The sequence below is a fragment of the Ornithodoros turicata genome, chromosome 1 (genome assembly GCF_037126465.1).
Source record: "Ornithodoros turicata isolate Travis chromosome 1, ASM3712646v1, whole genome shotgun sequence".
In the NCBI taxonomy this organism is placed as follows: domain Eukaryota; kingdom Metazoa; phylum Arthropoda; class Arachnida; order Ixodida; family Argasidae; genus Ornithodoros; species Ornithodoros turicata.
Genome location: NC_088201.1, coordinates 143,686,577 through 143,758,665, shown reverse-complemented (window position 1 = coordinate 143,758,665; position 72,089 = coordinate 143,686,577). Strand labels below are relative to the sequence as shown.

Sequence of the window (72,089 nt, the reverse complement as noted above, 5' to 3'; positions counted from 1 at the left end):
TCCCTGCAAATAGATAAATTACTCTCGTTGGAACCCTGAGTGACGTGGTCATGCTTATCAATGCTACTCCTTACGTCTCTGCAAATTCACCAGGGATTTTTGCCAAGCTGCGAAGGATGCAGGACACTAATTTGCAAATGTCCTCCTACGTTTACGTGGTGTGCCATGCAAAATTAAGGGCATGTTTTTTCATTTTCAGTCAGTATAATGTGCTATTTATTTTATATTTAATTGTCACTTCTGTGAAGAGCACCAGACATTTGTGAAAATATATTTCGTTGCAAGTTTCACCCGCAAACAGGTAACGAACTGACACAACAGAACACCGACATTGACAACTTCAGCGTGATATCTGTTGCAAGTTGGCGTTGTTGGCTACATGTCGCTGGTTTCAATCAACATCGAGCTGACATTGCCAACTTCCAGCAGATATCTCGCTGAAGTTGGCAATGTCGGCTCGATGTTGATCGAAATCAGCGACATGTAGCCGACACTGCCAACTTCAGCATGATATCTCTTGCAAGTTGGCATTGTCGGCTACATGTCGCTGATTTCGATCAACATCGAGCCGACATTGCCAACTTCAGCGGGATATCTGCTGGAAGTTGGCAATGTCGGCTGGATGTTGATCGAAATCAGCGACATGTAGCAGACACTGCCAACTTCAGCATGATATCTCTTGCAAGTTGGCATTGTCGGCTACATGTCGCTGATTTCGATCAACATCGAGCCGACATTGCCAACTTCAGCGGGATATCTGCTGGAAGTTGGCATTGTCGGCACCATGTCGTTTTCTTTTTGTCAACATTGAGCCGACATTGCCAACTTCTGTTGTATATCGGCCACAAGTTGGCAGTGTCAGAAATATATCGGGCCGACATGCCCAACTTGCTACAGACATCGGCCCGATGTCGTGTGCTGCCTGGGATAGTGTAAACACCTAGGTATGTAGATGATACGTTGGTGCTGCCGGTATGTGTAACAAGGCCATGGGTAAAGCAAGCCATCAGATTATACGACTAACTCATGCTCTGTTGGCTGCAGGATGAAAGCATTAATTTTTGGCGCAACTCCCTCTTCACCATCTCCTTTGTCCGCATCTACTTCTTACAGTCTTTTGACATTACTTCCACCAATCTAAGGAACTGTGCAGTTTCAGTTGACGAAGCTGCCATTATTGCATCACCAGCATTGACAGCAACATTATTGATAATGGCAGAACTGCTGCACAGTAGATCCGTACCCAAAAAGTGTGATGCCATTCCAGCTGAAGTGAGGTTGTTATCTACAGTACGGGACACACCTGAGTATTCATCTTGTTTCACGCAGTAGTCAAGCCGTGGTGATCCAGTTTCATCCCAAACACTCATCCCAATGATGTGTGCACTTGGTAGAGTTCACTTACAGAGTACAGCAGGTTCTTGCAACTCAAGTACTTTTTTTTATTTGGGCAGAGCATTTATGTCTCACAATCAGTGGCGTAGCCACGGGGGGCTATGGGGGGCTCGAGCCCCCCCTACCTGCCACGGACCGACCCACACAAATCGTGCAAATCCGAGAACATAGTATATGTGTGTGTGGGGGGGGGGGGGAGTGTGACGATCACGAAAGTTCTTGCAGTTCATGGCGTCTATCTAAGAAGCACTCTTGAATGGTTTTCAAAGTATGAGCTTTTCAAAATACTTCCAACCTCATGACACCACCTCATTGGTCATGACAGCCTATACATGTAATCGTACTGTGAACGTCTAAATCAACTATTTTCGTTCATTTTTTTAATCCTCACTTTGCAGTGTGCACAAGTATGTGTGTGTTGTCGACACAGGATCAGTGGGGGGGGGGAGTTTTCGTATCGAGCCCCACCCCCCTACCTTGGAAGTCTGGCTACGCCACTGCTCACAATGCATAGTCAAATGGTGTTTTATGGGACCAAATTTTTTCACCTGATCCACCAAGCGCACCAGCATGTGTATCTTTGGAATGAAACAAGATACACCGTAACATTCAATGTGCATCTGATTGTGGTGTGCCGCTACAGATTCAAGATCACTCAAGGAGTCGATGCTCATCACAGGAGATGAGCATAGCTACACTATCTGAGCAAGTAGGACAAGACTTGACAGGTTACTGCTCTCAGGTACAAATTCATCCGAGATAAATGGGAGGTGGAGAATCAGTACAGCCGACGCACTAGCAGAAGTAACTCACAACAGATCTGCATGAAGGGACCATGGATAATCACTGCTGCTTATGTTGGTATGGAACCGAAATTCACGCAAACACTTGTTTAGGGTCCTGCGGGTAAGAAAATGAGCAGTTCGCACACAATACTGAAGGAAAAGTGAAATTACTTTAACATCAATCCCTTCAAGCAAAATGTGAATGGGGTCAAAAAGTATATCAGTGGCCAAAGAGATGTGCTTAAAACGTGTCAAGACTGAACCTCCATTCAGACCAAAGGATGTAGAAAGCTCTCTCCTTTCTTTTTATTTGACGCGTTGTTTAACCGTTGCACCTGACTCTCGATTTCGGCATCAGTTCTCAGAGGGCATTGGGTATGGTACGTACACTTCGACATATCTAATGTCAGAACGTTGCATCTTCTAGAGCATAGACGTACAGTTGTGCTGAAGGCTTCCTTTTAACCTGCAATGTTATGAATGCGAGGCCGTCTCCCATGAATGCAATTAGAGCGCCATAATACAGTTCCTTCCCATTTACAGTGTCAAGCATGAAACCATTGCTGGACATGCAGTTTACAGTTTCAATGCAGTCTCTTAGGAGTACTTCTTTAGCTTCAGTTGTCTTCAAACTATTTGAATGGCCCACAGCTAACAAGAAGGTGTTTGAAACTTGGGAACGTACAAGTGGCGGCATGTTTGCAAACATTATGTAAAATACTGTTAGTTTGCCTCTATTTCGTCTTTTCATCCCAAGAGGATTGGCTACTTCAACATCATCGCAATACAGAATCATGTGTAAAACATTTCGTTCTTTCGCTTGCAAGACCGGGTGAGACGTTACACGTGCCCCATCACAAAAATCCTTAAAGGAACTGTAAAGTGAACTTCAACCCAGGGTTATCTTATGATTTTACGAAAGCCTAGGAAGAGTACATCTCAGTTACGAAATATTTCTTTTTAATTCCTTGCTCTCTTTGAGTAATCGAATTTCAAAGATTGCATTCGAGCGCAAGGCTCAGTACTCCCTCAGACACAACACTGGATCGGCTCGTGTCGGCTACGGCTAGTCTCGCCTTTCTAATCCGCCTCCCGGTCTGTGGCGAAGGCGTAATGTTGTTTTGAGGTCCACGTCGTGTGATCTTGATTTTTCCAAACTTGAATGCCCTCGACCTTGCGATAGTCCAGCAGTCACGCCCGCAAAATGTTCAATGCAAAATGTGTTTTGTTCGTACGAGTGCACGCGGTAGACGCAGTATGACATGACATCATCCGCTGAATCGTCGACGGAGGATGAATTACCGCCATTGCAGTCACATAGCCGCCGTGGGAACACTCTTCATGTGCAACGAAAATGTCGAGAACCACGCAGCGGAAATATGGCATTGCTCTTTCGGTTCAGATGTCCTTGTGGCAGATGCGTGCCGATGCTGACGGCAGAAGAATGCCTTTGTTGCCGCGAAATGAGACGTCACTGAAGCAGCACAGCGGTTGCATTTCAAGAAATATGTACTTTCAAATACTGTAGCTGAAGGCTGAGTTGCTCCAGGTATCCTCTGCTACGTGAGAGAAAGCGACGAGTACGCTGTTAAGAGGAAGAGCAAAGTGAACAAGTGAGTTCATCTGCGCCTTCGGTTTGTTATTAGTAAAGTTACATATCATAATTTTACGCTGTCCATGATACATGCAGGGAGTTTCGGTACATTGCCTGCAAACAGTTTACCAGATGGCTGTGGGGACCATTAGGAAAGCTGGAAGCACTGCAGAAAAGTCCTCGAAGCATATGCTGTACATGCCATAAGGGAAAACCTTCTGAAATGCCTTCTGAGGCATACAAAGGTCTTTGCCTTTTTGACGTGTGATGCAGTAGGTGCTGTCTGACCATGTATATGTTTATTCGTTTTCACTGAGATGAAGCTCCCAATTTTCTTTCAGGTGCTTGAAGGCAGCATTGAATTCCTCCCATCTTGACAGCAGTACACTGGATGGTTTGATCGTGAACACTGCTTGATCACAACAGTATCCCTTTCATGAACAATAGAGGTCTGCCATATACCCTTCTGGAATAACCAGACAGCCATTACACAGTAAAATACATTCTACAGACATCAAAGCTTGTAATGTTGCTTTATTGATCATTGTGTTTATGAATGGGCATACAAGTGATAGCAGTAAACAAGCAAACAATGAAGGAGAACATCGCCATAGTGTATTCATATCAATTTGCAAGTGCTACTTCGCACCAACCAGTAACGCAATGTATGTATGCCTTTTTAATTCTGTTCAGTGCACAGGTGTTTGCCACAAACACGTTCCAGTCCATAAGCTCTAAGAGAACATAGGCTATCACCTTGCCAATAATCGATTTATATATCGATATCGATATATATATATATCAATTCAGCTGCGATCGTATCAATGCTCAATTTCTATGTTCCACATTGAAACACAAGAACCCACAAAACATTTTATGTAAGTGGTAACAGATACGAGAAAGGCTTTGATGGCTTTGAAAGGCTCTTTGAGGCTTCAGATTGTATAGAACACCCATTCCGTTTTTTTTTATCTGTTCAGTCAGCGGTGACCTATTTGGCGTCGTACGCCAACTTCGATGCCTCCTTCATGATGGGTCCAAAGCTAGGCCAGTTGTTGCCTTGCCGTCTACACGGTTTTGTCTTTGACGTATTATTTGTTTTTGTTTTATCTTATATAATTATGGTGTTTTAATTCATTGCTTTGTATTGACTGTTTGCATGGTCCACCATTATGGAGGCCTCTGACCATTCATGGGCAACAGAAAAATAGAAATAACTAAATACATAAATAAAACATCTCGCTTGCTTGACTTACGTGGGGTCCCTCCAATGGCATGAACAGAGGCTTCTCTTCAGAGGCATCCCTATCGTTGACAAAAATTTTAGACCTTTTCAGTGTCTGTGCACATCCATCTTTGCAACACTTTCTGAATTTCTTATTATAAATTTCTCATGTTTTCCCTCATACCAGTCCACTTGCAGGCATTGGTGCGGGCTCAGGCCTTTTGCAGACCGCTACTATTTCACTGTTGCTCACATTTTTGCAAGTTGTTGGTGTTTCACTCAGGAGGTGATCTACACCCTCTGCGAAGACAAGATATGGTCATGGCTAAGTGTCTTCCCTACGTTCTTTATATCGAAACATGGCCCCTCATGGCTGTCATGGCTATTGAAAGCGGGCCAGGTCAAACCTAGACTCATTATCTCGAAGCTTGTATACATTGTTTCCTGAATGACAGCTGATTTGTATACGTACGCTCATACTTCTCCACATGCTAAGTAGAAGCTCTGCATTTCCCTCAGAATTGGAACCTCACCTGTAAAGGTGGTTACAAGAACACTGCATCCACTGGTTTAGCTCAGCACGTGCACGGAACTTGACCGCAGGTTCAAGCTTTTTCTTAGCCCATCGGTATCTTAGCCCTCTGTTACAAGATCCTCTTGTGGACTACATGACCACTAAGCATTCCTGTGCATGGCCTTTGTATATTGCAATTGTACAAGCTTGTTCTTTTTACCTTTTACTACATGTACCTTTTATGTCATTGTTGCAGATGGAATTATTGTAACAGAAAATTCAACTACGCAAAGCATGTGTGCCTTGTTTTGTCTTACTATTTCGTGCCCTCAATACTTTCTAACAATAATTTGGATTTCCTCCTCCACTACCTTCTTTGTTCCCTTTCTCTGATGTACATCAGTATAAATATCTGTACCATGTGTGTCTGTATAATGCCTAATGAAGGACAGACTCTATTCGAAAGCTTGTGTTTCAGTAAGATTATCTGGATGTTTCAGTCTCTCAGGACCATGAGTTTTGATAATCCTACCTGTGTCGCGAAATGGAGCCTGCGACCTTTCTGGTAGGTGTTGCAGGTGAGGTCTGTTGAGGTGACTTTAATATTAATCAGCTCGAGTAACCACAGAACCTGGTCAATAGCAAATACTACAAGGTGTCATTTGAATCTGTGAAAACATAAGGCGCTATGAATTCACACCTTGGCTGCATGGTCCGATTGAAAATGATTGTGCAGGACAGAGGGGTGTTCCCTGCAGCCATCTTGTTCACTTCTGGCCGACGTTTCCAAGATAAATTGTGTTCACTTGGGCACTCGGCTTTTGTGGTGAGAAGCGTGACGCGAACATCTGTTGCAACTTTGTGAGATGCATGGGAAATTCTGAATCTGATGCACATTTGATGTACTTCTTCTGGTCTGGTGAAGGAGAGGACACAACACTGCAAAGTAGAAGAGCTTTTGGTATCTTCAAACTTGTATCAGCATGCCATTCAAACTGTTGTCTTCAGATTTCCAGAATGACTCAACAGCTGGTTCCACCAGTGGTGCAGATATTGTCATATCATGCACCTGCAAGGCATGCAGAAGTTAAAATGTTAAACAAAACAAGAGCTTGACCCACGTGTGAGCATGAGTGTGTATGGACAATAGGTGTTGAATTCATCGCTGGGTAAAGGTTCAGAGGTGTTGACGGTAAATCATCCGTTGACACACTTTTACTTCTGAGTTTCACATTCTTGTCAGTCACGATGGAAGCCTGTGTCGCTGATATGAATGAAGAATGCGGTCAGTATCTATAGCGCGTAATTTATTTGACACATATTCTCCTGCGAGAGCTCAGGGCTCCCCAGGGGAAGGGGTTTTTGCGTTTGGTACATTACGCAGCGTAGGCATCACAAAAATCGATTTGAATTTCAAGTGAACCACATATGTGTATTATTCCAGTGTATCGGTAAATACATACCTCGTCTGCACTGACGTTCGCATTGTCAGACGTCACATATTGAAACACTCGTGTCGGCGCTGCCGTCCGTGTGAGAAGTTTTCGACCGTCCGCTGCTACCATTTCGTACGACTCGTCAGAGAAATGGGTTGAGCAAATACTGCGTGGCTCACGAATGTCTTGACCAAGCGCTTGCAACAACTTTCGTTTCCGTGCATTTTCCATTGGAATCTTGTGGTACACAACGCACTTTGTCGAAAGAGCACACTTGGTGTGTCCCCGAACATTACAGTAGATACCTGGCATCGCTGTCAGTGAAGGTTTGTTCAATTTCGGCAGGAAATAAACTTTTTTGCGTACACAAACCTCGCAAGGCCGCAATAAACGCCGTCGCCCTGCAATATGGTTGGGAGGAGAGCAGACAGAGGGCGCTGACCGCGCTGACAGTATTTTGGGAAGGGATACTGTTTCTTCGATATTTTGAAGGATTGTCTCAGTAATTCTTGTGATTCTAACGGTAGTGTTTATTGAAGATTAGCAGCCGGTCGTAAGTTCATTGTGTATTACTTAGGTATCACGTGACAGCAGTACTTCCATCATGATTTCTTTTTGCTGTTACGGGGCGCAACCTACCGTCCGATTTAATTTTTCTGATTTATGTTGTGTAATAATTAACCCGCTTTGAGTGCTTAGGCTCTATGTGAGGCATCACACAGGCAAACACTAGCAGGTCACACACAGAAACAGCGGGGTCAAATTTCACTTTACAGTTCCTTTAAGAATACCAGCTGGGGACAAGCTCTCACTCTCTCCAGAGAACCATTTGTGAATATCTGGTTGCTTCAACAGGTTCGTGAGGCACTCCTTCATGGGGACGTAATAAGCTTTCACTCCATCTGACTTCCTTTCGTGGAACATAGGCTCCACATTTTTTTTTTGTAAAATGCTTTTCGTGACTTGTCAGATGATAACCCAGAGAGCTCACAGGCAATACCATTAATTCTCAGCACACTACTAACATAGACAACAACTGACTTTGCTGAGTCTCTTGCACATTCTCAATAGGGGCCAGTGGGAGAGCCTGCTGAGGTAGAGGACAGTCACTAAGAATACATTCCTGATCTGGAATTACACGACATGGATCATGAACCTCTAAGTACTTATGGTTACAGCCAGACGTGACCACCGTGCATGAATACAAACTTGGTATGGGTGTCGCACAATGGGTAGCAGGCTATAAGATCACTGACAAGGCACGTCGCGCGTCACATTCAGCACCTAAAGCAAATTGCAGTTGCTAACAGCTTTAACCACACTGACGATATCTAACAAGGTACACCTCACCTTCTGCAGAAGATGGGTGACATGTTTTGCTTGCAGATGTGTCCGCACACAATACACCTTGAGAAAAACCGCGTGGAGGATGATCACCCGAATAACACCACACTGCTCAAAGAGTATGTGTTAATGTGTAACGACCGACTCCACGTGAAACAAAGTGCGCTGTATTATTGGTATACTAACAAGTGGGAGTATGGAAAATTGGAGGATGACAAATAGGACTGTGGCCACAGAATTCACACCAGCCCGGCGGAAACGAGCCTTGTCTCCAGATCGGCACGCTGACGGTGAATTCTTCGCATTCGCACCCGCTGCCGCAGTCCTGACAGTGCCGCGCATGTCCATGTTGGTATACCTTGAAACGACATATATGTATGTACAAGTTTCTCCCTACACTTCTTAAGACGCAGGGGATGGACATCTAACACTGCACGACTTCACGTTGTACTGCTCTTAACTAAGGAAGGGAGGCAGACACGAAAGCTACCTTTGCGAATTGAAACTACGCTTCGACGTGGAATAATGAAAATCCGAGGAGCTAAACGCCTTACTTACCTCTTTGTGCTTGTCTGTTCTCCGGATCCATGGTAGCAGCCGGTTACATAACGTACGGCGCAGAAGCAGAAGCGACACACGGTGAAAGCGAAACCAGAACTTTCTAGATGCATTTACGCAGGGTTTGAGTTGCATTGTCGCAAAGTTTTGCGACTTATACAACAAGCACACTTCACGTCTCATGAGGCACGCATATTCAACGGGCACACAGCTCATGAGGCACACTGGTTATTCAGCAGGCACACAAATTATTCAAGAGGCACAAAGCCGTTACATGGCGATGTGGATGGCCTCGTGCCTGCTATTTGAAAACTGTGACGGCTGGTTCCAGACGGTTACGCCTGTGTACCAGCTGTACGTTCTGAGATGACTTTTTGAGCCGGCACATGTCCGTCACACGATTTAGAGTGTAGTAATTGACCATGTCGTCCATGTTGAAGCCGGGCGTAAAGGAAGGAAAGGAACGGGTAACGGGAGTAACGAGGTTACTCATTTTTGTAACGGAATACATTACCTGTTACAATTTTTAGAAAAGTAACTACGTCATTACTTCGTTACCAAAAAAGTAACTGGCTACTGGGTAACGAGTTACGTACAACTCTGACTGTTTGCATTTGGCATAGATGGGGATGAATTAGAGAATGATATATCGATATATATCGGATTCCGTTGGCGGAATATTGGCGGCGACGTTCTGTGATACAACCGCGCATGAGTGCTGCAATGAGACGAAAATATAAATGCGATGTAGCCCTCGGCGCGCCACTTTGGAAAAGGCGCCGGCAGAGAGCGCCGCCGGCAGAGAGCGCTCCCAGTGGCGCAGAGCAACCAAGGGGATGAAACCTACAAGTTCCTTTGCGGACGAAAGTGAGGCGCTACGAGCTTTTCGCATCATGAAATGTCATGAAACGTCAAGATTTTTACGTCGAAGCGCGAGTTTTCAACTCTCACCAGCCCATTGGCTCCTGTGGCCGCTTCCCCGGTATGCAAGCGCTCATTGATCAGTTTGAAATTATGCATTTTCAGTGCACGCGCTAACCGATGACGCCGTCTCGGCGGCGCCGGATCCGGAGCGACTCGCCGTAAAGTTTCGAATCGAAATATGGTGGGCGCAGCAGGGACGCAAGCAAAGCATCTATGCCGGTACGGCTTTGATGGTTTTTAGTGTCCTTCTCTTAACATGTTGTCGATACCGAGTCTGAAAAACTTGAAACCTCTTGGATACAAGTCAACAACAACAACAACTTTATTTTGACTTTGGGAAGTGGGGAAGTTCATCGCCAGAGGCGATACTCTACCCAATTGCTGGTGGGGATGTGGGGAATAAAATAACGAGCCCCTTCACAATAAAGATCGAAGTTCGATGGTGTCCAGAAATGTCAAAAGAGCTTTGAGCGCAGAGCGTTGCTGGGGTGGATTGGGCCAGGAACCAAGCAGTTTCGATAGGGAGAAGGGGCGAGAGTCCAGCTGTCGAAGAGACTCGGTGAGTGCGGTTCGGGAAGGTTGGTAGTGGGGGCATTGAAGAAGAATATACTCCAGATCCTCAAGAGCACCACAGTGGCAGCAGGTGGGAGAGTAAACTTGTCTCAAGCGGTAACGCCACTGAGCTGTAAAAGCCACATCAGTAGTAGGCAGCTATTACACGCAACGACGTCCTTTTTCTAATCCAAGATGGCCGATTCTAATCCAATTCTAAGCCAAAATCCAATCCTAAGCCAAAATTCAGTTCTAGGCCAACACAATCCAGTTGTAATCCAACACAAGCCAAATTCAGAGCCAATCTGATTGGCCGCCATTAGCTCCGCCCACTCCACGTTGATTGGCCCATGCTAAGCCTACTGATCTTTGATTGGCTGACCGTAGCTCCGCTCCTTTATGCTAATTAGTTGACTGGGCTCCGCCCAGTTCACGCTGAATGGCCCGTGCTAAGCCTTGACTGATCATTGATTGGTTGACTGTAGCTCCGCCCCTTTATGCTAATTACTCGGCTGTGCCCACTTCACGCTTATTGGTGCATGCGTATCGCTGAGCACGCCCCCGTTATGCTAATTAACTGGCTCCGCTGATTGGTCCATTCGAAGCCTACTGATCACTCTCCCAGACTTTCTAAGCCCTCTAATTGGCCCCCGCCACCGATTGGCCCGTTCTAAGCGCACTGACTAAGCCCGCTGAACATAACCTTCATTAGCGCCCGCTGGATGGCGGCGGCCCCACTGCGGCTTTATCTCAGATGTTCAAACTTACCTTGTGCTGTGCGCCCACTTCATGCTGATTGGTCTGATTCAGACGTCTGAGCCAAAGCCTACTAATCACCCTCCCAATGTAAGCCTGCCGATTGGCCCGTTCTAAGCCCACTGACACCAGATGGCGCAACTCTTTACTGGCTCCGCCCACTTAACGCTGATTGGCCCATTCTAAGCCTACCGATGGCTGGCCCTGATTGGTCCATGCTAAGCCTACTGAACGGTGATTGGCTTACCTGTCGCTCCTAAGCCAGGCAGCAGCTTCAGCCAGGCTCCTGTGGCTCAGTGGTTAGCGTGCTGGCCATGTCACGTCGAGACTGGGAGGTACCCGGGTTCGAATCCCGGTGCCGGCTGTGCTGTCTGGGGTTTTTCCTGGGTTTTCCTCAGACGCTTTCAGACATATGTCGGCACAGTTCCCTTAGAAGTCGGCCCAGGACGCACATTCCCCCAGGGCGTGAGTCGTGACGTTGCCCACATACGTGAGGCTGACAACGGCAAGCCCTATCACCACCACCACCACCAGCTTCAGACAAGACACACGACAATTGTTGATTTCAACGTCTCTATGACACTTACCACAGGTCAACAGGTCCCCGTCAGCCCTGCCAAACGCCAACGGGTAGGGAGCCCTTCTTCTGGTGATCCCAACATTCCACAGATCGTGAATGTTCCCGATAACACGATGGACACTTCGGCATCGCCAGCTCCTCAGCAGACAGATGCGATGAACGATAGCAACCTTGCCACTTCACTTCATGACCCGTTCACCACTGTCACCTACAAGAAGAACCGAGCCGGCGGTATTCCCATACTGTTTCGACCAGCAACTACTGACTACTCCTTCTGGAAGGTGAATCCTAATGCGGTCGCTAGTGAGATACGCCTGCTAACCCAACAACAGGTTATGCACCACCGTTTCCACCGAGATGGTTCTCTCTTCGTCTCCGTACGGTCCGAAGCAGCCGCCCGCAACCTTTTGTCTGCTAAGTGCTTAGCTGGCATTCCGGTGATACCATCCATACCCCAATCGTACGCCAGAAATATGGGCAAGATATATGATGTTCCAAGAGAGTATTCGAACGACGACCTCGTGCTCTATCTTAAAGACGCAGGGGTTTTATCAGCACGGCGACAGGTTCGGCATTCCCTAGCAGAAGATGGCAGTGATGTGTTCACCCCGTTACGGAGCGTTATCCTGACTTTTGAACCTACAATCCGTCTTCCTCCCCGAATTGCCCTTGGGTTTCAGACCTTCACAGTCCAAGAGTATATAGAAGGCCCCATACAGTGTTATAACTGCCAACGATTTGGCCATATTGCACGAAATTGCCGAGGTTCTACACGGTGTGGCATCTGCGCCGGTCCTCACCGGAGATCAGACTGCAACAATAAAAGAGAGCCAAAGTGTGCTAACTGCAAATCCAGCCATCCCGCATCATTTTCTTTATGTCCTGTCAAGACCGCCGCCACCAAGAGGCACCAAGACCGAATTCTACGACTTCCGTCTGATGCTCCTAGGGATGCTAGTGCCACACTCCCGTCTCGTACAAATGCACAAGAATTTCCTGCACTACCCCCTCGATCTGCACCAGGTAAACGAGGGTCGCTGAACACAGTCGCGGCTACGCCTCTCACAAGCGCACCGCCTCCTCGTCCATCAAGACAGATTACAAACACTTACGCCAGTGTGACGGAACCAGCACCCTCATCAGCCCCCCAATATATGCCTCCTCTGGGACTCTTCTCAGCGGTACTCGCTGCCCTTAAGGCCATTGTCTCTGCTTTTCCTGGTGCGCCGCAACTGCCCGAGGTTCAAGCGCTTCTGGCACTGGAGGCATTATCTTCGCATCAGCATGACGGAATTGTATAAAAAAGCCCTGGCCATGCAGTGGAATCCTCGAAGCCTGCGTAACAAGCTCCCAGATTTTAAATTACATCTCCAACAGTACAAGTTCCCTTTCATAGCTATATGCGAACACGGCATGGATTGTACACATCGTGTTAGTGGATACACAATCTATCGCTCTCATCATTCCCCTGAGAGTAGAGCAGCGCTATACGTTCGCAATGACCTCGTTGCTGCACCCATCGGCTCAGTTTGTCATCGCTCTTATGATTACGTCACATGCAGGATCCGCCTTGGCCCCATGCTGTTAACGGTCGTCAGTATCTATATCCGTCCCGCGGTACAGGTCCCGTGGAGTGACCTTGAACGCTTACTTGGTTCTCTGGAAGCCCCGGCGCTTGTGCTAGGGGACTTCAATGCACATCACTCGGCCTGGGGAAGCCGAAGGACGGACAGTAGGGGAAGGAGGTTGTTAGAGGCAATGGAGAATAATAACATGTGCCTGCTGAACAACCGCGAGCCCACTTACATGCGATCCCCACTGTCACTTGATGTATTGGACCTCTCGTGGTCCTCAACCGACATGATTCGCCACTTGTCGTGCGCTACGGACGTCGACACTAGAGGCAGCGATCATTTTCCTCTATATATTTCGCACGACAGACTGCCCCTCTCAGCCACTGCTGGACTGATTTCTTTCACAAACTGGAGACGTTTTCGTGAGGGCCTCAGAACATCTGTGCACACCGGTATGTCCCCAGAGGCTCTCTCTCAAGCAATTACCCGCGGTATTCAGGACGCGGTGGTCACGTCTAAAAGGGTAACAGGCCATATCGGCCATTCCCTCGCTATTAATCACCTTAGAGCATTACGTCGCCGAGCAGAAAGAACGGCTCGTCGGACAGGGCAACTTACGGACATTGTGGAATACCGCCGGATGAAAGCTAAAGTAACACGAGAACTTAAAAACGAGGACAGGAAGCGTTGGCGTAAGTTTTGCCACCACCTTTCACCGTTCGATCCGGCCACGAAGATCTGGCGGACAATCCGTTCTCTGAAGGAGGCGCCCCCTCAAAAGAATCCTCTCGCGGCCTTGGCTCTCGTTCAGCGTGTAGACGAGAACACGCTTGCGACGGACTTCTGTGTGGTACTAACGACTCCGGCGGCTGCCTCGACCACGCCCCTACACCGCAGTTTTGTTCACAGTTTGACGGCTGAACTTCACCACGACTGGCCCCGTCCCCCGGAAGTTATGGACCGCGACTTCACACTAATCGAGCTAAAGGCAGCGTTGAAGCTTGTGAACGCCAGCTCGTCCCCTGGGCCCGATAAAATCACCTATGCCGCCCTACGAAACCTTGACGAGCGGTCACTCCAAGCTCTCCTTCATGTCTATAACACGTCTTGGCAACAAGGATCTTTACCACATACATGGAAGGAGGCCTTGGTTGTTCCCATCCTGAAACCAGGCAAGCCCCCAAATGCCCTATCCTCCTTTCACCCGGTGAGTCTGACAAGCTGTATGGGGAAACTGATGGAGAGAATGGTTCTGCATCGCCTCGACTGGTGGCTCGAAAAACGACGTGCGTTCCCTCACGAAATGGCTGGATTTCGTCGCCACCGAAGCTCCATGGATCCAGTTCTCGACCTAGTCTCTACAGTTCAACATGCTCGAGCCCATCGACGGATCGTCCGATCGGTCTTCCTCGACATCAAGCGCGCCTATGATACCGTCTCGCACATTTGTGTGCAGCATGCCTTGCGCTCGTTTGGAGTATCCGGTCGGCTCTTCATCTGGCTCCAAGACTTCCTTACGGACCGAACTGTCGCTGTCCGTACGTCCCAAGGCCAAAGCCCTCAGCATCCTGTTCCCCAAGGAGTCCCCCAAGGAAGCATTCTCAGCCCGACACTGTTTAACGTGGTGATGGCCGGCCTACAATCAGTAATTCCTCGCAAAGTGTCGTTCTCCGTGTATGCAGATGACGTCGCCCTTTGGACAGTAGGAAAATCACGCCCGGCTCTCCAGCGCCGCCTGCAGCTCGCTTTAAACAATATCCATACGTACCTGACGCACCTCGGGATGGACCTTTCACCCGAAAAGTGTGTCGAGCTCCCTTTCACGCGTAAAGCTATGGCCAATTTCCCACTTTGGCTTGGCTCAAAGAAGCTAGAACCAGTACGCTTTCACCGCTTCCTTGGCGTGGTAATCGACTCGGACTTGCGCTGGGCTCGGCACATTAAACACCTTGAAACTAAAGTGCAGCGATGGCTCCCCGCAATCCAACATCTTTCTGGCCCAGGATGGGGCTGTGATCAGCGTTCCCTGCTCGCGGTTCACGCGGCATTGGTGGGGGCAACTGTGCTTTACAGCCTTCCTATTCTGCACAGGATATCAACAACTTCATTAAATACGCTTCGGTCCCTGTTTGCTCGAAGCCTTCGTCGATGCCTCGGAGTTCCACGAATGGCTGAAACACGACAAGTACTGGCTGAAGCTGGTGAGCTCCCGCTTGAAGTTCTCCGTGAACGGGAAACGGCTCGGCACTACCTCCGTTTGCGTGCTCACATTCCCCGCCACCCGCTACTCAGGAAAATTCGATACCGCCCTGGAAGCGACTTCTATCGAGTAGCGCAGAGGACACGCCAGACTCTCACTGGCTTCATAACTAAGGACACTATACCGCCGGAAGCCCTCTGGTCTCTCCCGGTACCGCCCACGTTTGTACGCCTCCCAAACCTTCTGCAAAGAAGAGATCAGGTCCCCCCTCAAGTCCTCCGAGCCCATTTTCATGCTCTGGTAGACGAGAAGTTTTCTACGTTTACGGCAGCATATACTGATGGCGCATCCCGAAACAACAAGTCCGCCTCAGCCTTCGTCATTCCATCCGAAGGCGTCGTGCACGGAAGACGCCTTTCACATCCAACCTCCTCCACAGCTGCGGAACTCTATGCCATCCTTTTCTTTCTACAACACATCGCTGATTTTCCACCCCGGGAATGGGCAGTCTTTACAGACTCCAAATCTGCACTTCAAGCAATTGAAACTTCCGGCATACGAGGCCCATCCGCACCCCTAGTCACCGACGTGTTAATGGCTTACCACACTATCTACGCCGCAGGCCACAGGCTCGTTCTCCAGTGGGTTCCAGCCCATTGTGGTGTCGTGGGGAACGAGCAGGCCGACAGCGCCGCAGAAGCAGCACTCTCGTCTCGGAACCGGACCCGTATTGTTCTGCTCAGAGGAGACCGCCGTTCAATTCTGCGACGTCTAGTGACACCCCTGGCTTCCCGCCAACGGACAACCGACATTCTTCCCCCCTCTATGTTGAACAGAGTTGATCCCATGCTCGCTTTCCGCATGCCACGAAACACATCTCGTCAGGATGCTGCATTAATCCACCGCATGCGCCTCGATGTGGCCTTTACAGCTCAGTGGCGTTACCGCTTGAGACAAATTGATTCTCCCACCTGTTGCCACTGTGGTGCTCTTGAGGATCTGGAACACATTCTTCTTCATTGCCCTCACTACGAACCTTCCCGAATCACACTCTCCGAGTCTCTTCGTCAGCTGGACTCTCGCCCTTTCTCCCTACCGAAATTGCTTGGTCCCTGGCCCAATCCAGCCCAGCAGCGCTCTGCGCTCAAAGCTCTTCTGACATTTCTGGACACCATCGGACTTCGATCGTTATTGTAAAGGAGCTCGTTATTTTATTCCCCCCATTCCACCAAGCACTGGGGTAGAGTATCGCCTGTTGCGATGAAACTCCCCACTCTCCAAGGCCGAAAATAAAGTTGTTGTTGTTGTTGATTTCAACCTTTATTTGGAACAACAGCCTCCTGGTCCAGCTGTGGGTAGGTTCAGCTGCATCCGAGAGATCATTGGTCCCGGTCATCTCTCGCGCTCATTGCACACTCAGCTCCCTCGGTAGATTCCAACTGTTATTGGTTCATCTAACTGCAAGTGGCCGCTCACCAAACTCCTTATTGGTTATAGTTGGTCACAGCTCCCTCATAGGCTCCAACCCCGATTGGTCCATCTAACAGCAAGTGGTCACTCACCCACTGCTATTGATCCATTGAACTGCAAGCCACTCATTGGTCACTCACACTCATCTCTAGACGAGATAAATTTAACTGTGGGAGATTGTAACTTTTACCATAAGATAACTTTAGCGGGGGGCTGGTAGGCTCCAACTGCTATTGGCCCGTGCCTCCAACCTGCTGCTCATTGGTTCACAACGCGCATGCTCTGACGGCGCCGGAGAAGGTTCCCTACACATTTAATAGAAATTATGCTATTGGTCCAGCTGTGTCATAGGGCACGGCTTGGTTCTGCTGTGGCTGGCCCTGATTGGTCCATGCTACTTACCTTGTGGCGCAACTCTTTAATGGCTCCACACACTTCGCGTTGATTGGTCCATTTTAAGCCTACTGACTTCTTAGCCAGTTCACGCTAAGCCTACTGATCACTCTACCAGCGCTCTGATTGGCCGCTACCGATTGGCCCTCGTTCTAAGTCCACTGACACCAGATGGCGCAACTCTTCACCAGATCTGCCTACTTCATGCTGATTGGTCCATTCTAAGCCTACTGACTTCTAAGCCGAACCACGTTAAGCCTACTGATTGTCCCTTCACACCAAGGCCTACCGATGTCTGGCCCTGATTGGTCCACGTTAAGCCTACTGAACAGTGATTGGCTAGCCTGTCGCTCCTAAACCACAATGCAGCAGCTTCAGACAAGACACACGACAATTGTTTATTTCAACCTTTATTTGGTACAACAGCCTGCTGGTCCAGCTGTGGGTTGGTTCAGCTGCATCAGAGAGATCCCGGTCATCTCTTGCGCTCATTGGTCACTCAGCTCCCTCGATAGACACCAACTGCGATCGGTTCATCTAACTGCCAGTGGTCATTGGCCCATCTGACTACAAGCCTCTCATTGGTCACTTATGTCTAGAGCTCCCTAACAGGCTCCAACTGCTATCGTCCCGTGCCTCCATCCGCGGCTGCTCACTGGTTCACAATGAAACTTTTTCACATGCTCTGCCCTACACAGACAAGAGATGGCGCCGCTTGTCTTTGCAAAGATGGACAGCTGCCATTGCATTGGTGACTCATTTCTATCCAACTGGGTCATACTTCTAGAGAGCCAGCGTTCTGAACAGCTTACATGCCGCCGCTGTTCACATAGACACAGTTGGAAATGAAAAAAAAAAATTTTTTCAGCGTACACATCTCAAAACACGCTTATGACAAGTAAAGTTGGCTTCCCCGGTTGCATGCGTGCGTTAGGTGAAGCCCACCCCCTGAGAACAAGCTTAGGATCGTTTAGGATGTGTGTGCTTTGCAGTTCAACCTAAAAATTGTTTCAATCAAGCAGAATGGCAAATGATGCAATGGAGCGCGTTCATTCTTGAAAACGAATTTTGTGACAGAACATAAACAAAACAAAACATTTCAACGTGCAAAAAACTCATCGTGATGCTAATCAGGGAAGCCAGCACGCGTTCGAAATAAGCAAGAAGAAGCACATGATCGAGAAAACAACGATAGTTGATGCTGTGCAGAGAAGCTGGTTTGAGGGAAAAACAGCTTGTATGATCAATAAACCCTATAAAGCTTGGGCCTGTTTTTTTTATTTTAGACAGCGCACATTCAACACACGAAATTAAATAAATCGAGCAGAATGACAATAGCATAGTGGCGCTATGTGGTGAAGCTCAAGACGCACTGACACTCCAACGCTTATTAAACAATGCTATGCACGCACGTACTGAAGCTACAAAAAAAAGAAGACTCAACCCAAGCTGAGTATGAAGAAACACAATTTCACATTGTTCCCCTCAGAATATTCTGTTCAAACATAGCCAGCGCACACGACACAGCTCGCACAGCGCTCTTAGAAATATAAGTTCAAGGCACAACATCGCACAATGAACGAGTTCATCTCGGAAAAAAAATGCGCTCACCTTCGTAGACGGGCAAATAGATTCACGAGCACCATGCAGCAATATCTGAAACGCGCCTGCAGCTCACGCGATTTTAGCCTCCCCATGTCCGCGTATATTGCAATTTTTCACCTGAGAGGCATGCACACGCCGTTATCACGTAACTATGAACACACACACACACAATACAATTTTGAATGCGTAATCTCCGTATGATCGTGACGCATGGGCTCAACACGCGTCGATATAGACACATCAAACTGTCGCGCACCTTCCAGGTTTACAAATCTACATCACGCCGCAAACGTAGCCAGCGTACATTTCACGCGACACACCCACGCGTTCGCACGAGCACTACTGAACAGCAAGAAGCACTATTAGAAATATAAATTTAGGATGACCACACAAAAACGCACTCAATCTTAAAAAGCAGACTGAACTCAAGCCAAGTATGGAGAAACACAATTGCTCTCCCAGAACATTCTGACAGCGTACGCAACACAACTCGCACTCCTGGAAGCACCATTATAAATATAAGCTCAGGACACAACGTCGCATTATGAACAACTTCATCTCGAAAAAAAAAAAAAAGATGTGCTCACCTTCGCAGACGGGCATATAGATTCACGAGCACCATGCAGCAATACCTGAAATACGAATTTCCGACGGCGCGTGGGCAGCTCGCGCGACTTTAGCCTGCCCATGCAGTTTTAGACAGTGTGCGTTCAACATAAGAAATTATCTAAATCAAGCAGAATGATAGAGCACAGTGATGCTATGTGATAAGGCTCTCACTGACGCCCCAACGCTTATTAAACAATGCTACGCGGTGAAGCTTCGCACGTACTCAATGTTAAAAACGGACACTCAACCCAAACTGAGTATGAAGAAACACAATTGCTCTCTCAGAACATTATGTGCAAACATAGCCAGCGCACGCAACCTAACTCGCACATGTACCTTCGAAACAGAGCGCAACTGGAAGCACCATTAGAAACAGAAATATAGGATAATCGCACGGCGTCGCATTATGAACAAGTTCATCTCATACAAAAAAAACACAAAAAAACATGGGCTCACCTTAAGAGCGTCACTGACTGGCACATAGATTCATAAACTAGCGGTACAGCAGGGTGCGAATTTCGGCCGTGTGGACAGCTCACGCGACTTTGGTCTGCCCATGTCGGCGTATATTGCAGTTTTAGATAGATGGTGTTCAACATAAGCTATTAATTAAATCAAGCGGAATGACAAAAGCATAGTGATGCTATGTGGTGAGGCACCAACGCTTATTAAACCGAAATTGGTTGGTGTTATGCACGCCCATACTGAACCCCCCGCACTATGAACAAGTTCATCAAGAAAATGGGCTCACCTCATCACATCCGTATGACGCACGTAGATTCTTGTCGCGCGACGCGGCACAGCCGGGTAGGGAAACACGGGCGCGCGGACAGCTCACACGATTTTAGCCCACGCACACCTCACAACATGCGCCGACACACCAAAATGTCGCGCACCTTCCAGGCACACGGAAAACTTGATAGCCGAAACACAGGCGCGTAACACACCCCTCCGGTTGGGACCATATCTTTTATATCAGTGCTCGCTCGTTTCCGCAAGGTTGCAAGCCCGAGAAATTGGGTCACCTTGAAAATGTGTTGGAGCCACCTGTTTTATATCAAAACGCACTTCATGGGCAAACTCTGCGGTGGACCCTAGCGGAAAAAAATGTTGCGTCAAGGTAATGTAAATAGGCTTTCTCCGAGAAACTGGGTCACCTCGTAAATCATGTTTTCCGAGGCCGCAGGTATTAAAACCAGTGATCACACCATGCTATGCGAAGAAAAAAAATATCCCTATGAGCCCACCTGCTCATTGCCGAAACAAGCACCGAGAACAAAGGGTTCGCTTATGTAGTTTCCAAATGTCCTTCGCAGCTAACGGGCGCGATTGTGTAAACAAAATCGCGCCACCCTCCAAGGGCGCATTTGAGTTCCGTCCGACGGTCGGCTGTGGGTCAAGCGCACGACGAGGAAAGTACGTCTCACTATATTGTCTTCAAAATGAGGAGGTAACTGTTGTTCTCATTTTCAGTTCATTCGATGTGCGTAGAAACTGAGAAGTCATGTCACCTAAGCCAGTATCATCGTCCAAGCGAGTATAGTTTGTGGAGAGGTTACCACGCTTTCTTAAAGCAATTTTATACCATATCCCGAACGTTCTGCGCGATCAGGCAAGTGAGAGCATTATGAAAAGAAAACACCGCTTCACATATCACGGCGCGTGCATGCCGTAATACCATAGCTTGTTTCGGCTTGCTCAAGCAAGTTCTGGCATTTAGCACTATGCGTTGTGGTGAGGCCTGGGACACGTCGCGGTAAATGAAGAACGCTGGCTCTCTAGAAGTATGACCCAGTTGGATAGAAATGAGTCACCAATGCAATGGCAGCTGTCCATCTTGCAAAGACAAGCGGCGCCATCTCTTGTCTGTGTAGGCAGAACATGTGAAAAAGTTTCATTGTGAACCAGTGAGCAGCCGCGGATGGAGGCACAGGACGATAGCAGTTGGAGCCTGTTAGGGAGCTCTAGACATAAGTGACCAATGAGAGGCTTGTAGTCAGATGGGCCAATGACCACTTGCAGTTAGATGAACCGATAGCAGTTGGTGTCTATCGAGGGAGCTGAGTGACCAATGAGCGCAAGAGATGACCGGGATCTCTCTGATGCAGCTGAACCAACTCACAGTTGGACCAGCAGGCTGTTGTACCAAATAAAGGTTGAAATAAACAATTGTCGTGTGTCTTGTCTGAAGCTGCTGCATTGTGGTTTAGGAGCGACAGGCTAGCCAATCACTGTTCAGTAGGCTTAACGTGAACCAATCAGGGCAAGACATCGGTAGGCCTTGGTGTGAAGGGACAATCAGTAGGCTTAGCGTGGTTCGGCTTAGAAGTCAGTAGGCTTAGAATTGACCAATCAGCATGAAGTAGGCAGATCTGGTGAAGAGTTGCGCCATCTGGTGTCAGTGGACTTAGAACGAGGGCCAATCGGTAGCGGCCAATCAGAGCGCTGGTAGAGTGATCAGTAGGCTTAGCGTGAACTGGCTTAGAAGTCAGTAGGCTTAAAATGGACCAATCAATGCGAAGTGTGTGGAGCCATTAAAGAGTTGCGCCATGAGGTAAGTAGCATCGACCAATCAGGGCCAGCCACAGCAGAACCAAGCCGTGCCCTATGACACAGCTGGACCAATAGCATAATTTCTATTAAATGTGTAGGGAACCTTCTCCAGCGCCGTAGAGCATGCGCGTTGTGAACCAATGAGCAGCAGGGTGGAGGCACGGGCCAATAGCAGTTGGAGCCTAGCAGCCCCCGCTAAAGTTATCTTATGGTAAAAGTTACAATCTCCCACAGTTAAATTTATCTCGTCTAGAGATGAGTGTGAGTGACCAATGAGTGGCTTGCAGTTCAATGGATCAATAGCAGTGGGTGAGTGACCACTTGCTGTTAGATAGACCAATCGGGGTTGGAGCCTATGGGGGAGCTGTGACCAACTATAACCAATAAGGAGCTGGGTGAGCGGCCACTTGCAGTTAGATGAACCAATAACAGTTGGAATCTACCGAGGGAGCTGAGTGAGCAATGAGCGCGAGAGATGACCGGGACCAATGATCTCTCGGATGCAGCTGAACCTACCCACAGCTGGACCAGGAGGCTGTTGTACCAAATAAAGGTTGAAATCAACAATTGTCGTGTGTCTTGTCTGAAGCTGCTGCCTGGCTTAGGATCGACAGGTAAGCCAATCACCGTTCAGTAGGCTTAGCATGGACCAATCAGGGCCAGCCATCGGTAGGCTTAGAATGGGCCAATCAGCGTAAAGTGGGCGGAGCCAGTAAAGAGTTATTAAAGGTTATGTTCAGCGGGCTTAGTCAGTGCGCTTAGAACGGGCCAATCGGTGTCGGCGGCCAATCAGAGGGCTTAGAAAGTCTGGGAGAGTGATCAGTAGGCTTCGAATGGACCAATCAGCGGAGCCAGTTAATTAGCATAATGGGGGCGTGCTCAGCGATACGCATGCACCAATGAGCGTGAAGTGGGCAGAGCCGAGTAATTAGCATAAAGGGGCAGAGCTACAGTCAACCAATCAATTATCAGTCAAGGCTTAGCACGGGCCATTCAGCGTGAAATGGGCGGAGCCCAGCCAACTAATTAGCATAAAGGAGCGGAGCTACGGTCAGCCAATCAAAGATCAGTAGGCTTAGCATGGGCCAATCAACGTGGAGTGGGCGGAGCTAATGGCGGCCAATCAGATTGGCTCTGGATTTGGCTTGTGTTGGATTACAACTGGACTGTGTTGGCCTAGAACTGGATTTTGGCTTAGAATTGGATTAGAATTGGGCCATCTTGGATTAGAAAAAGGACGTCGTTGCGTGTAATAGCTGCCTACTACTCACATCGAGGCGCATTCGGTGGATTAATGCAGCCCGTCAATGCATGTCAATTCAGTGATAGATAAGTGGAAGGCAGGCCTGCCTCGCTTGCTTCGTGCGACAACGATTCAAGAGGGACCAATACTGCGTTTTTCCGCTACCCACTCGATGACAGGTAAGTCAGTTCATATTCCATTCTGCCGCTTAGCATAGTATAGAACCGCACCTGTGGTATATGCGCAGCATTACGGCCAGTAGAATGTTTTTGGTTTTCACGTTTCTTGCTGAGGTATAAGCACTCGACTCATACCTCCTTGAGAAAGGCATGGATACATTAGAATGGATAAGCCACTCTGAGTGGTTGCAGCATCATCTTTTGGCATAGCAGCTGCACAAGTTCCTTTGTGACGGCTGAACCAGCCACCTACACAAGCAGGAAAAGGGATGTGGACATGTTCTCTGTCATGCTGGATCATTGAATGTGTGTGCCTGCGCAGCCAATATACCGTTGTTCTACTGTGAAATCTTCCACTTGAGACATCAGCTATCAGTGAATGCAAAGTTGCTTCGGCATATCACCCGAACTTCAGAAATAATGTTTATGTCATGTTTGTGTTTGGCGCTGCTACAGCAGACTGCATATTTCTGATTTGGAAATACCAATCCCGAAAAATAAAGCACTTTGTGTAACAGAAACAGCCAACGCTTCAGCATTTTGTTATTTATTTCGCTCGACGCGAACGAAAATCCACAAACACCCAGAACCGCCAAAGCGAGGGAGTGGGAGAGAACAGCTGAGAAAGGGAAAGTATCGCACGTCACAGGTCACCCAGGAAGACAAAAAAACAAAAAACAAAGCAGAAGTCTACTCAACTGCATCCAACGATTGGCCCAACGCTAGAGGTCACGTGGGTTTTTCTCCGACAATTGAAATATACTACACGCTCATCCCCCTGGCACAACGGTCAGCCTTCGAACTTGTTCGCCCGCGTGTGGTCTGTTGTTGGCAGCTCATGCTCGCTACGGAACTGTTTCGAAGTTTAGTAAGTTTATTTCTTGCCGAGCGTCGCACGTATTTTCTCTTCCAATCTTTAGGTCAACGAGGTAGTTCCGGCATCCTGTCCAATGCAATTAACGATGGTATTAAGCGTAACAACGAGCGCTGTTGTAGCGTCCCTTTGTTCTCTGGACTTCAGGTCTCAGGGGTGAGTTTTCTTTCTTTCTTGTCCTTCGCTTTCAGATTTGTGCCTGCTTGTGTTGACAATCGCGTGCGGTAGAGCTGTGGACTACAGCAGCTGAATGGCGTTTTCTTTCTCTACAGAATGTGGTTCCGTATGAGTGACGAACACAGTGGAGATGCGGGACTCACCTAAATATGTGTCAATATTCCATGTTGTCTGTTTAATGTGGCTGCGACGAACAATATGGAAATGTGGGACTGGACCTATGTGTGCGTCAAGATTCAATCGTTTGGATACGTTGTTGTACGAGTACCTCTTGGCTTCTTTCTTAATTACTTTTATAGTTCCTTGCACGGTCATGGAATGAAGGTGACAAATACAAGGCCTGTCCTGTGAGCTATTTGTTGGCGCTTCAGCTCAGATAGACCTGCGGCCTCATTTTAGGTATACAAAAATCGTTACCTTTTCAGATCTGACAGTGCTGTTCAATTCATCTTGTTTTCTAAGTGCCAGCTAATGTGACGCTGTCTGCTCTCACTCATCTGTGCTGTCTGTGTTGAAGTAAATTATGGGTTCAGTGAACATTCTACCAGAAGGAACATAGCTAAGATTGTTGCATTTATTTTTGAAGCAGTGCGCACGTTGAGCAGTTCTTTCATTTGATAGCTGGCTGTGTAAAACCGCACACATTATGTTGGCGCGTGTACCTCTTGGTTTCATGTCATGTCTTTATTATTTTGATAGTTCCTTGCACTGTCATGGAATGAAGGTGACGAGTACAACGCCTGTACTGTGAGCCATTTGTTGGCGTTTCAGCTCAGCTAGAGCTAGGATCTCATTTTAGGTAAACAAAAACCGCTGCCTTTTCAGATCTGACAGTACTGTTAAATACTCCTTGTTTTCTATGTGCCCGCTAATACGACGCTGTCTGCTCTCACTAATCTGTGCTGTCTGTGTTGAAGTAAATTTGGGTTCAGTGAACATTTTACCAGAGGGAACATAGTTAAGATTGTTGCATTTGTTTTTAAAGCAGTGCGCACGTTGAGCAGTACTTTCATTTGATATCAGGCTGTGTAATACCGCACACACTATGTTGGCGCGTGTACCTCTTGGTTTCATGTCTTTATTATTTTTATAGGTGCTTGCATGCTCATGTATAGGGGGTGACCAATAAAACGCCTGTCCTGTGAGTCATTTATTGGCACTTCAGCTAAGGTTCAGCTACAATCACATTTCAGGTAAACGAAAACCGCTACCGTTTCAAATCTGACTGTGCTGTTGTTCAATGTCGCTTGGTGTCTATGTGCTCGCTAATCTGACGCTAGTGTGAGCCGTTTGTAAATACTTTGTGTCTAAAGAACTTCAGTTACAGTTGGAGTGTCAGACCTGCATCAGATTTATATCATTGATGCCATGCAAGTGCAAGATTCCGTCACACAATTTCTTTTTTGGCATGTGCACATTTTGATTTACAGAGTAGGATGTGTCACGTCCCTGTCTGTTTAGTAACTTCGACTTCAGAAATCCCAGAATGCATAGCACTGCTTGCAAACTACTTAAGTTTCTGGTCTTTCATTCCATGATTCATGCTGTGTCAAAATCTCTCCGAGGAACTCCGAGGCAGCGACGATGGCTTCGAGCAAACAGGGACCGAAGGGTACTTAATGATGTTGTTGATATCCTGTGCAGAATAGGAAGGCTGTAAAGCACAGTCGCCCTGACCAACGCCGCGTGAACTGCGAGCAGGGAACGCTGATCACAGCTGAACGCTGACCCATTGTCTAATTTTGCCATGGTGCTATGCCATTGTATAGAAAAACTATTGAATTGTATAGAAAAGTATTGAGTATTGAATTGTATTGAAAAAGGTTTCGTCTTCGAATTGTCAGTCGGGAGTCAAACGGGTTCTGCACAAGCAAAATAGGGTCCGATATGTATGGAGAGCGATATACTTCACAATTGCATAGTGGCCTGAGTACTGATGGTGATACCACAAATTGTCTTTTCTATTTTCAGTATATCTCGGAAACGTTCCTTCCTGATACCCGCAATCATGTACCACCCGACACATGTGTAAAGGACGGGTTGCTTTTGGAGCAATCAGGATGCGAGCATCAATCCGAAGACAGAGGCATTGCTTGCAACTACCAGTGATACAAGTACTGCGATTTGTGTGCATGTATATTGCAATCTACTTTGGAAGAGTACCTAAATTTGTTGGTATGTCATTGTGCAAATATGCGAAGTGCTCACGATGTCGGGTAATTTGTCCACATGTTTGATAGTCAAGGTTTACCCAGTATGTTAATAGAAATAAATCTTGTACCAATATCCATAGTGCCTTTGTATTCTGTGCATGAACTACACATACCTGCACGTGCATGTGAGGAACATATACCTGGATGAACAAATACACGGGCCACTAGTGACAAAATTTAGGTATAAATTATGTATAATTTTAGACATCGTGGCTAATACATGTCTATATGTCGGCTCCCGTGCACAGATGGATACTGTCTTCTACAATTATCCGGCTATTAGCTGTATTTTCGCGTACCATTAGCCGGGCTAGGGGACGGATATGGAGCAAAAGAGCTACTTTGTTAGACGTCTAATCGACATTCCCAAAGTCTACATTTAGACGTCTTTTAGACGTATACTAGCGCACGATGCGTTGTCTGTGTGCTTCAGTGCTTTCAGAGTGTACATTTAAGCAATATCACATGCAGAGCAGCACATGTTTTGTATTGTGAGCAAGGTATAAATTTAAATATTCGTTCAGCTGTAGTATTTTGGTCACAAATAAGAAGTTCTTCCTGAGACCCCAAGGGTTACACTCAAGCAGTTTCATGTGTGCAAGAGCACGTAGACAGGCGTTTATTTAAATTACATAAATATAAGAAGCTTACGTTATTACTACGAATGAACCTTGAATGCATCACTGTTCATCTGTACTTACAAAAGTTGGATATAGGAATGACACTGTATTATTTGAACAAATCTGCATTACGTAAAGAACCGATTCCCGCTTCCTCCGATCGCAGTGACTTGCGATCCCAGCAGGATCGCACTCGAAGTGCCTCCCACGAAGAAGCAATAGTTATATATAAAAAAAACGAATTATATATCTGGAATTTTACGTTTTCTGGTAACGAATAACGATATCTGCTCACTGTTTCTTTTACGCCAGCTAGTTTCTTTGCAGTGTACTTTACGTACATGTTCCAAGTTAAATTGTCTAAAAATATCACCCCTAAAATTTTAAAGAAAGTTACTGTCTCGCGCTTTTTAGAACAATACTATAGAGTAACATTTTCATTAAGGCCTATGTTTAGAGCGGAAAAGCATTTTTTTGTTTTAGTTGTATTGATACGTAATGCATTACAATACGACCACGTTTCTTCTGCAACGCATTATTTGCTAAAGCTTCAATTATTGACTGCCCAGGAAAAAGTAATATTGTATCGTTCGCGTATATAACTATGCAAGCTGGAAGCGCCATTCATTATTGGTATAATGTTGACTAATATTAAAAGTAAAGGGCATAATATGCTGCCTTGTAGAACCCCTGATTTGACACGTGATATTAGACGTGATGCTGTTTATTACAACTGCCTACTCACGCAAGCTTAAGTAGGATTATATTAGATCTACTGGAACAACCGCGACTTTAATGTGAGATTATGAATGGGGAGTTTCATCGCCCGGAGCGATACTCTTTCCCATTGCAGGTGGTGATACGGATAATTAATTAATGAGCCCCTTCACAATAAGTATCCAAGTCCTATGGTATCCAGAAAAGTGAAGAGAGCGTTCAGGGCACAGCGTTGGAGGGCTGGATGTGGCCAGGGACCAAGCAGTTTTGTGAGTGAGAAAGGGGGCAAGAGTCCAGGTCGATAAGGGATCCGGAGCGTGCGGTCCGGGAACGTTGGTAGTGTGGGCAATAGAGAAGAATGTGCTCTACATCTTTTACAGCACCGCGGTGACAGCGTTGGGGAGGGTCAAAGTTGTCTCAAGCGGTAGCGCCACTGCGCCACAAAAGCCACATCGTGGCGCATTCCATGAACTGACGCTGCATCTTGAGGAGAGGTATGTCGAGGCATGCGAAAAGAGAGCGCTGGATTAACTCTGCTCAGCGTAGCTGGGGGGAGAACGTCTGCGGTCCATTGGCAGCAAGCCAGGGCGGCCACCAGCGTCGAAGTATGAAACGATCATCTCCTCTCAGCAGCGTAATACGCGTCCGTCTCCGAGACGGGAGAGCTGCTTCTGCGGCGCAGTCGGCCTGTGCCTTCTCTTCGACACCGTGTATCGTTACGCCGGATTTAGTGCAATACTACGAATGCCGGACGATTCTAGTTTATTGGCCAATGCATTATGATTCATGCAGTCGAATGCCTTTCCGAAATCAACAAAGACACATCGGTTAGGCTCTTTGTCTCAAACTTTCTAACGATTACCTCTTTTAGTTTTAGCAAAGCTATTTCTGTTTAATTTATTTTTGCGGAAGCCATATTGCTGATCAACTATTACATTATGTCTGTCTAGAGTCAAGCGAACATATATTATATTTTCCAGGCCTTTAGAAAACACTGGGAGGACTGATATTGGGCAGTAATTTGATAATTTACTCTGACCACCACTTTTTGCAGATCAATTTGTATCAATAAAAGGGAAGAAAATGGAAGAAAAAGTACTCCTACGCTTAGATGGTTAAGGCGCATCTCTAGAGGACAGCTAAACGAGGGCTCGACTCACTCCGGTCCCTTATAGCGAATTCGGGTGGTCATTTCGTTGCAACTGTTTGGCTGATGCCGCCTGTTCTCGCCGGTTTTGACAGACTTCGCCTGTTCGCGTGCTATTTTACGAGCGCCAGGAATTTGCCACCTAGCATTTATTTCCGCCCGGCCCAAGGGCCGACCGGGCAAGTAATTGCCCAACTATATCCAGTGCCATCATATCTGCATCGCGAGGGTAGTGAGGGCCTTCATTGCCCCGCACATCAAAGTTCACGTGGGTGTGCAGCCTACAGAAACCGTAGGCGAGGGACCGCAATGAACCTAGCGTGATACAAGCGATTAGAACAGCTAGATTCCTGGCAGTCACGTTCGGGTGGCAATGTTCATTTCATCCATCATCCTTCATCCGCTCGGATTCGCGCCGACCTAGCAATTGCCGAGGCCGTGCTTCCACGGAATGAACATTTCGATTCGCTATATCTGCCCCATCATTCATGTGTTTGTTATAATTAGGAAGACTATCGTGTCCACATCCAGGGTTCGTTAGAACTTCGATGTTGCCCTTGATTTTGCCATTCATGGCGCCGTGAGTAGTAGAGAGGGGTGTAGAGCCGAGCCCCATGAGATTTAGAAACATGGACCCCCTGAGCCCTGCGCGTATTTTTCCCTGCGCGGCGCGTGTGGGGAGGGTTGTCAGCGTGCTTATCGGTGGGGGAGGGATGCGTGCGCGCTTATCCTCTCACATTTTTTCAGCCTGGGCAGACTTCTTGGGCCAACTTCACATATTTTCCGACAGCAGGTGAGCGGTTTACATGCAGAGACATGCAAAGAAGGGTCATACACAAAAATGACAAGTCAAAATATATTTATTAATTCCAATCAAGTTGAGATATATTTATTAAAGTCAATAGTGCTGGGAATTGTGATGCCAATCAGGTGAAGGAGAAAAACCCAGCCGAAAAAACCTTCACTACCTGTAACAGGGCGGTGCTCGGGTGGAGGGTTGCCGTGGTGGGCGGAGCGTGGCCGGAGGGCTGCGCGCTTACCATGCATCCTGGGCTGACTTCTTTCACCACTTTCCTACTTGGGCCGACTTCCCTCCCATGACAGGTGGGCGGAGCGTGACCGGAGGGCTGTTGTTGTGGGCGGAGTGTGACCGGAGGGCTGCGTGCGTGCATACCATTCACCCTGGGCTGACTTCTTTCACAATTTTCCTACTGGGGCGTCGCGTGGCCGGAGGGCTGCGTGTGCGTTTACCATTCAGCCTGGGCCGCCGACTTTCGTCATTTTTCAGTCTGGACCGCCGACTTTCGTCATTTTTCAGCCTGGGCCGTCGACTTTCGTCATTTTTCAGCCTGAGTCGACTTGAATCGTAATTTTTCCAGCTACAACAGGTGTGCAGTTTACATGCAAAGGATAGCCATACACAAAAGTACAAGTGAAAATATATTTATTAAAGTCATTAGGAATTATGCTATGACTCTGCGTGAATGGGAAAAACTTAGCCAAAAATCTGAAATAGAAGGAACACAATACACGTAACAAAGAATATTACAGGTATGATACATTAGCATTGAATAGGTATCACAAATCAAACACAATATTTTTATTAGTGGAAGTTTTCAATGAATCAGAATTGATAGCGCATTTAAAATATTCTTAATCAATACTATTACAATCAAAATTACAAATTGTATCATAAAACGTCTAATATTCATATACGTGAGAACCATCAGTGCAATAGCGGGAAGTTCTGATAGTTGTATGTAATTAACTGTGAACAGCAGAGACACTGGAAGACTATGGGACACGAACACAAGACGAAATAAAATCTATACCACTACAAAGAAGATATTCCACTTCACCACATAACACGCTCCTAGCCAACAAACAGAACAAAGAACGACACGAACACAAGAGGAAAATCAGAAGAAAAAATCAAACTCATCAGAAAATAGATATGTTAAAAACGAACTTCACCACATAGCACGATCCTAGCCAACAAACAGAACGACACGAACACAAGACCAAATAAAATCTATACCACTACAAAGAAGATATTCCACTTCACCACATAGCACACTCCTAGCCAACAAACATAACAAGAACGACACGAACACAAGAGGAAAATCAGAAGAAAAAATCAAACTCATCAGAAAATAGATATGTTAAAAACGAACTTCACCACATAGCACGATCCTAGCCAACAAAGAACGACACGAACACAAGAGGAAATAAAATCTATACCAATACAAAGAAGATATTCCTAATCAAAACAACATAGTAGTCTATCCTTCAGTAAATTAGAAGAAAAAATCAAACTCATCAGAAAATAGACATGTTAAAAATGAACTTCACCACATAGCACACTCCTAGCCAACAAACAGAACAAAGAACGACACGAACACAAGAGGAAAATTAGAAGAAAAAATCAAACTCATCAGAAAATAGATATGTTAAAAACGAACTTCACCACATAGCACGATCCTAGCCAACAAAGAACGACACGAACACAAGAGGAAATAAAATCTATACCAATACAAAGAAGATATTCCTAATCAAAACAACATAGTAATCTATCATTCAGTAAATTATAAGAAAAAATCAAACTCATCAGAAAATAGACATGTTAAAAATGAACTTCACCATATAGCGCGCCCCTAGCCAACAACCAGATCTAATGATATCTGACCTACATGATTTGTTGAAGACGGATGCCGATAGATGTATGGAAGACCACGGAACACGAGCGACAAGAGGAAATAAAATCTATACCACTACAAAGAAGATATTTTTAATCAATACGATTACAATCAAATTACAAATTGTATTATAAAAGTCTGAGACGTGAGAACCATCTTTGCAATAGCGTGAATATTTGTCATAACATTTCGAGCGCAATAGGGAATCTCAGTTTCATATTCCAACATTACTCAACTTTTAATTTCTTATTAAGTGAACAGCATAGACGTAAGGAAATAACGAGAAACAAGACAATCATCAGCTACAATTAATAGAGAGCCAAACCTGCGCACCATCCAACACATACAGAAATAATAGCTAATCAATCTATCAATGGCGAAATAGCTCAGACTTAACGCTGAAGAACAGAGGAACACGCGGCGACACGTAAACATCAACAGAGGAAAATAATCTATCATTGAACCATCATAAAATCGATCAATATACAATTTTCATTCTAACAAACACTACGAACCTTGATGGAGGTATCCAAAACATAGGAAATATGCACGGTTTTTCCTCTTTTCCTCAAAGCCAGGAGACTTTATGTCTATATCTATGTGACCATAGCACAGCGCATGCTTTATCACTCAAAGGGTTAGGGGCTATATTACTTTGTCCAGCAAACGGGGCGCTCTAGAGGTCAGATAAGAGAGTTCAAAGGCGATATAGTTTATTGTGCAGCGCAAATAGATGTCGATATCACTCGCTGGGGTCACTATCTTTTCGCATCCTTTCCCTGAAATGGAAATCTTTCGTCAAAGTGGTTGTCAAGTCGGCTAAGTTTGTAGAGATGCGATATTGTTATTGAAAATGTAGAGAAAGTCCAAATTATTAATTGGTAGCAACGATACTCAATCAAAAACGAGAAACAAATTTAATTACGTCAATTTTTGTAATATTTTGCAACAGAAATTTCTAATGAACCACACAGAAATATCAAATGTGAAATACAACTCAGAGTTATGAGGCATTCCCATCTTAGAGGTACTTACTTATGTCAATCGAGTGAACAATTGAAACAAATACAAGACAATAATTATCTCGAGCGGTAGGTTCACAACTAATAGAATATCAGTCGAGTGAATACTTGAAACAAAATCAAACAATAATTCTCACGACAGGTGTAGATTATAGCATTATAAATCAGATAATAAAATTTTAATCAATAAAATAAACATAGATATGCTTTTAATTAAGTGTAGACGTGAACTTGAAAACAGAAGAGACAATTGCTCTACTTTGAAAAGATGGACAGATTTTGTACTCGATACCATAAGTCATGGGAAGATGTGATAAAAAACTGCTTCGAAAAGGAGGAGCCGCGAAACGATTTCATTATCGCTGCATTTCAATACGTCCTAGACATGGTGACCCTTTCTTCGAGTCTTAAGTAAATTTTCGTTCGAAAAATATTCGTAACTTTTAATATCCACGACATAAAGAATTCGCATTATGTTATAGTGTATACAGAAAATATCAATCCATTCGGATAACTTCTCTGACATCGTGAAAGAGTGCTCGTCAAAGTGAGCGACCTAAAGCTTGCGTATTGTGAAATTACACGTTCTACAACACTGATCATAAATCGCAACACTTGTTCAAATTGTGATTAAACTCTTACTGATGTGTGGTAGTCACCACTTCTCCTGAACGTGAACCGATAAATTTTAGCAATTAATCCACAAACAAATATCTTGTACAGTATGTGTGAGTATATGCACAACTTTTTAATCTATATCTTTAGAAAAATGCAAGAAATAGCGTGCAGTTTTGATTTTGAAAATTTAAAGAAGAAAATGATCTTTAGTGTGGAATTTGCGTTTAAACAATGTTATGAGCTAAAGACTTATAAAATTGCAGTATGGCCTTTCCATTTGTAGTGCCTAGATGCTATGACACTAAAATAATGTGATAGTTTTTTCTGTATGGTTACGGGAAATCTCTAGTATATTTTGTGAATTGGATCTACGTTTATGTGTGACCTGCGCTGATCTGGTTATTATAATTAATATAACATATCTTCCATTGTGTTTATGCATAACGCTCATCTTCATTGTATATTGGTTAAGCACTTCTGATGGCAGTTGTGTGAGCCGCTTCTCCCAAAATCTGATTGCCACCTGGAAATTATTTCATATACGTTTGTGTGCCGTGTGTTACGAAGACTACGTGATTAGAAATGTAGACTTGGCCTGCAAGTCGTGCTCGTAAAATCTTTCGTTTGCATTGTGGCATCTGATAATAGATTCGCTTTTCGCGAAGGCTTCGTATTATCTCCCAGGCAGTGAACCCCAATGCGATTGTAAAAGTTGTCGCGAACGACCAGCCGCAATCAGTTATCTTGCCTTACTTCCCATTTTGCCATATCTTGGCCCCCACTGCAAGCCTTGGACGGCTCCTTTTTCCTACTCATACAAATGGACAACTGTGTTGACAAAAATATTTATTTATTTGTTCCGCACTCCAATCGGTTGCTTGTCAAAGACGCCTTTTCTTCTTCTTTTACTATGTCTGGGCTAGTGCAACTGATTGAGAAATATACATGCACTGTGGAATTTAATTCGTGAAATATGATAAGTTTTCACATGGGATTAGTGATCCTTTTTTGTAATCATAGACCGATGTATCATATCTCTAAATTTCAATGACCGACCCTTCTCCGGCAATTCTATCCTTCGGGTGTTGCATTTGTACAGAGTGTAGTCGAGTAAAACCTATTTGGTGGTCAGGTCTCATTCCATACAAGAATTCTTACACAAATTGTGGAATATTTCGTTTCCTTAGCGATCATTGTTCTCAGTCTAGCCATGCTAAATGTAAAGTGTTTTTCATTGTGATGCGAAGAATTCATTTTAATGATGACAAAGATTACAATTATTGTTTCACTTATACACTTGTTTATTTCGATAAATTACAATTCTATTTCAAACTCTGAAGTTTTCGTTTGTTGGCTTCATTGATGAATTCCGAAGACATTAAATAGTTTATTCTGATTATTGGGCGCTTGAATCCAGCGTTGATTAATGCAGGCGCTATGTTGTCGCCGTGTTTGTATTGCTTCAGCAACTTGCACTTTGTCGCGATGAATTTGCAGAGTCTCTTATTGATGCTTCCTTTCTTTGTATGAAGGTTCTTGAATGGCGTACAAGAGAGTATTAGATGAAAATCGTCCGGTGGTCCACCGCAATTGATATGTTTGTTGAGTTTCAACAGGTGATAATACATCAGACCTTGCACGACAATATTGAACTTCTGTTGATTCGACATCGTTGCAGAGACTGGTAGAAGAAAATAATTGCGTTGCCGTGGTAGTGGAATATATCACATGATAAGATTTTATGTACTTTCCATCTCAGATATATGTAATTTCAACAAATCCGTAATGAATCGTGCGATATAGACCGCTTGTATATGATAATTTGATCCGACTGCTTTCTTGACGTACGCAATGCCCATTGCAATGATTACAATTACATCTGGTCTAGTGTATTTCAATTCTTCGTTGGCAAACCTCAAAAACTCCGCCATCAATCCCAATGGCCATTCAGACGTTGATGTGCAAATATTTTTATAAGTATTGTAGATTCGGCATATAAATTCTTGCACCTTCAGTTCTGTAGTTTGTACGATATCTCCGAATACGACCATATCTAGGACGTATTGAAATGCAGCGATAATGAAAGCGAAATGAAATGAAATGAAATGAAGCAGTTTTTTTATCACATCTTCCCATGACTTATGGTATCGAGTACAAAATCTGTCCATCTTTTCAAAGTAGAGCAATTGTCTCTTCTGTTTTCAAGTGCACGTCTCCACTTAATTAAAAGCATATCTATGTTTATTTTATTGATTAAAATTTTATTATCTGATTTATAATGCTATAATCTCCACCTGTCGTGAGAATTATTGTTTTGATTTTGTTTCAAGTATTCACTCGATTGATATTCTATGAGTTGTGAACTTACCGCTCGAGATAATTATTGTCTTGTATTTGTTTCAATTGTTCACTCGATTGACATAAGTAAGTACCTCTAAGATGGGAATGCCTCATAACTCTGAGTTGCATTTCACATTTGATATTTCTGTGTGGTTCATTAGAAATTTCTGTTGCAAAATATTACAAAAATTGACGTAATTAAATTTGTTTCCCGTTTTTGATTGAGTATCGTTGCTACCAATTAATAATTTGGACTTTCTCTACATTTTCAATAACAATGTCGCATCTCTACAAACTTAGCCGACTTGACAACCACTTTGACGAAAGATTTCCATTTCAGGGAAAGGATGCGAAAAGATAGTGACCCCAGCGAGTGATATCGACATCTATTTGCGCTGCACAATAACCTATATCGCCTTTGAACTCTCTTACCTGACCTCTAGAGCGCCCCGTTTGCTGGACAAAGTAATATAGCCCCTAACCCTTTGAGTGATAAAGCATGCGCTGTGCTATGGTCACATAGATATAGACATAAAGTCTCCTGGCTTTGAGGAAAAGAGTGAAAACCGTGCATATTTCCTATGTCTTGGATACCTCCATCAAGGTTCGTAGTGTTTGTTAGAATGAAAATTGTATAGTGATCGATTTTATGATGGTTCAATGATAGATTATTTTCCTCTGTTGATGTTTACGTGTCGCCGCGTGTTCCTCTGTTCTTCAGCGTTAAGTCTGTGCTATTTCGCCATTGATAGATTGATTAGCTATTAGTTCTCTATGTGTTGGATGGTGCGCAGGTTTGGCTCTCTATTAATTGTAGCTGATGATTGTGTTGTTTCTCGTTATTTCCTTACGTCTATGCTGTTCACTTAATAAGAAATTAAAAGTTGAGTAATGTTGGAATATGAAACTCAGATTCCCTATTGCGCTCGAAATATTATGACAAATATTCACGCTATTGCAAAGATGGTTCTCACGTCTTAGACTTTGATAATACAATTTGTAATTTGATTGTAATCGTATTGATTAAAAATATCTTCTTTGTAGTGGTATAGATTTTATTTCCTCTTGCCGCTCGTGTTCCGTGGTCTTCCATACATCTATCGGCATCCGTCTTCAACAAATCATGTAGGTCAGATATCATTAGATCTGGTTGTTGGCTAGGAGCGCGCTATATGGTGAAGTTCATTTTTAACATGTCTATTTTCTGATGAGTTTGATTTTTTCTTATAATTTACTGAATGATAGATTACTATGTTGTTTTGATTAGGAATATCTTCTTTGTATTGCTATAGATTTTATTTCCTCTTGTGTTCGTGTCGTTCTTTGTTGGCTAGGAGTGTGCTATGTGGTGAAGTGGAATATCTTCTTTGTAGCGGTATAGATTTTATTTCCTCTTGTGTTCGTGTCGTTCTGTTTGTTGGCTAGGAGTGTGCAATGTGGTGAAGTTCATTTTTAACATGTCTATTTTCTGATGAGATGGATTTTTTCTTCTGATTTTCCTCTTGTGTTCGTGTCGTTCTTTGTTGGCTAGGAGCGTGCTATGTGGTGAAGTGGAATATCTTCTTCGTAGCGGTATAGATTTTATTTCATCTTGTGTTCGTGTCGTTCTGTTTGTTGGCTAGGATCGTGCTATGTGGTGAAGTTCGTTTTTAACATATCTATTTTCTGATGAGTTTGATTTTTTCTTCTAATTTTCCTCTTGTGTTCGTGTCGTTCTTTGTTCTGTTTGTTGGCTAGGAGTGTGCTATGTGGTGAAGTGGAATATCTTCTTTGTAGTGGTATAGATCTTATTTCCTCTTGTGTTCGTGTCGTTCTGTTTGTTGGCTAGGAGTGTGCTATGTGGTGAAGTTCATTTTTAACATGTCTATTTTCTGATGAGTTTGATTTTTTCTTCTGATTTTCCTCTTGTGTTCGTGTCGTTCTTGTTATGTTTGTTGGCTAGGAGCGTGCTATGTGGTGAAGTGGAATATCTTCTTTGTAGTGGTATAGATTTTATTTCGTCTTGTGTTCGTGTCGTTCTGTTTGTTGGCTAGGATCGTGCTATATGGTGAAGTTCGTTTTTAACATATCTATTTTCTGATGAGTTTGATTTTTCTTCTGATTTTCCTCTTGTGTTCGTGTCGTTCTTTGTTCTGTTTGTTGGCTAGGAGCGTGTTATGTGGTGAAGTGGAATATCTTCTTTGTAGTGGTATAGATTTTATTTCGTCTTGTGTTCGTGTCCCATAGTCTTCCAGTGTCTCTGCTGTTCACAGTTAATTACATACAACTATCAGAACTTCCCGCTATTGCACTGATGGTTCTCACGTATAGGAATATTAGACGTTTTATAATACAATTTGTAATTTTGATTGTCTTGATTAAGAATATTTTAAATGCGCTATCAATTCTGATTCATTGAAAACTTTGAAAAAACCACTACCATTGAAAAAACCACTAATAAAAATATTGTGTTTGATTTGTGATACCTATTCAATGCTAATGTATCATACCTGTAATATTCTTTGTTATGTGTATTGTGTTCCTTCTATTTCAGATTTTTGGCTAAGTTTTTCCCATTCACGCAGAGTCATAACATAATTCCTAATGACTTTAATAAATATATTTTCACTTGTACTTTTGTGTATGGCTATCCTTTGCATGTAAACTGCACACCTGTTGTAGCTGGAAAAATTACGATTCAAGTCGACTCAGGCTGAAATATGACGAAAGTCTACGGCCCATGCTGAAAAATGACGAAAGTCGGCGGTCCAGACTGAAAAATGACGAAAGTCGGCGGCCCAGGCTGAACGGTAAACGCACACGCAGCTCTCCGGCCACGCGACGCTCACAACAACAGCCCTCCGGTCACGCTCCGCCCACCTGTCATGGAAGGGAAGTCGGCCCAAGTAGGAAAATGGTGAAAGAAGTCGGCCCAGGATGAATGGTAAGCGCGCAGCCCTCCGGCCACGCTACGCCCACCACAGCAACCCTCCACCCGAGCACCGCCCTGTTACAGGTGGTGAAGGTTTTTTCGGCTGGGTTTTTCTCCTTCACCTGATTGGCATCACAATTCCCAGCACTATTGGCTTTAATAAATATATCTCAACTTGATTGGAATTAATAAATATATTTTGACTTGTCATTTTTGTGTATGACCCTTCTTTGCATGTCTCTGCATGTAAACCGCTCACCTGCTGTCGGAAAAATATGTGAAGTCGGCCCAAGAAGTCTGCCCAGGCTGAAAAAATGTGAGAGGATAAGCGCGCACGCATCCCTCCCCCACCGATAAGCGCGCTGACAACCCTCCCCACACGCGCCGCGCAGGGAAAAATACGCGCAGGGCTCAGGGGGTCCATGTTTCTAAATCTCATGGGGCTCGGCTCTACACCCCTCTCTACTACTGCCGTGGCTTACGTCGTTGAAGCGCCATTTTAGTATACACGAGATCGAGGGTTCGCCTCACTCCAGTTCCTGTCTGTCTCATCATTCTTGTGTTTGCGCTATAATCAGGAAGTCTCACTCGTCGCAGCCCTACTAGGCTGCATTAGTTCTGCAACGTCGTATTGCATTTTGCCGTCCACGGCGCCGTGGCTTAGGTATTTGAAGCGCCTCTCAAGTAAACAAGAGATCGAGCGGTGCCTAGCTTTCCCATGATTCGTATATTTATGCTTGAGTTAAAGGGCCGTAAACAGGTACAAAAGGTGCACATTTCTTTGTGTTATATTATTGAAACTTATGCAGCGAAAACTCCTTGCAATTACTAACGCTCAAAAACAAAAGGCGCTTGCATACGGACGAAATATTCACTGCACTCTTTCGCATTTTAGCTCCGCCCTGCGCTCTGAGTTTACGTCATTTTGACGTAGCGCTTTCCTCACCAATTGCGATCGAGTGTTCCACGTATGATTTTATGTCAAATGCGGAATTGGACTAGATGAACGTGAATCCTCTTCTATTCAAAATCTAAACAGTTACAGCCTCAAACTGAAAAAGAAATGCGTTTAATTTAGGTATCATACGCGCACTACGTTTTCTGGGCACTACCACGCAGCACACCACGAGCGCGAATAAATATCCGGGACTATAGTTCCGGAATCTTAGGTACGTGCGCGATGGAACATCTTCGTCATCTTCGAATGGTTCCGACAACTGGGCTGCCGTACTTTGGTTTGAGCCACGTGGCATGGCTTCATCAGCTCGAGTGGTACAGTGGATAGCGTGCTGGCCATGTCACGTCGTGATTGGGAAGTACCCGGGTTCGAATCGCGTCATGTGATAGCCGCCCAACTGTTGGCGTTTGCGCCAACCGTTGATGTTGAAGATGTCATGACGTTGAATTTCGGAACCACGGAGCGCAAAACGTCGTTTCACACAAACAAACTGAGCGCTCCGACTCACAGCTGATAACGAAGTATGTTTATTGGCTGGTAATTTGAAACGTCATGTGCGCAGCTCGGCGCCCCGATTCGACTTCAAAACGCTACGTAGCCATGTGACGTATGCGTGGTGGACAGAGGCTCGCTGGTTACCCTTCTTTGAAAGCAGTTATATGGGTCAATGAGCTGGCACGAGCGGAACGAAATGTATATTTGGGTATTATTATCTGCGTTCTTTCATGGGGTATCATTATTTCAGAAATGTTTGGTGGCCTGTTTACGGCCCCTTTAAGAAGACTGTCTCGTCACCGCCCTGCTACGGTGCTTATGTCGTGCAGCGTCGTATTGCTTTTTGCCCTCCAAGGCGCCGTAACTTTGCTAGCTAAAGCGCCTGTCTAGTAAACAAGAGATAGAGCGTTCAACTCCCCCTGGTGCCTAGCTATCCCATGATTCATATAATTATACTACAGTTAGTAAGGCTCTCGTCCACGCCCTGCTAGAGTGCATTAGCTCTGTAACGTTGCATTACATTTGCCTTTCAAGAGGCCGCGGCCTATGTAATAGAAGCGCCTTTTAGTAACCAGGAGATCGAGGATTTGGCTCACCTTGGTTCTGAATTGTGCCATCATTCGTGTGTTTATGCTAGAGTTAAGACGACTATTTCCTCAACGCTCTGCTGGAGTGCGCTAGCTCTGCAACGCCTCAACGTTGCATTACGTTTCGCCTTTCATGGCGCCGTGGCTCAAGCGGTTGAAGCGCCTTTTAGTAAACAGGAGATAGATCAAGGGTTCGACTCACTTAGGTTCCGAACTGTCCCATCATTCGCGTGTTTACGCTATGGGTGGAAAGACTCGTTTGTCCACGTCCTTCTAATGCGCATTACCTCTCCAACATCACATCGCATTCTCTCTTACATGGCGCCGTGGCTTAGGTAGTTAAAGCGTTTTTCCGGTAAACAGAAGATCGAGGGTCTCACTCCCCCTGGCGGCTAACTGTGCCATCATTCGTGTGTTTATTCTATAGTAAGGATTGTTAGGACTCTCTTGTCCACACCCTCATAGGGTTCCTTGGCTATTCAACATCACATTTGATTTCGTCTTCCGTGTCACTTCTGAACTGACAGTTTTCTGACTGCATGCTATATTGAGAGCGCACACAGATTATGCAGGCTACAAGACTGACCTCAAGACAGTGTGGAGTCGCTTTCAAACAAAACTTGGATGGACTCTGCCAAGTGTGAGCAGGAATGTCGGAGATGAGGATCACTGGAGAATACTGGAATGGTGCACACTTGGGGTAAACTTCAATATACCAGATCTCCCCGGAACATGACTGGACACAACGTAAACAACGGCATTCAGCCGAAGCATGCTACATTTTTAAAAGTGGCTACATTTTTACGAGGCATGCTAGCTTTTCCTGAGTTGTTTGAATTAATTGACTGAACCACCCATAATCTTTAAGAGCGCACATGCAAGAGCACGTATGTCGTCGCAGAACCCGCTGAGCTGCGTGCAGTGGCGCTATAAATTATGTTGTTAAATGTTTCATGCGTTCTGAAAGAAAGAAGAAAATGGTGGCTAAAGAGCTCTCTGCTGAACAGGAGTGTTCGACCCACTCGGGTGCCGAGCTGACTGATTCGCTTTGTCCTTATGTTGTACTCAGGAAGGCTATTGTGTACACATAAGCTCTTTATTAAATCAGTTGTACAACAATCTTCTGATGGATGTGTAATGTTATTCCTTGTCTGCTACGAGGTCTTCAAGATCAAGCTGTGCATGTTACTACCTGCAATAACAAGTAATTTGTTTGGAATACGTGAATAACGTCGACGTAAAATGTGTCTGGAAAACTCAGGCTGGACTGCCTTTCTAGACTCTCAAATACTGCGATGGATCCTGATGTGCCCATCCAACTAAAGGGCTTTTCCTACATCACTGGAGCCAAACGTCCTGAAAACCAAAAGGCCGGGGTTGCCATCTACGCTAAGGATGGCATCAGCATTACACCTCGAATGATTCGAAGCAACGTCAACGAATACGGTAAGTGCTGTGCCGTACCCGTACCCACAGATCTCAACCTGGTTACCGTGTACTTCCTGCCGGGGACTGCACGCACAGGCAAGCAGAAACCGCTGTAAACCAAATGATGGACTGCGTTATGGTTACACATGGGTGGGTCGTCCTGGTAAGAGGCTTCAACCAAGACGATGTGAAAGGCTTTCAGTTCACCTTAGATATGCGTTCTCTGTGCTCTGACCGTTCTGCTGTCCTAAAACGCACCATCTTCGCTGACCAAGGAACATGCATGGACCACGTGTACCAAACGACGGCTCTGGGTCGTTACTAAGGGTGGAAGAAGCCTTCAAAAAACTTCAGGAAGGGCTCTCCGTGGATCCTTTGGAAATACGTCAGCATAACACCTTACGGTAACTCTTTGATGTCAAGGGTAACATGGGAAACCCCGATGGGAACCCCGAAACGCAAAAAGAGGAAAGGAAAGATGCATAAAAAACAAGAGGAATGAGGAAGCAAAATAACGAACCAAAGAAAAATAAGCAGAAAACAGAAAGGGACGAAACAAAAACACTCAAAAGAGAAAGGAGGAAGCTAAACAGGCAAATAAAGGAAACAAGGAAAATGGAAAGGAGTAAGTAAAAGAACGAACCAACGGCTTATGCTACCGCATTTTCAAAGGATCCGCCAATGTTTTCCTTTTTTACAGATATGTATTCTGCTTGGGTAATTCTATTTTAAAGCGGCCAAGGTGGGAAATGCATATTTTTTTATGCGACTGAAAAAAGAAATCTTGAACCGTGTTTCAGATGAACGAGAAAGATTCATGTCCAAACCCCGAGGGATGAGCCTGTCGCGAGTAGGGGAGGGGGAAATCTTCTATGCCATTACTCGTACTGAAATTTCTACCCAATTTGACGGCATGCAACTACGCGTTGATTTCGTATATGGTGTTACAATACGAATACATCAATTACGAATTGCACTCCAACTTCAGAATATGCGTTTTCTCACCTCTAACGAAGCGATAGGAAAGTGATGTCATACGATTATCTAAGCGAGCTCTATCGACTGATGTATTGGTCACTTGTGTTGGTCACTATCGCATAGGGCAGTGCCGTGATGCGCCAGGAGGGATGGTCCCGGAAGAAATTTGTTGTTTGAGGTCCTGTATCTCAGCCACTGTATACTTATCAGATTCATTTTCGTGCCGATACTTGGTCGATATGACATATACAAGCACATGTTAGAACATGTTGCACTATAAATCTAGGAATCGCACAATCGCATTTTTTGTGTGTGACAGCCCAGGTTGCGCCCGTGCAACAGGATGATCCGCCGGCAGGAGATATTTTCCTGCTGACCTATTCCAGTCTTGAGACACGTTGCACCAACGCACATAATTAATGCAAACGCAAAGGTCCGCAAAGAGGCATACGTTGCTACAACGATAGTCCGTAGGCAGTACATTTACGGCTCCTTCACCGTCGACGAACGCTCGCTTTACAATATATATCCCAAGGTCACGCACCAAACGAAGGTTCTTGTTCTTCTTGTGCGCCATGTGGTAGTCTGCACGCACTATTCTCGGTGCCACCGGCATGATTCTCATTAAAACATGATTCTAATGAACTGAATTCATCATCGTCCATGCAGGTACACGTAGATGTCAAATACATGTCCTAGAACAATACTCACGACTGCCAAGTACAAGAATAACAGTTGGAGGTGTAAGAGCTTCCACTGTACAAACGTCGCCTTGATCCAAAAGTTTTGACCGCACTCATAACATGTAAACCTTGCTTTATTGCGAGCGTGCAGAGCACAAAGGTATTTCCCTTATCTTAAGAAGCAGCTCGCTCGCTTCAGACAATTGAATAACCGGACTGACTGTGTGGGCTTTACGTTTGTGACCAAGGGCTTCCAGAAGACCACATAGAAGTGCTTTTCGAGATTATGAACAAATGTGAAGGATATTGTCGTGGCATCAAACAGCTATTGAGGTAAACAGATTGCGATTCAGGGCAACGTATTTCGCAATAGCATTCGTGGTGTGAAAAAGTAAACTGGCTTGTATACCCATCCATGTGTGTCGACGAAACGACGAAAGAGCTGCGCACGACGTAGAAGAAACAGGAGCGCGATTGCCTGAAGGCCACTGCTGCATGGGCGCAACATGAACTGCTACAAAGATAGTTGTACGCTTCCCAGGAAAATGGAGCAACATGTTTTAATTAGAGCTTGTATATATGGCATCGAGTTAGCCTCCGCCTAAAACTGAACTCCATTATTATAACAGCCATTGAAATACAGGGCGTCAAACACGACCAAGTATCGTCACGCATTTTCGTTGACGTCTTACCGCACTACCGCGTGAGATACACTAAAGATCAATATATTACTCGATAGAGCACGTTAGACAATTCTAATGGCAATGGTTTTGCAAGATACTATTGACGGGGTGCAGAAACTGCAAAGTTGTCGTTAGAAGTGGCAACCTTGGCAATTTTTGTTTCAGCGTTACCTCCGTGCAGCGGTTACGACACTACTGCTATACACACTCCAATAGGTGTACCATTCGTGCGCCCCCTTGAAGCATCGCAGGTAGAAGCAACGGGCATTTCGACGCCGTCAAACTGGGTAGAACTTTCAGCGCGAGAAATGGCACTGCATATTTTTCCCTCTCCCACTCGCAAACGGCTCAACGCTCGGGGATCGGACATGTGTCTTTCTCGTCCGTTTGAAACCCCATCCAACATTTTTTTTCGTTCTTCTGAAAAAAAAACAAAAAAAAACTGTTGATTCGACCCATTGGTTGATATAAAATGGAATTACCCATTTTATATTTGTATTCTCTCTATTCCATATTCAGCCTTTTCGTTTGAGTTTGAGTTTGATTATAGAAAAAAAAAAGGAAGCCTTTTCGTTCTTGATAGCCCGCGCTTTAGTTACTAATGTAATACCCTCGTAATACGCCGAAATATTTGTAATACGTAACATAATACTGTAGAATGAACGTGTTACCTATTATCATTATTACTCTGCTTTCTAGAATATACAATGTAGTTGTAATATAACACGACATATGAATATTACTACTCTTCCCCGGCTGCCGCAGATATCGCTGCCGCAGATGCCGTTTTTTGCTAAATTTTGTAATGCAGGTTCACATCCATACACGTCTCTCTCATTTATATGGCGTCATTTAAGCTTGGTGTCACAATCTCAGGAGGACACCTTCGTGGTCTTCAGTTTGGATATTAAAGACATTGCGTTAAAGAGTACAGAGCACATTGCGTAAAACAGACAGCCGCAGTGAAGAAAACCAAAAGTCAGTCACGGAGTGCATGATAAGGGCACAAACAACGTGAATGCACAGACAAAATTCGTTTCATACCTTATGCATAAAAAATCTTTGAGGAACCGTTCTGGATACTGCGTGGGCTGAATGACATGTGCGAAACAGTCGCGCAAGACCTGAGGGCGAAAGGGAAAGAAATCCAATAAACTTTTCGCACGTACTTCATTTACAAAAGTAGTAGTTCGCGCAACGGATGGATGGCGCAGACAGTCTCTATCATGGCGCCATCTGAAGTCGCATGGCCCTATAGGAGTTTCGCTACCTGTTTATGTATACCTTGCGGCAGTGCAAGTGTGGTGGTCGACAGGTTGAGACGTGTCCTGTGACCGGATGAGATGGCACCGCCAAGCTGAATTGGAGTAAGCCCGGAAGGCGCGTTTGAATGCGAATGCTTTTTCGCGTTAGCGTTGTGTAGGGCAGGTGTGCACCCCGAAATGAAGTTATAGAAAATACCGTTTCAAAATAAACTACTGTAAATAAATGTTATGTGACTATAAAATGCAGAGTCGCATGCGGGAAGCTGCCAACGGCGAACAAGAACTAACGTGGACATAAAAATGCAAACACCGAACATGGGGTAACTTAATAATAAACTAACCAACATCCTGCGCTCCGTCGTCTCCGCTAAGCCCTGCTAAGCCTAACGGCTGCTAGAATGTGGCTTTCGTTAGCTTATACGACTTCGAATCTTATAGGTAGACATCCGACAGACATAGAAAAACCCGTGAATTTGAGTGGGTAAACAGTGATGCTATACTCTTGTGGCGGCTTCTAGCGCCATCGGTGCCTGGCAAGGAAGAAGACAGCATCTCGCGCGCACGGCCGCGGGCTTTTCCCGGTTCTATTAAAACCATCACTTCTCGCTTGATCCGAGTCTCTTGTGGTCGCTCACTTCTTAGCTCCCACACTCTTAAACACGGCGTATCGCCAAACGAAGCAGCCAAGATTCTCCTTGATTTTGAGTTGTTTCGATAACATGAATTGTGAGATCGGGGATTTCCAGTCTGGGAATATCGAGGTCCTTCGTTCCCAAACGGCTTTTAAGTTTTAATGCTAACGCATTTGCATATTTCCTTCGTTGGCTGTTAATAACTATTCCATATCACAATGTGTGACGGGATTACATGGTGAAGTAATGTATCAGCCCGAAAACCACATGCTCCTATTTTTTACATTATAATTTTTAATGTGTCACATCAATGAAATAGCTGAACATCACAGTAGTATAAAAATGAAGGCTTATATATTTTATTTTCTTCATAATACTTTCTTAAATGTGTTCCGTTTCAGAAAGCAGCAAGGAATGCGCAGAAATGTGTAATCCCTGTTGGCTTGTGCTTTATCTCCCTCAAATTTTCTAGCCCGTGATGATCGAAAATTAGTACGGGAGCACGATAGTAGGCGGGAGGTGTTCTTGCATCAGCTAGGCTATATATTTTGCATAATCCCACCACAGTTGACTGGCTGCCGCTGAACATGTAACTGCTAATTATACCATCGCATGAGGTTTATATTAACGGATTAGCACTCAAGTAGTAGGACTTGGTGGCTTCATCGAATTTGCCAAGAATGCTAGCTGAAGTTTTGGTAAAAGGCAAGACGTGGCTACTAAAGAGCGTATGATACTTTTCAGGAAGGAAACTTTAACCGGGACTTTTCCTCTGGTTCCTTCAGTCGCATATTACTCGTTGAATTTATTATATGAATGAATGAAATTGAAACTGATTGACGATAGACTCGAATGAAATGCAAAGTGACATAAATTAAAATCGCACTGTACTTGAAGAGTACTTGAATGCCTAGTACTTTCTACTTTACTTTAAGTGCATTTCGAACTGGGTGCTTTGTACACTACTCGAAGTAGTAATGACGCCAGGTACTTCGTATTATACTTTCACTACAATTTTCAGGTACTTTGACCGTCACTGCTAGCAACAATTTCGTCGCCGCGACATCTGTAAAGGACGCATGGAATATCCGAATGATCGACCTCCCACTCGCAAATTCGGCGAAACCGAAAGATGTTGCGGGAACTTGCGACCTTGTTCTACGTCGACAATGTCGCACCATCAGGACCCGAGCGCATTTGACTCCGCATTTACTAAGTGCCGCGCGGACAGAGCTTCTGTTTGTACAATAGCACGCCGGAAAGAATGTGTGTATATAGAGGAGATGGTATTCCCCTATATGAGTCCTGACAGGCGGTGTTGTAATATCCGAGCGAGCAGAAGTTCGTGGCCTCACACTAGGACGGTGCCGGTAGAACCAGCGGGCAAGTTCAATGGCGGGCGGCAGCCGAGGCACGTCTTCGTAGTCATCGTTATCTGTGGCAGGAGAGGATAAGCCGCCACAGATTGCTCCCCTGCTTGGACACAGAGGCATCTGTAAAGAGCGTCAGGGTGTGTTGATGACTCTGAAGATGGATTGAGGCTCTTTGTAGTCGCGGAGCAAGGGGAAGTTCGGGATAACGACGTCTGTTGCTGTTGCCCGTTACGTTCTTCATCCGTCCTGCATCTTCTGTGGCAGGAGCAGATACGCCGCCACGCCTCAAAGCAGAATTATCTGAATCTTCCAAACATCGAAAAGCCGGGGTGAAATCGGGGTCCCATTAGCCCACTTAGGTATTATATTTCCTTTTGTTTTTCGTCGATTGTTTGTTAAGTGCTGTGCAGCACTCAATCCTGATTGAAAGTTGCAGGTGCCTTGTTCATGGTTCGGCATACTCTGGCCTAGTCTGGCTATTCACCCCCCTAGAGTTACTCCGTGCGGCCAGAGTTGAAACAGAAAACGTGACGAAATAATGTTATACGTACGCAAGACCCAGCTTCGTCGCAAACGTTAACATCAAGGAAGATTCGGTACTGCAAGTTCTCAAACATCTGCGTAAGAGAAGCAATAATTAGTTTTGCTTGTTGACAGTAACATGGAGAAATTTACTGAAATAAATGAATTGTGAAAGCAGCTTAATGAAAAAAAAAAAAGATCTTGCATGTGGAAACCTGCGGCGGCGCCACCGGTTGGCCACCACGATATTGCTGTTATGAGAGGGCGCCGCCGCCCGGGAATGGCGAAGAGGAGCCCGGGGGAGAGGGACAGGTGGCAGGTAAAAAGGGAGCGCGACGGCGTTAGAGGATTCGGAAGACGCTGGAAGCGACTGAATTAAAGCGACTGAGCGAGTGAATTAAACAACTCTATGGTCAACGTTTCAGGTGAGGCTCTGCCGAAACGTTGACCATAGAGTTCTTTAATTAATTCCCCCTTAAAATTGTAATAAATTTCTGATGTTTTAATTTAATTGTCTTAATTTATGTGTTAATTTACTCTAATATTCCGCCCAAGTCTCGTTTTTCTTTTTCACCTATATATATATATATATATATATGTTTGTAATTCAAACGTCGCCGTGCCAGTACTGGACAGCTGTTTCGGCCTTGTTGGGCCATCATCAGCAGTACGCAGGCAGGCAACGTTTGAGCGGATGGCGTCAGAAAGTCACGTGGCACGTGATGCCTCCCGTCAGGGTGTCCTAAAACACCTCTGAAAAACCAGTGCAAAGCCAGTCAAGTGTATAAGGGGAATTAGCAGGAGCTCTTTGGGTGCACGTATATCATATGTTTGTAGTTCAAACGTTGCCTGCCTGCGTACTGCTGATGATGGCCCAACAAGGCCGAAACAGCTGTCCAGTACTGGCACGGCGACGTTTGAATCACAAACATATGATATACGTGCAGCCAAAGAGCTCCTGCTAATTTTTTCCCCTTATATACATATATATATATATATATAAAAGAAAAAAAATAGCCGGAGCTCTTTGGCTGCACGTATAGCATATGTTTGTAACTCAAACGTCGCCATGCCAGTACTGGACAGCTGTTTCGGCCTTGTTGGGCCTCATCAACAGTACGCAGGCCTGGGCTTTGCACTGGGCTTTCAGTGAGTGAGTTATCTCACCCTCACGGGAGGAATCACGTGTTACGTGACCTTCTGACGCCATCCACTCAAACGTTGCCTGCCTGCGTACTGTTGATGAGGCCCAACAAGGCCGAAACAGCTGTCCAGTACTGGCATGGCGACGTTTGAGTTACAAACATATATATATATATATATATATATATATATAATGCAGGAAACAAAAAGCCATTCAAGAAACAATTAAATGACAATAGACGTGTTTGAAATTCAAAATTACACATTAAGATGGCTTCTATGGCTGCACGCAGAGAAACAGATACTCATGGAACGATGCGACAGCAGCAGAGGACACGTGTTTCGCCGTGTTTGCGGCTCGTCAGCTCTGGGTGGCTGCGCATCGTTCGGGATAGTGTCTCGTGTTTTCCGGAACAAAACAGCCCTGCTACTGTACGAACAAGGCGTATCAGGGGCTCATCATTCGACATTGACCTTCCTGGTACCTTCCCCGCTCTAGATCTAGATCTAGAACACTAGAACTGACCTCCTTTCTTGTGCACCATGCCGACCTCGCAGTATGTACCACAGGGTTTATGGCCTTCTCTATAGTCTCCTTTGTCGGAAGGCCCTTAGGATGTGTTCATTACACCTGACAACGGGTTGAAACGAGGTAAGCTAAGTGCCAGTGAATATTTGACGAGAAAGCAGCAGTCGTGGCCATCTGCATCGGCACGGCATCTCGACGGAAGCTACTGACACAGCTTTCAGAAAATGCCTTAGCGATCCTATCTCTAGTATCCCCGATGTTAGCCTCCTCTGCATCAAATAAGTGATAGCCGTTTTCACTGCATTGAAGCCACTATTGATTTTCTATCTGCATCCCTGGTTTACCGCACCAATCTGTCGCATCGCCCGCGGCTTATCTGCATCTTTCAAAATGTTCTTAAAAAGGGGTCCTGGGGATTATCAGCGGTGTGAATTATACGCGTGGAATTACAGTACTCGTTAAACTGGTGTCAATCGACATGGCATAATTCTAGTATCAAAGACTGCTTATTTTCAGCAGTTAGGACAGACAGCACGATCATAAAAGTATTTGACGTATGCGTGGCTTCCTTGGAAAGTGGTCAAAATTCGTGATGCTAGGGTTTTACGGATTTTTATTAACGATACCAAACCAGCCAACCCACGTTTTATAATAATAATAATTGGGGGTTTACGTCGCGAGACAACTGAGTCACATTTTAGCGTTAGTTGACATACTCTAGAAACATTATAGTCAACAAGATAGTATATTCTAGTCTACAATTACTGTGGTCGTTATGCGTACTCCACACACCGCCTCTACCATCAGGAATTCTGTACATCACACGGCTCACTAAATATTTTATGAATGCCACCCTATAACTTGTGTCAACGACATGTACCTATTATTTAATTCATCGTGCGTGGCATTGCATTACAAATGTGCATTCGATTTAGCATGCATTCCAAATGTAGCGCAAACAATGTCCCCGTTCAGGTTCCGTTGTGCGATTCTCATCCGCTTGCTGTTTCGGTTTAGTACATGCAGTTGCCGTGTGCTGTTAAAGAATCTATTGGTAGTCTGCCTAATCAACGCAGCGCAAAAATATTCCACTCCACAGCATTAATATCTCTCGCTTACCATCTCCGCTCTGTTGACCTGTACAAGGGTAACACCCTGGGCTTCCATTGCAAACTGGGCGGCATCCTTCGCTTCTTCACCGTTCGGATCAAGCAGGATGAATTCCCGTTCAGAATCCTCAGAGGCGCAAATGCCGTTAACTGCTAGTGTAAACGTTAGTAGAAGCACCGACATTTCTTGACGCGTCAAACTCATGGTATCGCACGTGAAACCTTTTTCCAATCTCTTTCTCTGAATCTCGCTCTTCTTATTCCAGTAAAGTGGACTAGAACACGAAGGATGTCTTATTCGTGGCTGCTAGGGCCGATGTATTCGAAAGTATGTTATTTCCATTGTTCTTTTCATGCGCTTCCATGCAGAAGGAGAGCACACCGTCGTACAATGAAGACCGTTTTGAAACGCCTTGTAAATTTTAAACTCAATACCGACAGCATAAATAAAGCTCATAACTCGTAGAAAGCTCGTAGGCATCGAAAAAATAGGTTTCTAAGAGGTGCGTAGAATGTATCTAGTGTGTGTTCGGCAAGAGTTTTATAACGTGTTGTCGAAGGCTTTAAAAGCAAGGAAAGCATTTCTTGGAGTTTTGAATCGGAGCAGCGTATTCAGCATTTTGTGGATCGTATTTGAATCGTTCAAACGTCGTTGAAAACGGCGTACGCACAATAAGTTTCTCAAAAAAGTAACAGTATCCGTACCCTGTCTTGAACTTCGCCCTGTTCACCCGATGGCAGGGAGAAGGTTCCGACGATTCGATCAATGGCCGCGTTGAGTCGGGACACCCGCGCTCCGAGTGGAGTGACTCCATCAGACCCCGGCAGGCGTCACTGCTTAACGTTCCCATGAAACATTGAACTCTCTTCTAGCCACTTCCGCTCGCAGAAATTTGCGCTCGAAAAACCGCGGAAAGGCGCCCGCCTGCTTTTTATCGGTCGGTGAACATGTACTCGTTTTTTCATCGCACTTTCACTATCCCAAATTGTTCACACCCTGCAGAACGACGACGATTTTGATTACTTTTGTGCGGCGGTGGAGAAGCAGGGAAGCAAGCGCTGGAAAGTTTTGTTAATTGGATTAAAAAGAGCGTTCGGCGATGGTAAGATTTTTGACAAGGCACCCAAACCACGAGCTCTTGTGCACCAGTGGTCTTTTATTCGTACATGGAACAGTGAGCCATCTTCAGGGTAAACATCCGTGCCGAGAATACGCGACATTGAAGCTCACATACACCAAGTTGTCTCTAAGTACAACGAAGATCAATTTAAAGAGTATTTTCGCATGTACCGTGAAACTTTTGAAGCAAGGAATAAACGACTTAGGCCCTGTTTCATCAACACCCTTTAACATTTGAACCTAAATCAACGGTCATTGAACTTGAATTTAATACCTAATGCTACTTCACTAAAGGGAGTCAAAGAAACATTCATCACATTACCAACAAACATTTGTAGAAAAGAGATTTTTAGCAACTCTTCGATGTCGGTTCAAAGCAGTAGTGTATCAAAGAACCGGAAGCTCAGGGTGTGTTGCAAAAAATGAGTAGTAATTTGTCCTGTGGTATGGTAGGGGTGTCCACTCAGCAACATGGACCCCTGACCTCTTACCTGAGCCCTGCGCGTATTTATCCCCGCGCGGCGCGTGTGCGGAGGGTTGTCCTCGTGCTTATCGGCTGGGGGAGGGCTGTGTGCGCGCTTACCCTCTCACATTTTTCAGCCTGGGCCGACTTCTTGAGCCTTGGCCGACTTGGTTCGCGTATTTTTTCCCGCACCCGGCGGGCGGCGCTCGGGTGGAGGCGCTTACCGGTGGGTGGCGCGTGGCTGGAGGGCTGCGTGCGCGCTTACCCGCTCACATTTTTCAGCCTGGGTCGACTTCTTTCGTCATTTTTCCATCTGTGCCGACTTCAATAGTTTTTTTTTTCAGCTACAACAGGTGTGCAGTAGGCTGTTTACATGCAAAGGATAGCCGTACACAAAAGTACAAGTGAAAATATATTTATTAAAGTCATTAGTGTTTATGACTCTGAAATTATGTTATGACTCTGTGTGAAGGAGAAAAACCAGCCAAAAAACCTAATGCAGAAGAAACGCAATACACGTAACAAAGAATATTCTTATTGCAGGCATGATGCAATAGCATTGAATAGGTATCACAGATCAAACACAATATTTTTTATTAACTGTAATCATACACACAAGTTTTCAATGAATCAGAATTAAAATGCAGCAGCACATTTAATCAAAGAAGATGTTCTTAATCAATACGATTACAAACAAAATTACAAGTCGTATCCTGCGCGTATTTTTCCCCGCGAATCCTGATCCCAATTTACATTTTTATAATACGACTTGTAATTTGATTGTGATCATATTGATTAGGAATATCTTCTTTGTAGTGGTATAGATTTTATTTCCTCTTGTGTTCGTGTCGTTCGTGATCTGTGGCCTTCCATACATCTATCGGCACCAGTCTTCAATAAATCATGGCATATATCATCAGAGCTGGTTGTTGGCTAGGAGCGTGCTATGTGGTGAAGTTCATTTTTAACATGTCTATTTTCTGTGTTGAATTCATAAAACAAAGTAATGTTTGTAGCGTCTCTTAGAATGAAAATTGTATAGTGTTAGATTAGATTATGTCATGAGGATGATTTTATGATAGTTAAAATGATAGATTATTATCCTCTGTTGTTTTGATTAAGAATAACTTCCTTGTAGTGGTATGGATTTTATTTCCCCTTGTGTTCGTGTCCCATGGTCTTCCAGGGTCTCTGCTGTTCACAGTTAATTACATACAAGTATCAGAACTCCCCGGTATTGCACTGATGGTTCTCAGGTATAGGAACATTAGACTTTTTATGATACAACTTGCAATTTTGTTTGTAATCATATTGATTAAGAATATCTTCTTTGATTAAATGTGGTGACCGTTTCTCGTTTTGATATGGTATTGTGTAGCTATTATTTCGCTACATGTTGGACGATATGTCGGTTAGGTTCTATATTATTGCTATGTGTTGATTCGAATTATTTCCTTATGTCTGCGCTATTCACTTCATAAGGAACTGATTAGTTAAATTTGTGTCATATTGGAATATTAAACTTAGCTTCCATATTGTTCTCAAAATTACTTACATCTATCAGAACTTGTAATTAAAGCTGTAATTCAGACTCCTGTGATGCAACGATGGTTCTCCCGTCACATAATAATTTTTCTTCTCATAAGACTTTTTATAATAAAATGTGTAGTTTTCATTGTAACCGTATTGATTAAGAATTTCTTCTTTGATTAAATGTGCTACCCCTTCAATGTTTTCCCGTTCACGCAGAGTCATACATAATTCCTGACACTAATGACTTTAATAAATATATTTTCACTTGTACGTTTGTGTATGGCTATAGTTTGCATGTAAACCGCTCACCACACAGCTGTTGTAGCGGAAAATAATTGTGATGGAAGTCGGCCCAGGTGGGAAACTGGCGAAGGAAGTCAGCCCAGGATGAAAAATAGGCTTCGATAAGCGCACGCGCAGCCCTCTCCCGCCGATAAGCTCGCGGACAACCCTCCGCACACGCGCCGCGCCGGGAAAAATACGCGCTTGATACAACTTGTAATTTTGTTTGTAATAGTATTGATTAAGAACATCTTCTTTGATTAAATGTGCTACTGCATTTTAATTCTGATTCATTCAAAACTTGTGTGTATGATTACAGTTAATAAAAAAATATTGTGTTTGATCTGTGATACCTATTCAATGCTATTGCATCATGCCTGTAATAAGTATATTCTTTGTTACGTGTATTGTGTTCCTTCTGCATTAGGTTTTTGGCTGGGTTTTCCTCCTTCACACAGAGTTATAACATAATTTCTGACACTAATGACTTTAATAAATATATTTTCACTTGTACTTTTGTGTATGGCTATCCTTTGCATGTAAACCGCCCACCACACACCTGTTGTAGCGGAAACAAATTGTCATGGAAGTCGGCCCAGGTGGGAAACTGGCGAAAGAAGTCAGCCCAGGCTGAAAAATACGCTACGATAAGCGCACGCGCAACCCTCCCCCGCCGATAAGCGCGCGGACAACCCACCGCACACGCGCCCCGCGATGTTTGAAATTTACTTAAAACTCGAAGAAAGGGTCACCCGCGTCGACGAACGCGGCCCGGCGTGTTACCGAAACGTCTTCGAGGACGCGGGTGACCCTTTCTTCGAGTTTTAAGTAAATTTCGTTCGGAAAATATTCGTAACTTTTAATATCCGCGACATAAAGGTTCGCATTGTGGTATAGATATAAATAGATATATAAATAAACTCACTTATCACTTATCACTTATAGTGTATATAGAAAATATCAATCCATTCGATTAAATTCTCTGTTATCGTGAAAGAGTGCTCGTCAAGGTGAGTGAGCTAAAGCTTGCTTATTGTGGAATTACACATTCTACAACGCTGATCATAAATCGCAACACCTGTTCAAATTTTCATTAAACTCTTACTGATGTGTGGTAGTCACCATTTCTCCTGAATGTGAATCGATAAATTTTATCATTTAAGGCACAATCAAACATCTTGTATAGTACGTGTGAGTATATGCACAACTTTTTAATCTATATCTTTAAAAAAATGCAAGAAATAGCACCCAGTTTTGACTTAGAAAATTTAAAGAAGAAAATGATCTTCAGTGTGGAATTTGCGTTTTACAACGTTATGAGCTAAATACTTATAAAATTAAAGTATGGCATTTCCATTTGTAGTGCCCGGATGCTATGACACTAAAATAATGTGATAGTTTTTCTGTATGGCTTCGGGAAATCTCGAGTATATTTGTGAATTGGATCTTCATTTATGTGTGACCTGCGCTGATCTGCTTATTATAATTAATATAACACATCTTCCATTGTGTTTATGCATAACGCTCATCTTCATTGTATACTGGTTAATCATTTCTGATGTCGGTTGTGTGATCCGTTTCTCCCAAAATCTGATTGCCCCCCCCCCCCCACTTGGAAATTATTTCATATACGTTTGTGTGGCGTGTGTTCGGAAGATTACGTGATTAGAAATGTAGACTTGGCCTGCACACCATGGTTATAAAATCCTCCATTTGCATCGCGGCATTTGATAATAGATTCGCTTTTCTCGAAGGCTTCGTATTATCTCGCAGGCACTGAACCCGAGTGCCATTGTAAAAGTCGATGACACTGTGTCGCGAACCCTTTGACTTATCCCGACGCAATCAGTTATCTTGCCTTATTTCTCGTTTTGCCCTATCTTGGACGGCTCATTTTTCCTATCCAGTCATACAAACGGACAACTGTGTTGAAGAAAATATTTAGTTATTTATTCCACACTCCAATCGGGTTGCTTGTCGAAGACGCCTTTTCTTCTTCTTTTACTACGTCTGGGCTAGTGCAACTGATTGAGAAATATACATGCACTGTGGAATTTAATTCATGAAATATGATAAGTTTTCACAAGAGATTAGTGATCCTTTTTTGTAATCATAGACTGATGTATCATGCCTCTAAATTTCAATGACCGATCCTTCTCCGGCAATTCTATCCTTCGGATGTTGAACTTGTACAGAGTGTAGTCGGGTACCTATTTGGTGGTCAGGTTTCATTCCATATGAGAATTCTTACACACAGTGTGGAATATTCGCCTCCTTAGCAATCTTCAATCTAATCGTAAGCTGTTTTCATTGCGATGTGTAGAATACATTACAATGATGACAAAGAATACAGTTATTATTTCAATTATATGCTTGTTTATTCCGATAACTTACAATTTTATTCCAAACTCTGAAGTTTTCGTTTGTTGTCATGATTCATGAATTCCGAAGACATCAAGTAGTTTATTCTGATTATTGCACGCTTGAATCCAGCGTTGATTAACGCAGATGATATGTTGTCGCCGTGTTTGTATTGCTTCAACAACTTGCACTTTGTCGCGATGAACTTGTACAGTCTCTAATTGATGTTTCCTTTCTTTGTATGAAGATTCTTGAATGGCGTTCAAGAGAGTATTAGATGAAAATCGTCCGGTGGTCCACCACAATTGATATGTTTATTGAGTTTCAATGAGTGATGATACATCAGACCTTGCACAACAATATTGAACTTCTGTTCATTCGACATCACTGACTGGTAGGATCAAATAATTGCGTTGCCGTGGTAGTGGAACATATCACGTGATAAGATTTTATGTACTTTCCATCTCGGATATGTGTAATTTCAACAAATCCGTAATGAACCGTGCGATATAGACCGCTTGTATATGATAATTTGATCTGACTGCTTTCTTGATGAACGCAATGCCCATTGCAATGATTACAATTACATCTGGTCTAGTGTATTTCAATTCTTCGTTAGCAAATCTCAAAAACTCCGCCGTCAATCCCAGTGGCCCTTCCGACGTTGATGTGTGTTGCAGGTACGCATTCGGTGTTGCAGCTAGCGGTAATATCACAGCATCGTTCCTTTCGTCGAAGAATCAGAGACACGTCTGTACTCGATCTCGTGATAACCAGGAAGTGCACGAAGAGCGGGCTTCTCGCGCCTCCTGGTCCTAACTTTATTTTTCTCATGTAAACATGTGGCAAAGAAGAAAATACACAGAATAAATGTTATAAACAGAAGACATATCAACGCGCAAAATAATATTTCAACACACTCCCACTCGCGTTGAATGTCGTAAAGTCACAGACAGACAGTTAATAGTTAAAAGATCAAACCACATCCCTTTGAACACAGCAAGTTCTTCTGTTTTCGTACCGCCTTGGTGAGCCCATCTGCAATCATGTCTCCCGTCGGCAGGTACTGGATCACGAAATTTCGGTTTTCGACTTGTTCTCTGATATAGAGGTATTTTAAACCGATATGCTTTGAACGTTGATGCTGTACGGGATTTTCCATCATCTTGATTGCTGACTGGTTATCGCACATCAGCAGCATTCCTTTACCGCCGTATTTCTGGAAATTAAGTTCTTTCAAGAAAGTCTGCAACCAGGTACCTTCCTTCATGGCTTCTGTTAGCGCGACGTACTCTGCCTCGCTAGTTGAGAGCGCTACCGTTGGTTGCTTGACAGACTTCCAGCTTATTGCTCCTTGCGACATTGAAAAAACGTATGCGCTCCTTGACTTTCCTGTACTGGTTTCATTCCAACTTGCGTCAGAGAATCCGACGATTGGCTTTCCGCACGCAGTGTATGTTATTGTTGCATTTTGTGTCCCTTTTAAGTAACGCAGTACTCGTTTTGCCATCCTCCAGTGCTGTACTGTGTAATTCTTGTTATACTGGCTCAAGTAATTCACGGCAAATGCGATGTCGGGCCTTGTGCCCTGTACTAAGTACATGAGGCTCCCGATCAGACATTGGTAAGGTAGCTGACCTGGAGCTCCAGTTGCCGCAGTTGCTTGTGAATCATCTTCCTTGATCTGGCTCGGCTCCATAGGTGTACTGATCGGCTTACAATCGTCCATTTTGAAGCGTCGCAATATTTCTTGAGTGTACTTCCTCTGACTAATAGTAACCTTCCGTTGTTCCTCGTCCCGATTTACTTCCAATCCAAGAATGTACCTCGGTTCTCCCAGGTCCTTCAATTCAATTTTTTTCTTGAGAGCCTTGATGGCATTCTCCATTGCCAGTCGACTGGTGGCTACCATTAACATGTCGTCAACGTAGACCCCTAGGATAACCGTCTCGGCTCCTCTCGTGTGAATAAAAACGCACCTGTCACTTTCTAGACGCTTGTACCCTTGTTCTTGAAGTATAGCATCCAGGGTCTTGTACCATGTCCGTCCAGATTGCTTTAACCCGTACAAAGCCTTATTCAGCCTACATACTTGATTACCGTTCTCGCAAAATCCTGGTGGTTGCTCCATGTAGACGACTTCTTCTAATACTCCATGTAGGTAAGCGGTTTTCACGTCTAGCTGACGCATCACCATGTTTTCCTCGTTTGCAATTGCGAGAAGTATGCGCAAACTGGTAAGCTTCACGACGGGTGAGAAAGTCTCGAAATAGTCAATGCCTTGTGTTTGTGAACAGCCGACGGCTACGACACGAGCCTTGAACTTCTCTATATCGCCAGCAGCATTCCGCTTGATTTTGTACACCCACTTGGACTTTACTACTTTCATATTTGGTGTTCTGGGAGTAAGAGTCCAAGTATTCGTCTGTTTGTGGGAAGCCATCTCTTCTTCCATAGCTCCCTCCCACTGAATCCGTTGAGGCGACGATATTGCTTCGCTATATGTTTTCGGTTCCTCGAGCTGTTCTTTTACTGCCGCGATCTCACAATAGCTCTTTTTGGTTGGATCCACCTGTAGCCGGTCTGGTGGTCTGCTAACCCTTGTGGATGTGCGCCGAAACAAAACTTGTTGTATGTCGTTCTCGTCGCTCCCACTTGTTTCGTCTGGAGATCTATCCTGAACTGAGGAGTCACTCCCTTGACGGTCGACTGAAGCGCTTTGTTCATTATCATTGACGTCTCTCGGTTCATTTTCGACATTATCGTTGGCTTCATTGCCTTCTCTCTGTTGAAGCCGCTGTTGATCATCTCTCGCAGTACTATTTACGTTGACGTAAACCATTTCGTCGTAGTTGTCTTTGTTCTTGGGCTGTGCTAACAACATAGATCCCTTTTGGTCCTCCAAAAATCGTACGTCTCTGCTGATGAAGATCCTTTTCTGTACAGGGTCGTAGAGCCTGTATCCCTTGATATTTTCGCAATATCCAACGAAAATAGCTTCTTTGCTCTTAGCGCTTAACTTGGATCTGTAGCGGTCGGGGATCCAAACCCATGTCATGCACCCGAAAACCCGAAAGTAGCGGACAGACTGTGTCCTTCCTGTGTACATTGCCTCTGGAAGTCCTCCGGACAGAACAGGCTTACTGCATCTGTTGCGCACGTATGCTGCCGTGTTTACTGCCTCTGCCCAGAATTCCAGGGGCAAATTAGCGTTCTCCAAGAGAGTCCTGGCGGTTTCAACTAGCGTTCTATTCGTCCGTTCCGCCACGCCATTTTGCGCTGGTGAGTACGGGACTGTCACCTCATGCACTATGCCTTTTTTCTTGGAGAAATCCTCTAGGTGCTGGTTCGTGAACTCTCCTCCATTATCCGTTCGTACTCTTCTTACGTGTCTGCCACTCTGAACTTCGGCCTGCTGTATATACTCTGTGAGGCTTTCAATCACTTCGCTCTTGTGCTTGAGGAAACGTACTGTTACCCGACGGCTGTAGTCATCGACTACTACAAGAAAAAAACGGCTTCCTCCAATAGACTGGACTGGGAAGGGTCCGCATACGTCGACGTGCAATAACTCAAGGAGTTCACTTTCTGGTTTGTCAACCGACGGCTTGAATGGATCTCTTGAATGTTTTCCCTTGATGCACTCAGGGCATTGTTCATTTACATCCCTTAACTTCTGCATTCCTCGAACCATTCCTCTATCAGACATTCGTAGCAGGTCTTGCGTATTCAGATGACCCATGCGGCGGTGCCATAACATCGTTGGATCCAGCCACGCTGTACGAGCTTGATGAATGGGCGAAGTAACTTTGGCATACAACCTGTAAATGCCTCCTTCCTTGACAGCGTCAAACACAAGTTTTCGATCGGAGTAGACCTTGCAATGATCACCGCTGAACATTACGTGCATTCCATTTTCCGTGAGTTTCCATACCGAAAGCAGGTTGTCTTCAATCCCTGGAACGTAGAGGACATCTTTTGCTTTGAGTATATTCGTTACTCCTTCGGCTGTGACCTCGAATGTGACCTTTCCAACCCCTTGAGACTGGATCGTATTGCCATCCGCTAACGTAACCGCAGTTTCATTTTGGTCACGAAATTCGCTCAGTAAAGTGCGAGAGCCTGTCATGTGACTACTAGCTCCGGAGTCCAGTGACCATCCGTTCCATGTTGCGCTCCTGCAACTTGACTCCTTCGCCCCAAAGGCGTATGATGTAGACGAACCTTCCTTTTGTTCATCATGAGATGATGCGTCAGCATGAGCATCCCCCACTGATGCCAGCCTTGCATTGTGTCTTCCCCTGGGCTGATTTCGACGAAACCCGGTGTCATTCCATTCCTTGCCTCCGGATCCACGACCCGCATTGTTTGCCGGACGACGTCGAGCCATGTGCCCCAGCATTCCACACCTGAAGCATTGGAGACTGTTCTTTCCGCCACTTCCTCTTCCAGGTGTGACCCTTGCTTTGTGAGCGGCTTCGGCCCCGTAACCGTTCTGACGGTTCTCCTCTTGTGCTAATGCATACCTCACTTTTTCCGTTGTGAGATCTGCCAAAGCGCACACGTCGAAGGCCCGCGCTACGCCATGGTAGCCCCTCGGTAGTCCTCGGATAGCTATTGATGCTATCTCTGCATCCTCGATGGCTTCACCCAGGGCTCGAAGCTGTTCGCCCAGAGCTTCAACTCGTTGCATATACTGAACTGCATTCTCGTCCTTCGTCCACTTGATTCCATTCAGGTCCCGCTTCAGTGTAATTTTTCGCTCCAGGACACGACCTCGGTTGGCTTCTTGGAGCTTCAACCATGCGCCTTTCGCCGTAACTTGATTAATGACGTAGCATGCCTGGCTTGTAGATAAGGTCTGCACTATTGCGTTGAGTGCCTCTCGATCCTTCTTTGCCCAGGCTGCCAACTCTTCTTCCCTGTTTGGTTGATCACCTTCGATGACATCCCAAAAGCCCTTTGCTTTCAAGTATACTGTGATCTTGAACCGCCAAGTGGGGTAGTTGGCTCCTTCTAACCTTTCGAACTTTTCGAAGCCTTCCGCCATTTTGAACGATTAAGAACACCTGCAGGGACGTTCATTCAAGGATGCTGACCGCTGCTCCACTCCAGCCTGGGCCCATAACCTTTGTTGCAGGTACGCATTCGGTGTTGCAGCTAGCGGTAATATCACAGCATCGTTCCTTTCGTCGAAGAATCAGAGACACGTCTGTACTCGATCTCGTGATAACCAGGAAGTGCACGAAGAGCGGGCTTCTCGCGCCTCCTGGTCCTAACTTTATTTTTCTCATGTAAACATGTGGCAAAGAAGAAAATACACAGAATAAATGTTATAAACAGAAGACATATCAACGCGCAAAATAATATTTCAACAATGTGCAGATATTTTATTATTATATTGTAGATTAGTCATATAAATTCTTGCATCTTGAGTTCTGTAGTTTGTACCATATCTCCGAATACGACCATGTCTAGGACGTATTGAAATGCAGCGATAATGGAATCGTTTCGCGGCTATTCCTTTTCGAAGCAGTGCGTTAGCACATCTCCCCATGACTTATGGTAGCGAGTACAAAATCTGTCCATCTTTTCAATGTAGAACAATTGTCTCTTCTGTTTTCGAGTGCGTGTCTACACTTAATTAAAAGCATATCTATGCTCATTTTATTGATTAAATTGTTTTAGAATATTATTAATATCCACATGCCATGAGAATTACGGAAATTGATTTACAAAAAGATGTGATGAGTAAGAAAAAATGTGCGCTTTCAATGATTATATGTACAAGGCCATACTAGAGCCCATTCCTCCCTAACTTAATGCTGGTGTTGGGGGTCGTCGTGTGTTATCACACTTTATCTTTTTTTTATTGCGTGTTAGCGCCGCGAAGTAACTGTGGCTATGAGCGGCGTACAGATCTGAACATATGGATCACACTTTATCGCTTGAATCGACAAGTTGATGATGTTTATTCATTGACAATGACAAGTTTCTGTACAGATTCTACGGTGTATTCACGCCGCTTGCTTAGAAATGATTTGTCTGAATTAGTTATTGTTTTGTTTCAGGTTCGACTGATATTCTATGAGTTGGACGTTATGTATGCATGATGTATTAATGGTGTCGTATTTGTTTCAATTGTTGACTCGATTGAGATAAGTAAATATAATCTCTGATTTGGGAATGCCTCATATTTCTGAGTTGTGTTTCACATTTGATTTTTCTGTGTGGTTCATCTATAAAGAACTTTCTGCTGCAAGATATTACAAAACTTGATGTAATTAAATTTGTTCTCCTTTTTTGATTGATTATTGTGGCTACCAATTAATAATTTGGACTTTCTCTACATGTTCAATAAAAACAATGACACACAATGACAATTAATGACAAGAATTCAGTCCCCTTCCTTCTCATCGTTTCTGTTTGAAAACATGCGTGTATCCCCGATGCAGAACATCTGTAGAAGTGCATTTAATGACAAGAATTCAGTCCCCTTCCTTCTCATCGTTTCTGTTTGAAAACATGCGTGTATCCCCCACAATTAATTCTTCAAACTCTGCGCGGCGTTGCGACGAGTTCTAGGACCAGGGCGGCCAACGAAAAACTTACAAATCGTTCTCTTCATAATATGAAGTTTGCATTTCGATAACGTGCAGGTGGAACCCTCGGTGGGAGAGGAAGCGGCGACGATCGCATTCGTACAAGCTCAGCCGACTTGTCATACACTTTGACGAAAGACTTCCGTTTCAAGGAAAGGATACGAAAAGACAGTGATCCCCGCGAATAATATCGGCATCTATTTGCGCTGCACAATAAAATATATCGCCTTTCTACTATCCTATCTGACCTCGAGAGCGCCCTGTTTGCTGGAGGAAGGAATACAGCTCCCAACCCTTTGAGTGAGTGAGCACGGGAGTTGGTTCGTTTTGGTCATATACAGGATGTCCCAGAAAACGTGTCATGGAATTATAATAAAAAAACTACACCACCTAGAGTCATGCGGTCAATGGCATTTGTTCTTACTGGGTTTTTGCCACCTCCTCATGTGATTGTCGTGTAACGAAAGTTTAATTATGTAAATTTTTGCGAGCATAAGTCGGAAATTTGCCTAGTAAGGGTCACTTTTTTACCCCACCAATGTGAAGAGCGTGTCTAACTTAGTCAAATTAATGATAACTGACAGGGATATTCAGCAGCTATTCCATCGGGAAAAAAATAGCCGAACATCATGCTCTACGGAGGTCGCACAGAATAGCGCACGATGAATTTTTCAGCGCAATCTTTGTCAGTCCGACGAAATGAGGTTCGAAACCCAGCCCTCCCCGACATCGCAGAAAGAGATAAAACAGGCACGGCTTATCACGTCCGACTTTCGCTGGGATAATGCTTTCCCTCTCCCAATTTTAGGGACTGTTACTTTTTCTACTATCACTCTGTAGGCTGACTTCGGAACCTCCTTTCGTCGCACTGAGAGCGATTGCGCTCAAAATGTCATCGCGCGCTATGGTCCGGTGCTCCGAAAAACATGCTATTCGGCTATTTTTTCCGATGGGATAGCTCGTGAATATCACTGTGAATTATCATGAATTTGAGTGAATTCGGCACGCTCTTCATGTTGGTTGGGTAAAAAAGTGACCTTTACTTGGCAAATTGCCGAGTTGAGCTCGGAAATATTTACATAATTAAACTTGGAGTACATGACATTCACATTAGGAGGTGGCAAAAACCTAATAAGAACAAATGCTCTAGACCGCATGATTCTAGGTGGCGTAGTTTTTTTATTATAATTCAATGACACGTTTTGTGGGACACCCTGTAGATAGAGACATAAAGTCTCCTGGATTTGAAAAAAGAGTGAAAACCGAGACGAAAACAGTGCCTATTTTCTATGTCTTGGATACCTCCATCAAGGTTTGTATCGTTCGTTAGAACGAAAATTGTATGATGTTCGATTAGATTAAGTCATGAATATGATTTTATGATTGTCCAATGATAGATTATTTTCCTCTGTTGTTGTTTGCGTGCCGCCGCTGAAAGTGTTCCTCTGTTTTTCAGCGTTAAGTCTCTGCTATAATGTTAAATTTGTAATATTTCTCGTTTTGATAGATTGATTAGCTATTATTTGTCTATGTGTTCGATGGTGCGCATGTTTGGCTCACTATTAATTTTTGATTGCGTTGTTTCTCGTTATTTCCTTGCCTCTATGCTGTTCAATTAATAAGAAATTGATTAATTAAAAGTTGTGTAATGTTGGGATATGAAACTTAGATTCTTTATTGCGCTCGAAATGTTATGACAGATGTTCACACTATTCCAATGATGGTTCTCAGGTATAGGAATATTAGACTTTTTATAATACAACTTGTAATTTGATTGTGATCATGTTGATTCCCCCCGGCGTCGGGAACTTGGCGCCCCCATCGCCCGGCAGCAGCCGCAGTAGCCCCCTCCTGCACTCACGGGTGGGTCGCCGCAGGAGGGAGACCCCCACGTATAGCTGTGCGTGGCTTTCCCGTGTCTGGGGAAACAGGGATCCTGGCAGTTGAGTGGACTCGGAGGTTGGTTTGGACCCTTCGGGGCCCCTCCGGGAAAACAACACACTGCTTTGGCCCCTGCTTCCCATAGTCGGGTGGTCCTGGAAGGCCCGGCCAGGACTATTCAGCTAGTCGCCATCTACTTTTCACTACTTTTTCTTTCTGCACTCTCCTCTCTTCTCCTTTCTTATTTCACCTTTCTTGGCGGCAAGGGTCAACCGTGTGGAGTTCTTTCACCTCTTGCGAAGCTGCACTTGGGTATAGTGCGAACGTACCTGTTATCGCGTGGAGCGCGATCCCGTGGTTGGGTTCCGTGGTGGACGACAGGGCATTTGCACAGAACATTGTGTATTCTTTTATGGCATCACATAACTCCAAAAGAAACGATCGGGACCGAAAACGGTTCCGCACCGAAGGACGAGTAGTGGATTTTTTAGAAACACCTGCGGAAACGTGGTTTCCAAAGTTTTTGATAATTCATGCTGACAATGACACTGGTACTTTAGGCAAGTTATCACCATTTGTGACAGCCAAAGTTACCGAACAAGCAGTAGGGAAGTCGTATCAGGCCAGGAAACTTCGTACAGGGGATATCCAGATTGAGGTGCAAACCAAGCAACAGAGTACAGCTTTAGAGTCACTGAAACAGATTGGCGATATACCTGTGACGGTAACGCCTCACAGAACACTAAACACAGTGAAGAGCGTGATCTCCCAAGACGAGCTGCTGGACTGTTCAGAGTCTGAGATTGAGGACGGTTTGAAGGAAGAGGGTGTTGTTTCTGCAAAAAGAATAACCATGCGCAGAGAGGGCAAAGAGATTCCCACAACACATGTAATCGTTTCCTTCAGGCGTCACACACTCCCATCGACCATAAAAGCCGGCTATCTCGACTGTCACGTTAGACTTTTCATTCCCGACCCGAAGCGCTGTTTCAAATGCCAGCGCTTTGGGCATAGCTCACAGACTTGTCGGGGACAGTCGACATGCCCGTAATCCTCTGGAAAGGATCATATGTCAGAAACATGTCAGAATGACTTCAAATGTGTGAACTGCCAGGGTGGGCACTCAGTATATTCCAGGTCCTGCCCTCGATGGCAATTCGAAAAACAACTCCTCAAAATTAGAACGCAACAGAACATCTCATACAAAGCAGCTAAGGCACAACTAGAGTTCCAGAAAAAAGGTTCTTTCTCTGAGGTAGTGCGCAGGGGAGTGGCACCCCTCAGAGTGTCCGTGGAGACTCAAACCGTTGGGCCTCCACTCCACGCTCCCCAACAAAAGGAGAAGGACATGGAAATGTCCCCTCCTCCAGTATCTGCTGCTAGCCAAGTGGCTGGTAGTACTAACGAGGTGGCAACAGCTTCCGTAGAGGGTGCTGGCAACCTCTCCATCTGGGAGGACAGCACTCAGTGCTCGCCTCTAAATGCAAGCCATAGTATGGACGTCGACGACGATGACTGCTCGTCGCAGAAGTCGTCGTCGAGTCTTCCTTCTTTTTCCCAGGCTATGGAGAAAAGGGAAAAGGGCATAGGCAGGGGTACAAAACCCAAAGATCAGCAAAAGGTACCTGCACCTAGAGTACCGCCCCCTTAACCACAATATAAACATGAGAAGACAGTCAATGTCCACACACATCTGATGTACTGTTCAGTGTTATGCGCTTCTATTTCTTTTGCCCGTCCTTTTCCCTGCTATGGACCAGGTTATCTGGCAGTGGAATTGTCGAGGATTGTATTCCAATTTAGAAGATATTAAGGACATTCTAGACAAGAATAACACTATTTGTGCATGCCTACAAGAAACTTATCTGAGTGCACAAAACATGAATCCCCTCAGGCACTATGACATGTTTAGGAAAGACCGCATGAACAACGCACGAACAGCTGGCGGTGTGGCTGTGATCGTACCACGGTCACTTCCGGCTAAAGAAATATCTGTTGCAAGTGAGCTAGAAGCTGTTGCAGTCCAAATCTCTCTAAACAAACTTGTAACTGTCTGTTCTGTGTACCTCCCTCCTTCAGAAAGAATAGTACAAGCGGGCATTGAGAAAGTATTAGAGCAACTCTCACCTCCTTTCATTGTCTTGGGAGACTTTAATGGACACAACTATCTGTGGGGGAGCTCTAAAGTCGATAGTCGGGGGAAAATGTTAGAGAGGATCTTACTTGCTCGACCCATATGTCTTCTTAACACAGGTTCACCAACATACCTCCATACAGCCACGCAATCTTTCTCCGCAATTGACTTGTCCTTTTGCAGCCCATCGCTGTTCCCAGACATTGCGTGGGCAGCGATGACAAATCCGATGGGCAGTGATGACTTCCCAGTGAAGTTGACGTATGTTTCAAGTACAAGCACGATAACAACACGTCAGCCTCGCTGGAAGCTCCGAGAAGCCAACTGGAGTTTATTCAAAGAACAATCAGAGTTCACTCCAGTATCTTTTAATGGAATGTCGATCGACGACACCAATAATTTTATTACCAATGTTATGTTGGAAGCTGCTGTTCAGAGTATCCCGCAGACCTCCTCCCGTCTACCAAGGCATCCAAAGCCGTGGTGGACAAAGGACTGTGAGGACACACGGAAGCAACAAAATCGCGCTTGGGGTGTCTTTCGTAGGTATCCCACAGCACAGAACCTCTTAACTTTCAAAAAGGCACGTGCTAAGGCAAGGTGGACACGGCGCCAGGCCAAAGTAAATGTAGGTAAGTAATGTAGTAGGTAAATGGAATTCCATGCCAGAGCCTAAATGAACAAGCTGATGTATTGGGTCAGCACTTTCACAATATATCAAATTCCTCAAATTACACAGACAAATTCTTAAGTGTCAAGCGACGTGAAGAACAGCGAACTGTCACAACAACGGGAGATGAGAACTGTGCATATAACCAGCCTTTCACTGCCCGTGAGCTCCTGCAGGCACTATCATCAGTAAATGTTAGTGCTCCGGGCCCAGATCGAATCACCTACTCCATGCTTGTCCATTTGTCCGAAAAATCCAAAGAAGGTTTGCTCAAGTTTTTCAATGACGTCTGGGGTAGTGGGCAAATGTCGTCAGCATGGAAGGTCGCTACAGTAATTCCTCTCCTGAAACCAGGAAAGGACCCATTAAACCCTACAAGCTATAGGCCCATTGCTCTCACTAGTTGTATTGGAAAAACTTTTGAGAGAATGGTTAATAACAGGCTGGTGTATTACCTCGAAGTGAATAACTGCCTAGACAATAATCAATGCGGTTTTCGAGCTGCGCGTTCTACTACAGACCATCTTGTCCGCTTGGAAACCGCAATCAGAGAGGCATTTGTCAGGCGGAGTCAGTGTGTCTCGGTATTTTTTGATCTAGAAAAAGCGTATGATACTGCATGGCGGTATGGTATCATACGAGATTTGCATTCCTTAGGCATAAGAGGCTGACTTTTACGTTGTGTCGTCAATTTTCTTCACGGGAGAACCTTCAGGGTACAGTTGGGTTCCACCCTGTCAAGGCCATTTGTTCAGGAAAACGGAGTACCTCAGGGTTCAGTTCTCAGTGTGACTCTTTTTATTGTGAAAATGAATTCAATAGCTACCGCAATTCATCCTTCTGTGTCTTACTCGCTGTACGTCGATGATGTGCAAATCTCCTACTCCTCGACAAATTTGAATACATGTGAGAGGCAGCTCCAGCTAACGATAAACAGACTTGTCAGATGGGCTGACCAAAATGAATTTAAATTCTCCCCAGAAAAAGACAAGCCCAACACTGTCCATCAATGGTCGGGACCTTGCAGTCCAGGACGAACACAAATTCCTGGGAATGGTCTTTGACAAAAAACTCACTTTCTTGCCACACATCAAAGAACTGAAGACAAAATGTATGAAATCGTTGGCTTTGATGAAAGTTATATCACACAAGACCTGGGGAGCAGACAGAGATATGCTGCACAAAATATACATTTCAGTAATTAGGTCCAAGATGGAGTACCGTTCTGTAGTATATGGTTCCGCTCGACCGTCTGTCCTTAAATTAATTGACCCTATACATCATCAAGGGCTACGGTTAGCGCTTGGAGCTTTCCGAACCTCACCAGAGGAGAGTTTGTACGTAGAGTGCAACGAATGGTCTTTGGAGAGACGTCGTTGCTACCTCAGCATTCTCTACGCCCTTAAAATTAAAAGCTATCATCAACACCCTGCATTGTCTTGTGTCCAGGGCACACAGTTTTGTCGACTTTTCATAAGTAGATCATGAGTTGTACGTCCGTTCAGCATGAGGGTATCACACTATCAAGAACTCTATGATTTCTCTTGTCGGGATTCCTGGATCTTCGAATCCGGACTGGAAGTTCCCCCGTGGCAGCCAAAACCTGGCTACAATTATTCCCTAACAAAGTATGACAAGAAGGCTACTTTGCCCCTGGTTCTTCAACAGAAGTTTGAGGAATTGAAACACTCCTTTGGGGATCACGTGGAAATATACACAGATGGATCACGAACCTCTAGCAGCGTTTCGTGTGCCATGGTCTCTGCAGCAGTGACAAGGTCGCATCGCCTAAATCCAGTCGCATCTATTTTTACGGCCGAAGTGTACGCAATTATCTTAGCCCTCAATTTTATCTTGCAAACTAGCATTAGATTTGCTGTAATCTACACAGATTCTCTGGGCTGTCTACACGCCCTGCACAGTCTGCAGAGAACCAAGAATCTGTTGGTTAAGAGAGCGCTTTCCTTGGTAAGTAGAGTCATAAATAAAGGTTACAGACTAACGTTTTGCTGGGTGCCCAGCCATATGGGTATCCCAGGAAACGAGCAGGCAGATCGAGCTGCTTCAGCAGCCCTTACCTTAGACATCAGTCCATTTGACATGCCCTTTCACGACTTCAGACGGGTGCTAAAATGCGCCATTAACGCAAAATGGCAAGAATTAGGGGATTCACAAACACAGAACAAACTTCACCTGATAAAGCCACACATCAGTCATCACACGCACACATTGGAACCCCGCATCCGTGATGTCCTGTGGCACAGGCTCAGAATTGGACACACTTACCTATCACACGGCTTTCTACTTCGTGGGGAGGAGCCGCCACAGTGCACCCTCTGTGATGAGCCCATTTTTATTGTACATATTTTGATATCGTGTTCAAAACACGAACCTCATCGAAATCGTCACTTTACTGAGTGCTACAAGTACTTTTTACCTCTTCACCCAACTCTTCTGCTGGGTGATGAGCCTTTTGTTCCTTTCGAGAACATTTTGAGTTTCTTTAGAGATATAGGAATGCTTAGGAACTTGTAACTTTTAGCTAAATTTTTTATATCCACCTATATGTCTAGATTTGCTTCTCTCTCTTAATTCCATCATTTTTACTTTTACTTCTAAGTTGAGCCATTTACAACCATAGTTTTTGGCGCTCTATGGTCTCAGTCGCTTTTGCGCCAAAACCTCCAATTATCATCATCATCGTGTTGATCCTGTTCTGTCATGCTTTCCTTCTACATGTAGTTTTTTTTTTCTTTTGCCAGGAACATTCTTGCCTTGACGGTACTGCTGCCTTGACTGGGAGTAGAGCTAGAACGATTCTCAATAATTTTGCTATTCGTTTAGTTCAGAGAGTAACCGCAAGGGGGACAGGTGTGTGGCTTTATTCAGGAGGAACAACGTGTCATTATTCAGTTATTTGCCTAGCACTCGGATGGGACGGACGTGTCTTGCCGAACCACTATTTTTCCTGTACTCATAAGTCTCATTTAGTAAGACTTTGGGAATGATATGCTTAATTCCTATAATCACCTCTCATGCGGTATTTTCCTGCAATACTTTTTCTGTTTCCTATGCAATCGTTATGGTACAATAAAGGAAATAATCTTGGGATAGTGATTCAATAAATAACAGGTCCCCTGTCTAGAGCGTACGTGTCCTTGAGCCACGCAGCTGCATGATGACGTCATACCGCGACTCTATTGTTTCAGGTGGACCTTGTCCGGAGATGGGTTGGATATTAGTTGAAAAAAAAAAAAACAGTGCAGCCATGTGACAATAGGATGGCGTCACGAGCAAAGCCTACAGAGGGGCAAGGATTCAGTTCTTGCTTGGACGCCGGCTGGCGTGGACGCGTTAATTCTGTTCTTAGCAGTTGCGTCGGCCACTAGTGGAAGAGCGTAGCCTCGGTGGAGTTTCGTTCGCCGTTCTCGCGTCCGTTGTTTCGCGTTTCGTTGTGGCTCTGGGCTCCTCTATGCTATGGATGTGTTTTTGTGCTCTACAGGTGATGCCTGGACGTCCCACACAACCAAGGCACATCCTGAGGACGTCCATAAGGTGTCACCAACCGGATAATCAGACGTCCATAAAATATCCAGAATAATCCGAATGACATACTACGGGACATCATTCGTACTGCCATTGCAACAGCCTGGGACTTCATTTGGGCAACCCTCGTGGCGTCCTTTACGACATTTTCAGGATGCTATATGCTATGCTATATATGCACTTTATAGTGCAAGCTGTTGCATCACACATGCCTGTTCACAGTGACTAGAAATTTTATTCAATATTCTATACTTCCATACAAAAGTTACCAAGGGTTACTCATAAGGC

At 44.7% G+C, this 72,089-nt stretch overlaps 1 protein-coding gene across 2 annotated transcripts; it reads right to left on the bottom strand.

The window, feature by feature from the left end:
- Positions 1–41,945: 41,945 nt before the first annotated feature.
- On the bottom strand, positions 41,946–51,540 carry LOC135370348 (uncharacterized). Of its 2 annotated transcripts, none has more exons than XM_064604089.1 (4): positions 51,220–51,537; positions 48,458–48,523; positions 45,681–45,760; positions 41,946–42,056 (listed from the first exon to the last, which is right to left on the bottom strand). In XM_064604089.1, exons 1-4 carry the CDS (start codon positions 51,412–51,414, stop codon positions 42,053–42,055), a joined length of 345 nt encoding a protein of 114 aa, XP_064460159.1. In that variant the 5' UTR covers positions 51,415–51,537; the 3' UTR covers positions 41,946–42,052. The 2 variants fall into 2 exon arrangements, with proteins under 2 accessions (XP_064460159.1, XP_064460150.1); XM_064604080.1 differs by lacking the exon at positions 41,946–42,056 and adding an exon at positions 42,485–42,613 and having other exon boundaries at positions 51,220–51,540.
- Between the last annotated feature and the right edge of the window lie 20,549 nt (positions 51,541–72,089).

Excerpts from the sequence above, each read along its gene's own strand:
- LOC135370348 (XM_064604080.1), bottom strand. The coding sequence starts at position 51,414 with ATGAGTTTGACGCGTCAAGAAATGTCGGTGCTTCTACTAACGTTTACA. Across the intron at positions 45,761-48,457 it reads GCGACGAAGCTGGGTCTTGC|GTCTTGCGCGACTGTTTCGC; the intron begins GTACGTATAACA and ends TTTCGCCCTCAG. Across the intron at positions 42,614-45,680 it reads AAAGATTTTTTATGCATAAG|TAACGACCCAGAGCCGTCGT; the intron begins GTATGAAACGAA and ends TTCCACCCTTAG.